Source organism: Diadema setosum, chromosome 16 (genome assembly GCF_964275005.1).
Source record: "Diadema setosum chromosome 16, eeDiaSeto1, whole genome shotgun sequence".
In the NCBI taxonomy this organism is placed as follows: domain Eukaryota; kingdom Metazoa; phylum Echinodermata; class Echinoidea; order Diadematoida; family Diadematidae; genus Diadema; species Diadema setosum.
Genome location: NC_092700.1, coordinates 16,657,450 through 16,729,538, shown reverse-complemented (window position 1 = coordinate 16,729,538; position 72,089 = coordinate 16,657,450). Strand labels below are relative to the sequence as shown.

General features: G+C 40.0%; 3 protein-coding genes, 1 long non-coding RNA gene and 1 pseudogene across 5 annotated transcripts in view; 2 read left to right on the top strand and 3 right to left on the bottom strand.

The window, feature by feature from the left end:
* The window catches only part of LOC140239632 (monocarboxylate transporter 3-like), a 15,842-nt gene extending 8,775 nt beyond the window's left edge, over window positions 1-7,067 (bottom strand). Inside the window, exon 1 of the mRNA XM_072319463.1 lies at window positions 6,875-7,067. Coding sequence (XP_072175564.1) covers window positions 6,875-7,067 — 193 coding nt within the window. The remainder of the gene's footprint in view (window positions 1-6,874) is intronic.
* A 1,430-nt stretch (window positions 7,068-8,497) lies between these two features.
* Window positions 8,498-11,186, top strand: LOC140239442 (uncharacterized). Its single transcript, XR_011901983.1, has 3 exons — window positions 8,498-8,568; window positions 9,446-9,657; window positions 10,797-11,186. It is a non-coding gene; the product is annotated as an uncharacterized lncRNA (long non-coding RNA).
* Window positions 11,187-33,804: 22,618 nt separating this feature from the next.
* On the bottom strand, window positions 33,805-47,606 carry LOC140239631 (monocarboxylate transporter 2-like; annotated as a pseudogene).
* Window positions 47,607-49,652: 2,046 nt separating this feature from the next.
* On the top strand, window positions 49,653-64,213 carry LOC140240022 (uncharacterized). Of its 2 annotated transcripts, XM_072319833.1 has the most exons (14): window positions 49,653-49,739; window positions 50,427-50,636; window positions 51,741-51,961; window positions 53,259-53,348; window positions 54,885-55,058; window positions 55,535-55,677; window positions 56,318-56,491; window positions 57,295-57,504; window positions 58,135-58,271; window positions 58,868-58,972; window positions 60,086-60,242; window positions 61,529-61,681; window positions 62,081-62,204; window positions 63,198-64,213. In XM_072319833.1, the coding sequence occupies exons 2-14, from the start codon at window positions 50,474-50,476 to the stop codon at window positions 63,378-63,380; spliced, it is 2,034 nt and encodes a 677-aa protein (XP_072175934.1). In that variant the 5' UTR covers window positions 49,653-49,739; window positions 50,427-50,473; the 3' UTR covers window positions 63,381-64,213. The 2 variants fall into 2 exon arrangements, with proteins under 2 accessions (XP_072175934.1, XP_072175935.1); XM_072319834.1 differs by lacking the exons at window positions 62,081-62,204; window positions 63,198-64,213 and having other exon boundaries at window positions 61,440-61,664.
* Window positions 64,214-65,313: 1,100 nt separating this feature from the next.
* LOC140239630 (alpha-2,8-sialyltransferase 8B-like) lies at window positions 65,314-69,933 on the bottom strand. The gene is made up of 4 exons (XM_072319462.1): window positions 69,888-69,933; window positions 67,501-67,585; window positions 66,332-66,757; window positions 65,314-65,566 (listed from the first exon to the last, which is right to left on the bottom strand). Exons 1-4 carry the CDS (start codon window positions 69,931-69,933, stop codon window positions 65,314-65,316), a joined length of 810 nt encoding a protein of 269 aa, XP_072175563.1.
* Between the last annotated feature and the right edge of the window lie 2,156 nt (window positions 69,934-72,089).

The following is a 72,089-nucleotide window of genomic DNA, read 5'->3' as shown; positions in this document are numbered from 1 at the left end:
GATAAGTTAGATATAAGTAATTATAGGCCTATTTCTTTATTATCTTGTTTGTCCAAGATTTTAGAGAAAATTATATATAAAAGAACGTTGAATTTTTTGAAAATGTATTTTTACAAATTCGCAGTTTGGGTTCCGAGAAAAGCATAGCACCTGTCACGCTTTGTTAAATTTTGTTGATAAAGTAGCACATGCTTTAGATAATCACTCTCATATGATTGGTATCTTCCTGGACTTCTCCAAGGCCTTCGACACTATAAATCATGATATTTTACTATACAAGTTGTCTCATTACGGTATACGTGGGAAGGCCTTGGAGTGGTTCAGGAGTTATTTAACTGATCGCAAACAATATGTATTTTTGAATAATCATAACTCTGATATGAGAGAATTCAAGTGTGGCGTCCCACAAGGTAGATTGTTGGGCCCGCTGTTGTTTATTGTTTACATTAATGATTTTTGTGTTTCTTCCGATGTTTTATCTTTCATACTTTTTGCCGACGATTCAAATGTATTTTATTCGCATGAAGACCCAAACACCCTTGTGCAGACAGTTAATTCTGAGTTAAAAAAAAAAAGTATGAGTGGATACGAGCAAATAAGTTGTCTTTAAATATCCAGAAAACTAAATATATGCTTTTCAGTAATACTTTAGATAATTTGAATATGGATATTTGTTTTGGTGATGCTGTTTTAGAAAGTGTTTCCCATATTAAGTTTCTCAGAATTACAGTCGATAATAAACTCTCCTGGAAATTTCATATTGATAATGTCTGTAAGAAAATTTCACGTAACATAGGTGTTATTAATAGACTAAAATTTTCTATTCCTCAACATTCGTTGTTTACATTGTATTCATCTTTGATATTACCCTATTTGAATTATGGAATTTTAGTACGGGGAAACACTCATCAAATATTATTGGATAGGGTTTTACTGCTACAAAAGAAGGCTCTTCGCATTATTTGTAACACCGTTCCATATTCTCATACAGATCCTTTGTTTTTTCATAATAAGATTCTGAAAATTAAAGATTTGTTTTTGTTTCAACTCGGGCAATTTATACTTGTAATGATAACTGTCTTCCGTCTATTTTTAACTCCATGTTCATGCGCAACCGGACATATCATGGATATCCAACCAGACAGTCAAATGAATTTCATTTACCCTTATTAAGAACCGTGCTTGCTCAACAAACTTTTATTTATGTAGGTCCGACTCCCTTCCCATGGACATACAAAATGCACCGTCATTGAATTCTTTTAAAAAAGAGATTGAAGAGTTTTCTTTTGAAGTCTTATAATGCAACCGAATGAATATAATTCTGTAATGTATTTTCTTTCACTATAGGCAGCATTCTCTTGAGGCATCGACCATTTTTTACCGCGTTTAGTATTTTTGTACTCCTCACGTGCCCTCACGGTTGCAGTCTGTTCCGCTGGAAAGCAGCTCAACACTGTTTCACTCTCGAAAATGCGTGGCTATTTGTCTCTGTGGGCTTCGCCCCTTGGTGTATGCATCAAAATAATTTACGTTTTTTCTCTCTCTTTCTCTCTCTTCTCCCCATTTTCTGTTCCCTATTTTCACACTTTTGCTTTCTTTTTCTTCTTTCTTTCTTTCTTTTTTTTTTCTATTCCCGACTTTCCCAGTTTCCCGCAATCTTTGTAGTTGTAAGTTTTTCACTTCCCCTCTTTCCCACTTTTCCCTCAGAGGTGCCTAATGTTACAAGCATAGTCTTTTGAGTGGGTACCTCCACTTTTTTTTTTCACAGAGTGTATAAATAGAGTGTATGTTTCTTTTTGTACCAAACATAAGGACATAAGCATGTTGTTATCCCTGTCTGACTATGTATATATGTATGTATATAATCAACGACTCGCATGCCAAATGTATCATATTGTTTTTTTGTACATTCTGTTGGAAAAAGAGTGAAAATAAAATTTGAAAGTTTGAAAGTTTGAAAGTTTGAAGTCCCACGCGTGTGATAAATTGAAGCGGAGACCTCCGCGCATAGATTATGGAATTCATTGAGCTGTTAAGTAAAAAAAAAAAAAAAAGTAAAAAAAAAAATCTCCATCTTTGCATTCTTTTAAGAGCAAGTGGAAATTCTTTCTTTTAAACCCTGATGTCATCGTCGTCCATCAATCAATCAATCAATCACTGAATTCATTATTATGCATTAAAATAACCATCATAATCCTTGTACAGATGTGTGCAGCCACAAGCTGTCTGAAGCACCTCATAGACTCCCTCTTCCGTTTCATTGTTCAGCGTGTAGGCATTCTCTTTTTTTTCCTTCTTTCCTTCCATTCTTTCCATCTATTCCGTCAAGTCGTGTCATGTTGTATTTTTCCTGGCTTGTTCCATCTTGTCTTAAATTACATTTGTGCTAAGTATTTGTGAATAAGTATTACAGAAGATTTTTCTTTGAGTGGTTCAAAATATACAAGCTTGCTTTTCAGTGGACAATAGTGGACCTCTCAATTCTTTTTTTTTTTCAACTGAATCATAACTTTGTATTCTTTGCCAGTATGCGTGCCTATATCTTTATCTGTATCATTGTTTATGCATTTACCACAGTGACATAACAGTTATTTTTTTTTTGTATCTCTGTTAATAATTTACCTGTATCTTTTTTTACAATGTTATTTGTGTTCATCGCATTGTGGTACTGATTTTCTGACATCTGTGTTTATGAATGTTTCACTGTACTTCCAATTATTTTATTTGTTGGAAATGAAATAAATCAACTTGAACTTGAACTTGAATCATTTATCCTATACATATTCATCTCTGTGTAATGATAAAAGATAGAATTTAATTATGCATACATGTATATTTATGATATGAATATTTAACCATAATAGGTATTCGTGAAAACTATATTCTGATTTGCAACTGTTTGACAAATTGCCCTACATATCGACATTTTGAATTTGAATATTATTCTGATTATCCCTATTTTATACACTAAATATATGGCCGGCAGAACCGGGGGGGGGGGCAGGGATGCTCGCCCCTCCTCCCCCCTCCACACACACATTTTTTGTGCACCATACAAAGGAATGCATAAGATGCCATCACTTTGGCCCCCCGCCGCTTATTTTTTTTAACCCGGAAGTACGTAAGTGGCACTAAAAAGAAATAGATAGAGATCTTGAAGTTTGAGCGCGGTAAGGTTATGTTTTACCGCTAAAGAACCTTCTTCTTTTTTTTTTTCCTTCTTTTGTCAGCTGAAGAAATCCAGAAGTGGAAGGGGAGAGATGAGCTGAGGACTTATTATTATTATTTTTTTGCTTGTTAGCTCATGAAACTCGGAAGTGCACCCCCCCCCCCAACACACACACACTTTAAAAAACGCTCCGCCGGCCCTGCAAATACTGAGGGAAGTTGCACTACAATCTATTATAAAATGGGTTCAAGAATGTAGCCAATAGGAAGCGCTGAAATGAGTCACGTGTGCTTTGGTTATTCTAGTCCCATCGCACTGCGTGTTAAATCCACCGTGGTTAAATCCTATTGCCGATCGTCTGTGCGCGCGGCGGGCAGTAGGCGCTGTCAATCCTGTAAACAACTTCTAGTTCGGGCCGTTGCGCCTGGCCGGCCGGCCTTTCTTCCCTTGTGCATAACATGTGTGGCGTACATGGAGTCACTTTGAAGGGCAAATCCAACGATTTAGCAGGTTAATTCTCACGCCGTTTTCAGAGTATGTTGTCTAGTACGGAGTCTGTATCAAGTCTTTAGGGTAAAGGGTGCATATTCTATGTAAAATAAGTAAGTTTTCATGCGGGAACTTAAGTGTCCGGAAACCCAACCCCCCCCCCCCCATCATACTTATACTGTATGTGCGGGATTTCCGAGTGCGACTTGCGTAAATGTTTGGGACGAACATCTTCAGACGTCTTGACCCACAAAGGTACTTGAAAAACGCTGGAAAATGCTGTTAGTTTTCGAATTTTCGACCCATTTTATAAAACAAATGATGCACAGGATTACTTCGTGGCGTTAGTGGAGGCGTAGCTCACTCTCGGGTATTTACAATGTAGTGCATGTTTCACAATTGTAAATACCCTCGAGTGCAATATACGCCTCCACTAACGCACTCTATCCTGTGCATCATTTGTATATTGACCGATTCTGTGACGCGCTATGTGTATTTTTGGCATCGGCAGCGCCATTACGCGGTGTCTCAGCCGACCCCCCCCCCCCCCTTCCCACTCCCCACCCCTCTCCCTACATTAGCACGCGCGCAGAATGAAAAACTGATGCATGGTTGCTTTAGCCAATGTGCGTCTCGTACTGAGTGCGCGAATGCTTGCTTAGTGCGCGAACCTTTGTTACAAGTGCGCGATAAACATGTTGCCCTGGGGGTGGGGGAGAGCAGGGGGGGGGGTCGGCTGAGACACCGCAATTTGAGCTCATGGCTGCGCCCAGTGCCATAAAACCAAAGAGATTTTCCCCAGTGACTGCTAGAGTGCGGAGTCTTCATACGCCCTGTACTATTGTTTTGTGAGCGCAAGGGGAGCATTGGATGACAACGAGGCGGTACAACGGTAGGCTCACCCCTCGTGCTAACACGCTAGCAAACGAGCAACCGAGGAGCAGCCAAAATCAAGTGCGTACTCGCGTAAAAGTTCAGGAGTTCGCGTAATACTGTGAGTACGCGCTGTAGAAATGTATACATAGTACGCAAAGTCCGCCAATGTTAAGTGGAACAATGGCGGCCCCCATGAAATCACTGACTCCATTGTAGAGTCCGCCCTCTAGTGGTGGGGAGGAGAAAAATCTCTTTGCATAAAACAGAGCGGGTTGATAGATAGAGTTGCGACACCGTAAGTTCTTGCTGAATGGTCAATCCCTCAAAATAGTTCCCCCTGGTCATAATATGACCAGGGGGAACCTGGTACCCCCTGGTACCCCTGGTACCAGGGGTACCAGGGGGTACGCGGTTTTCTAAGGTCTTATCGACCCATAAGACCTTAGAAAACCGCGTACCCTATTATGACGCAAACAATGCATTCATTGTTATTTTGCTCCGTGGCTCGCGCAAAGTAGAGTTACGCGCTCCGCGCATGGGTTTGGCGCGAGAGTGCAAAATAGCTTCCCCTCGTCGTCATAACAACAATAGGGAGCTTTAGATTTTGACGCGCGGACGTTTGAGCCGTCGCTTGCGTTCTCCTCTCCCTGCATCGTGTGGAAAAGTAGCTTTAGATTACGCTGGGACGCAACGTATAAAAAATAAAATCGCGCCCCCATATAATATGATCAGTGCATAAAGAAGCTCTCTACGTCGCAAACTGTGCGGACGTGAAAATAGCCCAATACGCGTAGTAAACAACTCAGGCGACGCAAGTTAAAAATAGATTGACTCAACGCGCGCTACTGCGCAAGCTCAGAAAATGTTTTTTTTTTCCTTTGAATGTCCGCGCGTCTAAAATCTAAAGCTCCCTAATAAAGACCCACAAACCGGGATTTTGAATTACAACAACAATTGTAAAGGAGTGGGACCACTTTGAAAATATTTCATCCTTACTAGTGGGGCAGATATGTGAAAAAGATGCTCACATCCGGCGGAAAGTATGAAATTTTGCATATAGGGGTATTTTGAGGCGCTGATTTCAAAAATTGCCGGATCCAAGAGATCTGACCACGGGGTCGGCCGCCATTTTGAATTCCAATATGGCCGCCGTCAAAGATCCCTATCTTCAGTTCTGAATGACATTAGCCATTGGAATTTGATATATAAAAGCATGGTGATATGATGACTTCAATAACAGACTTATTTGATATGTCTGACAAGCTGCACGGCAGCCAATTTGAATTTTTATACATATTTGCTATGTTGGATTGTTGAAAATCTCTATCTCGGGTTTGTAAATTGGGCTACCTGATTGAGCGCGCATTTGTAACTGATAGAGTGCGCGCTGATGTATTTACATTGTGACGTCAGTGAAAGGTGCATTATGCTTCCATTTTGCTGCACTTTTTGACATGCCCGTGAATGTTAGTCGTGATGTTTGTCTTCGTAGCCACATTGGAATTCAAAATAGCAGGCATTGCGTTTGTCAGACACATCATATCAGTTGATATTTTAACTCAGTATGTTAAAATACTTGTTTACACCTAATTTCAGGGTCACTCACCAATTAGAAATCGAGATAGGAATTTTGAATATTTCGTCGAGGCGGCCATATTGGAATTCAAAGTGGCGGCCATTCGATGTTTGTCAGACACTCCGAATCAATCTGTCATCAAATTCAATGTGTCAAAACGCTCATGTGTACCAAATTTTGGTGCCACAGGTCATTCAGAACTGAAGATAGGGGTCTTTGAATTTGTTTTGTGATGGCGGCCATATTGGAATTAAAAATGGCGGCCGACCCCGTGGTCAGATCTCTTGGATCCGGCAATATTTGAAATCAGCGCCCCAAAATACCCCTATATGCAAAATTTCATACTTTCCGCCGGATGTGAGCATTTTGACCAATTTTTGTTACATATCTGCCCTACTATACTAGTTGTTTGCAACCGTTTCCTTGACTTCGATAGGCAAGTACTTTGTACTCCTTTCTCTACTTCATTAAGTTTACATGATTGCCGTAAAAACACATTTTTCTCAGCAAGTCACACTCCCGTCGCAAGCAACAATGGTATCTCACACTTCCGCTGGGTCCGGGTACTGCGCGCCTATGTGAAAACCCTGTAGAAATAATTCGTCGACATCGACGACCAGGGGGAACTATTTGACGTGACCTTTGTACCCCAGTGTCGCAACTCTATCTATCAACCCGCTCTGCCATAAAATGTCTGCTGCCCTCAACGAACCCGAATCGGTCAATACATTCGCGCCCAATTTTTGCAGACCTTATGTACTTACAGCCCATGAAGGCGGCGGTTAACTCCATGGAGAATATGAATCCCAAAGTGCCATAGTCTGTGTCCAGTTTATGAACGAGGTAAGGAACCAGCACGCCAAAGGCCTTTAATAGACCATGAATGACGCAATGCATGGAAAATTTGGCCACCAGCACCACGTATCTCCATCTGTCCGTAGATTCTGTCTCCGCCATTCTTTACCCTTTATATAACGTCCATACCGCGTGATGATATACGTCGCTGTATAGGAAATACACCCAATGTACCCGTCCACTGCATAGATCCGCGAGCCACACGTAGGATTATTCGAAAGCTTCTACGACGTACTCCCACTCTCAAAGTATTCTTGGCAGGTCCGCTTGATTTCTGTGATCCCGTGTCTCTTTCAAGGTATCAGAATCTCTTCCGACCCTTTTGTGTGGATCAATTCTCCTCAGAATGGTTTACATCTGGAAGAGAACACAACAAATATGCCCTCGACTCTTATAACAAAGATAAAAGCATTCAGCCATGAATATTTGCTTATTTTCTGAGAACTGTTTTACTGGATTATACATTAGGTGTTATTGTATCAAAAATTACTTGTGATCATGATTAATACTTAAAATGGAAAGGAGGAGAATAATTACAAGGTAAATAATGGACAGATGTAAAGTGAGTGGACAGTTGATAGAATTATAGGGTTACAACTTTAAATCATTAACATGTCTCTGTGAGAATAAAAGGCACAATTAAGATGCATGATTGTGTTGGCACGGCATGGCAAAACGATTGTCTAGAAATTACATTATGAAGCCTTCATGCAAGTTGTCGCCTAAATCTAACGCTAACACAGCGGGAAATGTCTGGATCTCACCCATGATAAGCCAGTTCGACATGTTCGAAGTTAGCTCATGTGCACACTGGTACAAAATGATGACCTTTCTGTTTTCTCAGTTAGACACTTCACGAGTTTTCAGAGTGAGATAAGGCATAAGCTTTCCCGGCAACATTTTATGTGGAATTCATTAATCATGTTCAAAACAAAGAATGAAATTGGGTAAACCAGGTGACCAGAATGGTCCATCAATAAGTGGATGGGAAAGTATCACTTTCATTATTTTCCACTGAATGTATTGACAATGCCTTTCTATTGATATTGTCAAATACATTTACCTCTTTTGCTGTCAGGTGGATATGCTGGCAAGCACCATTTATAAGGGCTATATACTTGAATAATAATTACACCACAGAAGCTTATCTCGGAGAATTTACAAAACAACATGCCCTTTTTGTACAAACTACCTTTTTCAGCTCATGCGCAAAATGGAATCCCGAACAGGTTTACTATGATTGATTCTGTTTGTAGTGTAATCTGCCATGTATCTGTTTATAGATACACCATGCATTTTTTTTTTTTTTTGGGGGGGGGGGGGTTAGCCCTGATTGACAGTGTGCGCGCATTTGTACTGTGACGACATCGCTCTGAAAATGGCACTGTGACGACATTCGCGTTTCAAAGTTTTACGCGCTGCGTTGACAAGGGAGACGATTGAAGCACGCAGACTAGAATTCTGTATGCATGCAGTACAAATTGTAGTCATGATAGGCACTGAAAAGCAGGTGGTCTGTTTCCTCTTCTTTTGTTCTGTTTTATAGAAGAATTTCAAAACTCGGCATACACGATGTGCTAATCGACGCAAGCAAGAGAACTAGGTGATAATTTTGGATCCTAAATTTTACTTTGTTGTATCCGAAACTTGTTATAATCATGTTAGTTCTTTCCTTATCTCACCGCTGCTCGAACACACATGGAGTTGTAGTTTGTTCGTGTGTTTTAAATTATTTTGAAACAAAGACGCCTCGATAAATCTTCGACGGCTACTCGAAAGGCAAATGAATAAGAACATCATATTATACTTCTTTGAGGGCAAACTTTTAGCTTTTCATTCCATCCGTCTATAATGCATCGAGTCCTACTCATTTCACATTCACAAAAACACCTCAAATACGTTTTACAATGACCAATCATTGAACTTTGTGATCAAGCAAAAAGTAGTAATGTGCATTGTTATGGATGGCACTATGCTGCACCTTGATATTACTCAGTTGAGTGAATAAATGGCGCGATTTAACACGGCCGTCAGACCGTAAAGATCGTCTGAAACCTGGCCTCATAATGTGATAATATTTGGCAGTGTTGAATCTGAAGTTCACGCGTGGGTGTTAGTGCACGTAACACTACGTGCACTACACTACACTACAAACAAATTATTGTTCCAACAAAAAAAAAAAAAATGTGTAGAAATAGAAACCAGAGTCTACAATTCAGTATACTGAATTGTAGACTCTGGTTTCTATTTCTACCCATTTCTTTAAAACAATAATTTTATGGATAAGTCATTACAAAAAAAAAAAAAACATGCAATCAATAATAAACCTAGTCCACAAACTTTGGCATAATAGCTCACGAAATGGGGTACATAGATGTTAGAGTGAGTGTAGGGAATATCAAGTGAGATCGAAAGCGAATGAGACATCTAACCTCATCCTGTACCAGTCCTTGATATTTCTTGCTATTATCCTAACATAGATTGGGAAAGATAAAAGACTATAGCTAGAGGAAGAGAGAAGAAAAAAAAATGGCGCCTGTAACTGCCGCTGCCCACGGGACCGGGCCGCTCCCTGGTTCCCAGGCCAACGCTCACGGCGGCTACACTGTCATGATGTCGGAGGAAGATTATCACAACACGCAGAGCATGGAGATGACTAAGTTTGTTCGAGAACACTTCAAAACTCCGAAAGGTAACGTTCTTCTCTTTATTTTCTTTCCTCTCCTTTTATCGTTTTACATTGTATTTTCATTCATGTCCTACCTTAACTTTAGCAGCATAATCGGAACTTGCTTTCTTTGGAAGTGCAGAATGCTATCAATTTACAAACTTATATCACTATGGGAGATGTAAGAATCAAAGTAGCCATTGCTGTCAACAAATCAAAAACTTCGATATTAGCTTCCTCGGATTTTTGTAAAATCGTCAAACATCATGTGACCTCGTTTCGACATACACCTAACCTGTCATATCAAAGTTAAATAGAGCTTATCAAAATGACAATAGCTCTGTAAAGACGAGGGGATTATAGTTGATGGTTATTATTGACAAATGAAATGTTAGCAATAGCTCTATGTAATCTAGTGGGAGTGCTATAATTTGCGTATGTGCTATGTACCATGCAATAGAATCTTTATTTCATGAAGGCATTATCAAATCTCAATTTTAAAAAAAAAAATCATAAAGCTTGTCACTATTTGTCTGATTTTCATGAAACTTTTACCGTGCGTTTTGTTTGACTTGACTCTTAATCTGATTCCTGTAGACGCCTAGCTCTGAAAGCCGGAGAAACGGCATGTAGATCCGGGCTCCCCAGTGATATGGATGCTCTTCCCGTGCGTTTTAGAGCACGCCGATCGTTCGTGCTAGGGCCCCAGCATATTCTCACCTATATTTTTAAAAATCATAATTTAATTACAATTTTTTCCACTTCGTATTTTCACATCTGACGAGCATTGAGGCAACCTAGAAAAATGACATCGAAATTGACTAGGAACATACCAAAGAGATTATATAAAAATTTCTTTGGATTATATGAAGAAGAATCGATGATGGTAATGTTTCTATTGAGAAGACGTCGAGATTAACTGATAAAGAGGCGCCTAACTTGCACGAAAGGGTCACAGAAATAATAATGCACGCTTCGAACCAAACACGCATTGTATAGTGTAGAAACGTATGGGAAATGCATGCACTCCAAAAAAAAAAAAAAAAAAAAAAAAAAAATCGCAAAAAGTAACTCATATCGAAATGAACAAAAACATTTGGGTGTTCCCAAGGCATTACACCAACCTCTTTCGGTATCCCGTTTTTTTTTTTTTTCCTTCACAGTACCATCATCATACAGTGCCGAGCGAATTCGCTGCCGAACCGACACTATGCGTATCGAAGAACGCGGCCGAGGTGTGTGGCGGGAGAACAACCAGCGGCGTCACCACCACCTTCCTTACCTGCGGCTTTTACACGCCTAGCCACAAGCCTTACCATCCAATCGGCGACGTGGAGCTGAACAGTCAGCGGCTTCTCCTCGACTCCCTCTCCGACTTTTTGCCGAAGAAGGTTAGTTCAGGGAGCCAGGCTTCTGTGGATCTGACTTCGATTTTGAGGCGGCTTCTTGGCTCAGGTGGCATGTCGTCTGCGTAACACACATGAAGTCCCCGATTCGAAGCCCTGTATGGAGACCAGTTGAACGTTTCACTTGGCATATGTGTAAATGTACTTTACAGAGGACATAGGTAAACGTTCTAAATGTAAGAGAATCACAAGTCATTTACGATACAAGTTCCATCGTCAATCTTTTCAAGTACATGCTCAGTTGAGCACCCCTTCTTGTTTACTGTTTGGTTACTTTCAACCCTTTGTCGTTCGCCCATGAAACAGCAAACATAGTTAGGGAACGAATAAAACCCACGCACATCATATCATTTGATAAAGTAGCCTTTGTTCACAGTGAACGATACTAACTTAGTACACCTTTGACTGAAATCCTGGCATGCAGCTATTTTCACAGTGAGCAACAGCGTGAAATGTAATGTTTAAGGTTTCCTCAACTTCGAAATAAAAGAAAAAAAAGCTTCATACTCAAATTCACATCATGTCTGTAAAGAACGGTTCTTTTTTTTTCCGGTTGGCTTACTTTGGTGATATTCTCTTTTTTTTTCTGTGGGGAAACCACAGCATAAAATTCGAAAAGATCAAATATGAAAAGTCTGATAGGATTTGATTATAGATCTGCTGAACATTAAACTGACCAAGTAAATGCAGTAACTGTGTTATCCTTGCTTCAAACACCATTTTGAAAAACGAATAAAAAATGTTGACAACACTGATATCTCTGTATATCATTAAATGTTAAAAGTATTTTCTTGAACATCAAAATGTCACAACCTCAGAATTTTTGTTAGTTGTCTGCGGCATATTACCTTTGTGGAGGTGAGAAGTCAGGTCGAGGCAGCATCTCCACAACGTGTCAAACGGGTTACGCCATTTCCTGACCCACTTTATCCGACACACTCTTTCTGACACACTTTTTTTGCCATTCACTTTGTACACGGGGCAGTTTTCATGCGACGGCGTCTGTTATTGGCTACTGTGCTAATGAATATTCAAGACTATGGTATGGCTTGTCGAACGTCGCGCTCAAGGCCGGCCAATAAGAGGCGGCCAGGAGCTGGTGAGCTGGAGGCGCGCGGCAATTTCTAACCTCATCCACGTGTAGGCCTTGCTACTACGTGGGCTTCCAGTACCTTTTGTTTTTTCAGCTGCTTAACCCATCCACGTACGGGCCTCTGTGTACTAGTAATCTTCGTGCCTGCCTAGTAAGTCGGCAGTGAACTTGGGCGCGATCTTCCCTACGGCGCGATCTACACGCGAAGGGTATTCATGCTCCCAACCCCCCCCCCCCCCGATAGCTCTGGAACATTCCATTCAATGACGGGGGTTTTATTTTGCAATGTTATCAAATAACTCTCATGTAAGCAAATTCTTGCCATAGCTAATCTATTTTAGAATAAAATCGTAATCCATCTATGATTAGATAACCTAATTCAAATTGGCAGAGACATAGAAAAATATTTGTTTTACAATCGTGATACGTTCAACTACTCATCTGTGCTGAAATCCGCATGTCTGCTCCACACAGGGTCATGTTATCGCTATCGCTCAAACTTCGATCGCGGTGCCGGTGGCTTGTGTGTGTTTACAACATGTGTGCATATGGAGGAAGCATGGGGCTGAAAAAACAGTACCACGTGGTGAGGTAAAAAACAAATCGGACGTAAGAAGTCGTACATTCGAGAGCTAAACAGACAAATAGCGAAAACAAAGTCCACTGAAAAGGTCTTGACACTGTAATGTATGTTCCAAATTCATGTCTGGCTTAGTTTCGAGAGAATTTTCTACACTTGTAAAGGTTTTCTTTGCAAGAGATCAGGAGTGAGATCGGTGAAGTAGCTAAACATGTACTCTATGTGACTGTTGGTGACTGTTGCATGCATGCTTGCACGTGGCTGGGAGAGTGCGGCAAGAACGCTAGGAATGCACCACCAGCACGTACGGTGGGCTGCAAATTCTTGGGGCAAAATTAGACTTCATTGTTCAGCCCGTCTAGTATTTATATATTCATAATAATTCTAATTCTTCATGAAATCACGATAAAAATTCTTCATATCTATATTCATAATACATTTAAGAAGCGTAATATGAAATATTTTGACCTTTTTTTTGAAATCCAAAGAAAAAATTGATAATAAATAATAGTTCTTGACTCAAGTCTAAACTTCGTGCGTCTTCTTCCAGTTACCCCGCAGTTGCCCATGGATACGACGCATAAATAATCAGCTGTTTGCTGAGTCATTCCTACCCTACTGCCTCTATTCAAATTGAGAGCGATTGTGATTTTATCGGTGGCATTTATAGTTTCATGACCTAATCCAATAAAACTAGACAAATTTAAACATCAAATGTTGTGACAGTTTTTGTCAGAATTTCCTATCAATATCACTTGTTGCCACGATAGTTTTGAGATTTCACTAGCTTCATTATCGAAGCTGTTCTGAGGCTGTTGGACATTTGAAAGAACTGCTTTGTAAGAAATCACCTTTTATTTATTATCTATTTTCACACACAAGAATTTTGATGACTTACATAATCTTTTAAAACTATTCTAATGTCATAATATTTCATGATGGTATGTGTTCTGTCTTTACATGGCAAGATGGGATTTTTTTTTTCTTCCGTCCAGGGTCAAAGAAGGAAGTGACAGGAAGGAAACCAACACGATAGGAAGGAAAAGAAAAGGATAGAATGAAACACCTGCTCAGCGGGCTCTTTTTTTATTGATTTTTACAATGGTGAATGCAGTACATCAGAATTTAAGTAAATTTACAGTTCTAAATAATTTATTATTTGAAAAATGAGCAAAGAAAATGGGATATAATCGAGTTCTTAAAATGAAAACTAAATTAGCATCGCCATTTAGATCTAATATTTACTAAAGAATAGCCCTGAGGCAACCTTATTGTCAAGCTTTTGGTTGAGTTTCTTTAGAGAAACGAATTTTTGGAGCACTAACCCAAGTGAACAACCAAAAGGTAAAAAAAAAAAAAAAAAAAAAAAACTGATTAAATGCAGGTCTCTAGGTCTAGACCACTCCTGTGCATGAGCGAGCAACGGCCCCCGTGGACAGTGTCACTCTCGTCCTTGGCCTAGGCTAGGCTACTCGTGTCGTTCTCGCCATCATCAATGATCAACGTCATGGTCACACGAAATAAATTGCATCATCAAAAGGGTTCGTATATCATCACCAGAATCATTATGATCATCATCACTATCATCTCAACCACAGCAAAACCCTGAATATCATTCCCACCATAGTCACTCCCAGCTCACAAAAACACATCAGCATACAGACATCGCAGACTTTGTAGCTAACTACGTTAGACTTTAGATCAATGTTAGTTGTACACAAAATGAAACGGAGGTGGAAAACTAGTAATGAATACACGGAGATCATCAACGATGGCATTTTACCGTAGAAAAAATACACTGAACATCTTGCACCGAAAAAAAAAAAAAAAAAAAAAAAAAAATGAGGTAAAAAACTACGTTGAGGAAAACTAGGGTGAAAACTCGCCGCTTGGAAGACGAACGATGAAGACACTGTACGGTAAAAATGCACACGGAAACAAACGAGTGGGTACCATGAATGTTCTCGCACACACGCAGATAATCTACATCGTGTTCAATCAAAAAACTCAACAAACGCTCGAACAAAAACTCACCTCTAAATTGTTGCAAACGAGATAATCACTTCAAAAAATGGGGGAAAACACTTGTGGTAGTACGATTGTACTCTAAGAATAACAGAGATAAGATGATACGAAAGCAAAAGAGAGAAAAAGAGAGAGAAATGGACAGGAAACCTGCAGAAGTTATGCCACACTCACTGGCACTAAAACGCAATTCAACACACACACGCACACACTGGTAATCAGATATCGTCATGGACCCCCTTGAGGAGATCGATATCACGCGTAAGTCAATAGCTAAAAGCCAATCACAGACACAGAATCAGACCGAGTGACTCATTATGAAAAAATTATCGCAAGGCTGATGAATATTCATTAGCGCAGTTGCCAATAACAGAGGCCGTCTCATGAAAACTGCCCCGTGTACAAAATGAATGGCAAAAAAAGTGTGTCAGAAAGAGTGTGTCAGATGAAGTGGGTCAGGAAATGGCGTAACCCGTGTCAAACATCCATCGGGGGAATGTGCTGAAAATATAGTCATTATTATACTCTTGGCTGAGTTTTTCACATAAGTGCGATTATCTTGCTTTCGACAGATCTGCCATGCATAATTGGTATGATGGCAGCGGCAAAATTTTAGATTGGTGGAAAGGCCTTCATGATATCTCAAAATTCTTTTCTTCCTTCTGTTCTTATTCTTCCTCCTTATCTTCCAGATTCTTCCTTCCTCTATTTTGGTCTTTGCTATCATTGTGGTTAACAATTTTACTGCAATTATTGGTCCCGGATGTGACAACAGAAACGAGAGCATTGTCATGATTGTAATCATTATTTGTGACCCTGCATCACAAAACCAACAAAAAGTCGCCAGACATGGGTTTTTAGTTAGGGCCAGATTCTGAGAGACCAGACTCTAAGCTTTAAAATCATGTATAACTCGCAATGACTCAATTCAAAATGGACTCGCCTAACCTATCTAAACATGAGAAAGGAAACACATAATCTGCAAAAGTGTTTACTGAGAAAAAAGGCTCTAAAATATATATCTTCCCAAGCCGTGCTAGCTGTGCAATGAATGGGACCACACACACACACACACACACACACACACACACACACAAAATAGGCTGTAAATCTCCCCAGCAACAACAGGGAAGGAATTATCCAATTAAGCTGAAATTCCTCATTCTCTATTAGCACATTCTTTCCGTGACTGATACCAACTTTCAAAGCAGTAGCTTATTTTTTATCATTTCAAAAGTTATTAAAGGGAAAAATGTGTAAAGGGTTTTTAAGAAGCAAAAAATTGCCTCTAAGACATACCTGATGGCACTAATCTACCAAAAAAAAAAAAAAAGTTGTAGAAAAATTGCTGAAACATCCTTTCCCAATCTTTTTATGATCCCAAACTTAGGGATAATGTAGAATAAGAATAGCTCTTTTAGAAAATATGAAAAAGTCGGGATTGACTTTGCTTACCCGTTTCATCTTTTTTTTTTTTTTTTTTTAGGCCTCGCATAAAATCAAGAGGTGCGACTTTTGTTGGTTTTGTGTTGCACGGTGTCCGATCAAGTAGTTATTATTTTATGAAATAATGTACTTGACATGAACTAATCATGTGCAAAATATGGGGGTGATAGGGGCTGTTTTTCTTGAGTTATTGCAAAGAAAGTTGCAGAAAGAAAGAAATATCTCAATACATCGAAGATATAAGCTTTAATTTCTACCAAGTTTTTTGACGTGATCCCAACATAGCATAAAAAACAAAGGGCACATACACGATAGCGCAAAGTATCAGCTACAACATATTAAAATCTGGGAGAAATTCACCGAAGGGTAAGTGAGCTAGTGCTCGATAAAGATAGTCATGTCAATTTTCATTTCCAGAAAATCTGCACTCCCATATAGATAACACGTAAACTGGTCAATTTTTTTTTTTACGAGGTGATGCCGTCATTCAATCAAAATTTTGTGATAATTTCAGGAAAGAGCATTTAATAAGCTACAACATACTGAAATCTGGGTGAAAATCGGCAAAAGACCAGTGAGATACGCTCGAGTGAACTTGAAATTTGATGACGTCATTTTGAAAATTTACTTTTTTATTTTGTTAAGAAATTTGATATCTTTTAATCATTTTTCCAGCATCGCCAACCCATGAAATGACATGTACAACTCATCTGCTTTCAGAATATGTAAAGAAAATGGGGGGTCATCGTCCATCCTGATGAGTAAAATCGGATTTAAAATTGGCGGTTTTTTGGCATAGTTGCACTGTATATCACCATTGACGCGCGCGCGGAATTTCAACTTTGACGGGCCCGTGTGACGTCAATATGTGTCAGATTGACTTGAAACTTGGTAGAAATATTCCTTGACATTTCAGACATCCGATCCGTGTGAAAAAACGGGAAATTTCTAATGGATATGAGCTGTGCGTGCGTATATGTGCGCGCGCGTACGCGTCCGTCCAATTTTTTTCAATTTTTCAAAAAATGCTCTAAATGGTCTGAAACGTGTGCGGAAAAATGTTGAGCTCGATTGGAGCATGTAAATATTTCAACGCGCGCGTACGCGCACGTTTTGAGGGTAGATATGAATTTTGAGAACATTGAGTAGAATGCACTTGGCTTGAAATATAGGTGACGTAAATTTCATTGAAAAAATCCATTCCGTTAATGAGATATGAATGAAAATGTGTTTTCATATAATGACGTCATAGTGACGTCACGGTCGACTGATCACTATGATTTTACTAGAATTGTCGTCTTTGGGACATGATACATATATGGTATGAGTTTGAAATTGATAGGCAGAGGACTTTCTGAGCTAACCTCTGCACAACTGTTGAGGAGAAAGAAGAAAGAATCCGTACAGATACAGAAGGTGATCCGAGAGGATACTCTGATCACCTAATTAAATCTCTTTTACTGAACTATTTACCAGAATCATTGCAAATCCGCCACAGTTAAGATAATTATACTGACATTAACATGATTTCATTCTTATAAGATTTCATATGAGGAATTCACATCAAACCAGTATAGTTGTTTTTGTGTGTGCGTGTATGTGCATATTTTATGACTGCTTAAAGGACAAGTTCACCTTTATAATCATAAGGATTGAGAGAATGTCGCAATATTAGTAGAACACATCATTGAAAGTTTGAGGAAAATCAGACTTCGTTCAAAAATTATGAATTTTTGAAGTTTTTGTGCAGTCACCGCTGGATGAGAAGAGGTGGCCGCTATAGACATGCTCTCCAACTATGGAGTGTATTGCTTACATGTACATGTAAATGTATCATTGTTGTATACAGGTATTTACATGTACATGTACGTGTATGCACACGTGTGTTTCATGTATTGAACAATGCTGGTGTTTATCAAATATTGTAGCACAGTAGCATGTGTATACAGTCGGGAAGAAAACTTAACACTAGTGTATTACTACGACTGAATGAATGATAAATCCAGCGGTGGCGATCACTGAAAGTTGCCAATGAATGACTGGCACGGCTACAAAGCATAAAAACACACTGAATTATCGGCTCGGCTACGGCTCCATCCGGTCTGTGGCCGCTACAGACATATAAAAATATACCGAGGGAAACAAAATTTGTGGCCGCTGGCCGCGTTTAGACGGGTGGCCGCTTTACACATGGTCTTTAACAGGGCTTTTCCAGGTGGTTGCTAAAGACAGGTGGTCGCTACGGCAGGTGTGACTGTATAATATGACTCTTGCCTATCAAGTTCAGATTCGGATTCATTCAGACTCTTCTTCATTGATCTATGATAAGACACTGATAGAAATTTTGTTTCCATTGACATTATTGTACAGTAATGAAAACACATGGCACATCACGTCTTGTTTCAAAGACAGTTACAATGAACGTTATGAACATAACATATGAATACACAAAATCAACTAAGTGTCCCCATGGTTTACATGCCTCCTATGCGTTACGTCATTCTCCAAAGAAATTCACAGGGTTCCTACTAACAACGATAACAGCAGCAGCAACAACAACAAAAAACTAATAATAATATCACGTTGTAAACCGGAAACTCAAAATGTCCGCCATGTTTAACTAGAAATTGTGAATTCTGAATATACATTATATAGGCGTAAGACAGTGTGTATTCCACGGGAGACATATCTTCTTCTTCCTATTTTCTTTATTTTGTGTTCCAGCTTTCGGCCATGTCGGCCTTCAGTAGGATATATACAAACCAAATGACAAGTTTAATGTGCCACTGCCAGTGATATTGTAATAACATGCCTTACATGTATGTGAAGTAACATCGCTACAAAGCACTATATCATGGCGTGTGCAAATATACAGAATACCCCATACAAACATATACACATATTCGGATATGATAATAACTAATTGTCTTTATTATCCAAAAAAGGTATACATACACTTTGCGATGGTCGAGTAGCCGCTGTTATGTGATGGATTACATGACGTTCCGTGGTTTATGGTTGGTTTGGCTGAGTGTGTAGTTGAATGTTGGTGTTGTGTTTGGGTATAGAGGGCGTTATCACATCTTATTACAATATCACTGGCAGTGGCGTATTTGTCATTTTGTTTGTATAGATCCTACTGAAGGCCGATATACCCGAAAGCTCGAATACAAATTAAAGGAAATAGGAAGAAGCAGATACGTGTCCCTTGGGATACTATACTGTCTTACCCCTACATTAGTGTCTCCACGACCTGGAAGTTTCAACGTTAACACAACATTTCTTGCATTTATATATGTATATCTATCTATCTATCTATCTATCTATCTATCTATCTATCTATCTATTATATATATGTATATATATATATATATATATATATATATATATAGCGAAGAATCAAGAAATAAACTAGTAATGCATTATTTCGCCAATAAGAATGAGTTTATTGAACAACTCAAATTTTCGGTGGCCTCCACCTTCTTCAGGAGTCTTGACGGGGAATGTCAATACCAAAACATAAATTGAACATGAAGAGCGCGCACTCATATACACAGAATTGGTTTCTAATTGATAACTGTGTGCCAATTGCCTTACTTTTAATTCAAAGTCCGCATTTTCGGTGGCCTCCCCCTTCGTCAGGGATTAAAGTGCACTGTTACCAGCCCTTTGTCGTTCTCCAATGGTGATAATCATATCTAGGGTTTGAATAATACCCACACACATCATTATCATACCACAGTTTTATTCATACTGATTAGAGTTAAACTGACTTAGACATGTTAGAAGCAATACGTTTGACTGAAATCCAAGTATGCTATTGTTAAAGTGAACAATGGCTTGAAATACAATGGGATACAATTGGATTACATTTTCATTTTCCATCATTCATTTTCCAAAGGAAGTTGATGCACGTATATAACACCTGTCAAAAGACAATTACTATAATATTCTAGCCTTTACGTACGTTGGGGGAAAAGACAGAGTCTCTTTCCCCAAAAACCCCATCACATAGTCACACACTATCCAAGCCTCGGAATGTGTCACCCTTCCAAGAGATAGTCAAGGCCCCAGTCAGTATACACACAACCTTTTCACTTTCCCAAAACTACATCCGTTAACTATCTCCGCCCTTATCAATGTTGACATGCCAATAGAAAGGCACAGTCCCAGGGGCCCAGTGTTGCCAGTATTGTATCTAAGACATGTAAAATGACCATGATTTACACGCATCTTGAAAAAATAATTGCAGTGGTTATATTATTATTACGCGCGCTGCAGTGAGCGTTCCGAATACAAAATTCTCCTCATTGCTTGTACTTAGAAAGCAATTTTGCTCCATCGTTGCTAATTGGAGACCTTATTTTGTAATATGTGTCGAGTCGTAGCGTCCGTTCTGCCGGTAAGAACTTACGCCAGCAAAGATCAAACATCAAGCCGACAAAATATACATACATTCTGCTCGTGGATTTCAAAGTATCTGTAGCTTTCTAATGAGCAATGATGAGTGAGCAAAAATTGTGTTATTTCAAGTTTGTTGGGGCGGCTTTCCAATACTCACTGTTCGTAAGATGGTCTCCTGTATTTATCAATATCACCCCAACTTGCAGAAAGAACAAAGCCATTCATTTGGACTCCGCAACTTCTCAGATGTAGCATTATCCTTTTCGAATTAGCTAACAGTTAATATCCATTATTTTCAAACATTGAAATCTTTCCAAGCTAACCTGAAAAAAAAAAAAACCGGTTATTTTTACAAAAACATAAGATAGTATGTTACTGACGCTAGTTCGTAATTTTATAGCTCATTATAATTATCTTTTCTACTTTTTCTAAACACTGACAATAATCATGCTTAATTTCATTGGTATATTAACATTTTACCCTTTCCATCCTCATATAGACCAGCCAGCTTGAATATTAATAACATGAAAAACTTGAAATGACAATAATGCGCTCAATAAAATTTCCACGAATGGCACAATGTGTTGCGATATTTCAGGCACTTTCGATTTTTTTTTTCCACTTCTAAGCAAATAGAATTTGCACAAAATACAAATCGAACTAGACATTAAATGTACAAAAGAGAAACTAAGAAATATAAATCTGTTGTTACTTTGATTTCGCTATATAGAAGAATGGAATGAAGTACTGAATAAGATAGATGCTGACAAACCATATGATATCTTTATGCACAAACCTCAGTTTGATTGTGATAAGAATGTACCTCTTGTAAAAACAAAACATTCAACAAAGAACAAGGAATCATGGATCACAGAAGGTATTGATCACACTAAGAAAAACTGAAAGGCCCGCAAGAGACTGACACATTAGGCTCCGGAAGTTCTGTAAAACTCGTGGGGCTTTTTTTTTCCCCAGTGTCGAACTCGTGGACCTTGTTTGTTGTTCGCAAACTATAATTTTATGTGACTCTTGGGCCTGGTTTGCCCTGGTTTGCCCAGTGTCGAGCTCACTGGCTCAATGACTTGTGGGCTGTATGACTCATGGACATTCTTTTTCCAGTGTCGAACTCGTGGACCGTATGACTCGTGGGTGTCAGTCTCGGTATAGGATTACCCCGGCATAACATTCACACTTACTTACTAACAGGCATATTTGTGATAAAATATGGGTCATGTCCACTCCCGTCTCTGTTTCATCGCATGCTTTTATCTTTCATCCTGATTTAAATACAATACAGCTACTTTGCGTCTCCCCACCCAACCACCTAATTATCTCTTACATTTTCCTAAACATATCTTAGCTCAAAGTTTAATCTGGCACAGCCGGCAAGAAAGATCTTACCCTACAAATTAGACCACAGATGTTCCCGACTCTATTCTTTAACCTCTGAGCATCATTTAAAGTACATCTCAATTCCAAAGAGACCGCTTACAGCGCCACCTATAGGCCTATATAAAAGGATAGTGATCCAATTTTTCTCTTGTTTGGCTCAAATAAATTCCCTTTTAAATTACGTCCCGTCCCGTCCCCCTCTCCCCATTCACTGGCTTTTAACGATATAATTAATGTATCATTTCAAAACAAGCCTGCAATGGTCCTTTCAGACTTTCTATAATACCCTCACACACTCACACACAATCGCAACAAGTCCATTATGTTTACTCCTACAACTCAATCTCTACAATATTTAGTGACGGTACACACATTAGATTGCACCGAATTCACTGACTTCATAACTCAAAACACTCAGCAGCTAAAATGTAGTCATTATTCATCCTGAAATGTAGTGTATGCAAGCACATAAAAACGAGTGCTTATTTTTGTCATGTGCATGTATTTTACCCATTACCATGATCTCAGACTAACAGTACCCAGGGCAATCCATCATGAAATTATTAATATAGCATTCATGTGCCTTGGATGAAGAGTCGAAAAACCTAGTCAGCAGAGCTCTGAAAAGGTGCAAGTATTCGTGGTATTCATGCCTATTGTTCAGGGTCATTGTGAGGACACACTCACATACACATCATTGGTTCTTGTGTAAAGGTTCAATTTTGTACAGAGGGTTCAAATTTGACCAAAATCTGGAACTTACCTTTAAAATTAATCATGGATTTAACGAAATTAATTCATGCTCTTATCTTCAATTCAAATCATTTATTTTCATTCTTTTTTCCAACAAAACATAACACAAGATAAATCTTCAAATTACCTCCAACTAAATTGTACACTATTCATCTATAACTCATATCAATGACAGTGTTATCTGATGTATAGTGTCCGAACCATTAAGGATCAAAAGTGGAAAATGTTTTTTGTACCTCCTAGTATATTTCACATTACAATCAATTGTAGATTTTTGAACACCATTAATGTATTTTAATGTCATGTCTACTTTTCACGGAAAATGCAGAAATAGAATCAAACCGAATACAGCATTCCCTCCCCCTCTCCCTCCCCCCCCCCTCTCTCTCTCTCTCTCTCTCTCTCTCTCTCTCTCTCTATTTATATATATATATATATATATATATATATATATATATATATCCCTCTCTCTCTTGCTTGTTCTCTTTCGTTTCCAGATCAGATACCACTTAATACCGAAATTCACTTTAAAATTGTTAAAGACCAGATATAGTGTGGGGATTCATAGATGATCCAGTTCCTTCGCTGCCTACCGGGTTACATAAGAAAGCCACGATTAGAACAGCGAATACGTGCATGGACGAGTGCGCTCATAGGCAGGGGCCGCGGAACCGGGGGGGGGGGGGGGCTGGGGGGGCTGCTGCAGCCCCCCCCCCCCCCCACACACACACACACACTTTTGGATCGTGAAAAAAAAAGAAAGGGAAAAAATCGGGGGAAAATCACACTACCCGAATTTCTCACAAAAAGTGTGCTTCAGATCGCTTTATCTTGATTTTTTAAAAAAAAGCTCCGTCGAGTAGGAGGGGGCATCCCCCTCCCACACCCTCCCCCTCTACCTCATTAGACTTTGTACATACACACAATGATGCACACGCGGAATAAGAGCTAAATACCGTGATTTTGCTATTAACACTTTCCTGAAAAAAGTCTAAATCATTTCCATAAATATTTTTTTTTGGGGGGGGGGCTGGGGAGCTAGAAAAAATCCAAATATTGCACAAAAAGTTTGCACCAGATCGCTGAATTTCAGGTCTGAAAATGTAAAATCACCTTCGTGTGGGAGGAGAAATATCCCTTTTGTACATACACCCTCGTGAGCATGCCTTTTCTGTTTGATTGCTTAGCAGACAACGTTCGTGAAATTAATTGTAACAATAAATTAATACAAGAAGTTTATTTATATGCTACCACTTAATAGGCAAATTCTTCAATAATAATCCACATCAAAATATCCTGCTACCTTAAACAAGTGGGGCCGTTTCAAGTCGATAAAAGACGGAAAAACATGCAGGAACCAGGGGCGTGACTGCTTCCCCTCACGTGACCTGTATAACGTGCTGCCATATAAAGGGGTGCACGTCACAAACCCAACACCCACACGAGTCTTACAACCCACGAACTCGACATGAGGCAAGGCCCATGAGTCCGACACTAGACAAACAAGGCCCACGAGTCGCCGGGCTTAATGTGTCCAGTGTCGGTCTCGTAGGCCTTTTTTTTTTTTTTTTTTTTTTTTTTTGCCTAGTTTTGAGCTTATTGGCCGTATGACTCGTGAGCTGTCTTACTCGTGGATATTTCCGCTGTCGAGCACGTGGGCCATATAACTCGTGGGTGTCGGACCCTTTGGATTCATGAAGTGGGAAGACTGGCCTGGTTCGGATATATTCGAGAATTCCCGTAACGAACTGTGTACAGTTTTATTACTAATCTTTGTGCAAGGAGGTAATAGGCTCGCCCAGCTCCTAGCTCTATGTGTAGGTACATATACACGCAGTCTCAGTACATCTCGAGTGGAGTCGACCGTTACCTATCAGGGGCCGCGTTTGGGGGGGGGGGGGGGGGCTGCGCAGCCGGGGGGGGGGTATCAAGGTCAAAACCCCTTCCCCCCCCCCCCCCCTTTAAATGTAAGTCAATAAAAGTGATACTCTACGCATGAGTGAACACCTTTGTTACTATCTTCCAAGCAGTGGCGTATCTAGGGAAAACGGCGCCCGGGGCAAGCACGAAAATTGCGCCCCTAATTTCTGAAAAAGTGTTCAACCCCAACACCATCCCGGTAGGGACTTTAAACAAAGTCCACATGATGCTTTTTCAAGCACTTAAAAGGGATCTTTTGAGGGTGATTTAAATGTAATGAATTTTGACAGATTTTGGCGAGCGAGCGCAGCGAGCGAGCCGAAAATTTTTGTATTTCAGCTTACAAAACATGGAATTCTTGTCATTTTTTGCTTACCAAATCTTACAATTGTAATCAAGATATAGTGACGGCCTTATAGATAACGATTTATACAAAAAAACTGAGGACTTTAAAAAATACTCTAAATTAGTGCGCGCGAGTGAGCTGAATTTTGTGTATGTCCTCGTCATCATCACGTATTGTTCTTATCTTTTTTTATATAAATTTTGGCGAGAGAGCGCAGCGAGCGAGCCGAAAATGTTTGTATTTCAGCTTACAAAACATGGAATATCTTGTCATGTTTTGCTTATTAAATCTCACAATTATAGTGACGACCTTATAGATAACGATTTATACCAACAAACTGAGGACTTGAAAAAAATACTCTAAATTAGTACGAACGAGTGAGCCGAAATTTGTATATTTCTGCGTCATCATTACGTTTTTTTCTTATCTTTTTTATTTTTTTTTTGCGCCCCTCCTCCGTATGTTCGAAACCGTTGGCGTCCTCTTTTGATCCAATCGGCGATCGCTTCAGAACGAATGAAATTGCAGTCGCTGCTCCGTGTAACATTTTTCCTGCTAAATATAAAATGACATGAGTGAACACAATAGACATTATCATTTTGTCCGCGTCATCGTCACGTTTTGTTCTTATCTTCTTCTCTTTTTTTATACACATTTTGGCGAGCGAGCGCAGCGAGCGAGCCGAAAATTTTTGTATTTCAGCTTACAAATCATGAAACTCTTGTCATTTTTCGCTTATTAAATCTTAAATTCTAATCAAGATATACTGACGGCCTTATAGATAACGATTTATACCAACAAAATGAGGACTTGAAAAAAATACTCTAAATTAGTACGAGCAAGTGAGCCGAAATTTGTATATTTCCGCGTCATCATTACGTTTTGTTGTTATCTTGTTTGATTCGGGTTTTTTGCGACCCCCCCCCCCCCCCCGTATGTTCGAAACCGTTGGCGCCTTCTTTTGATCCAATTGGCGATCGCTTCAGAACGAAATTGCAGCCGCTGCTCCGTGAAACAGTTTGCCTGCTAAATATAAAATGACATGTGTGAACACAATAGACACTGTCATTTTGTCATCATCACGTTTTGTTCTTACCTTCTTTTTTATACAAATTTTGGCGAGCGAGCGCAGCGAGCGAGCAGAAAATTTTTGTATTTCAGCTCACAGAACATGGAATTTTTGTGTGAACACAATAAACATTGTCATTTTGTCCGCGTCATCATCATGTTTTGTTTTTATCTTGTTTGATTTGGTTTTCTGCCCCCCCCCCACCACCACTCTCCCTCCCCCCCTTCCGGGCGAGTTTTTTTTTCTTCTTCTTCTTCTTCTTCTCCTTTTCTTTTTTTTTTTCTTCTTCTTCTTCTTCGTTTTTTTTTCTTCTTCTTCGTTTTTTTTTGGTCGTTTTTTTTGCGCCCCAAAGGAGTGGCGCCCGGGGCACGTGCCCCCCTTGCCCCCCCCCCCCCCTAGATACGCCACTGCTTCCAAGGTACAAAAGTCAAAATCGCATTGATGAACAAGAAGTCATTCATGCGTAAATGCTCATCCATGTAACAATAAGAACAAAAGACAAATTTGAGACAATAAAAAACATGTATACAGTTGCAAAAATGTACCTATGATCTCTATAATATTATTCTTGAAGCCCAAAATATCAAATTAAGGCTAAAAAATAATGGAGGAAAGTGAAGAAATTTCTGTCAAATCCAAATTCAAATGAAATGACAGAAGAAATAAGATTAACAAAGATGGTAGGATTTTGAATTGATTTCTCAAATTAGAAAAATTCTTTTTTTTTTAGTGTAGATATACGGCATATATCTCATGATTAGTACGACAATGTTTCTTCTACAGTATTTGGATACACCCACAAAATAATAACACCTTCAAAACCAAAATTCCGTCAATGACGTCATTATCTGGCAATCTTTTCTAAAGGGTCTATATTATTAATATCATGATTAACAAATGAAAATGGAACGCACCTTTCCCGAGACTGAGCATATTCTGCACGTTTCAATGTAACTGTATTACAAAAGACATTGCATAGAAACATACAAGTTATATCCATTAGCAGCATGAAGACAAATAACAGAAATATCATATTGAAATATATAGCACAAATTTAGATTTTCTTTTGACCACATAAGTGATGACCAGGTTGTTATGATTCAATACAAGTCAACATAAATTTGCACCGCATATAATCCCTTTGATGAACTTTTTTTTCACCCGCCGTCACGCATTCTGCCCATCAAATATGTAGCAGCAAGCTCATTTACATTCATTGTGCTTCTCTTGAATCTCTTTTCAGATTGCTTGCTTTTGTGTGGCCAACAATAGCTGGATACGAGGTAAACGTTAGGTCGCTCCGTGCAGGCAAAAAGAAGCGGCCGTGGAAACCATATATTGTTAAAGTACCTGCAAACAAAAAAGAGGTCCTTTCCACCCAGTGATTCTCGCAAACAAAATTTTTAACTACAATATATATAACTCTTTGCCTGTCAAGTTCAGATTCAGATTCATTCAGACTCTTCTTTATTGATCTACGATAAGACTTATAGAAATTTTGTTTCCGTTGACACTATTGTACAGTAATGAAAACACGTCGCAAATCACATCAGTTATTATTGTTTCAGAGACAGTTACAATAAACGTTACGAACATAACATGTAAATACACAAAATCAACTGTGTCCTCCACTGTGTCACATTATTCTCCAAACAAATTTACAGGGTTCCTACTAACAACGACAACAGCAGCAGTAACAACAACAAAATAATAATAGTATCACGTTGTAAAGCGAAAACTCAAAATGTCCGCCATGTTTTGCTGGAAATTGTGAATTCTAAATATACATTAAACAGGCGGAAGACAGTATAGTATTCCACGGGAGACATAACTTCTTCTTCCTATTTACTTTATTTTGTATTCGAGCTTTCGGCCGTGTCACTGCATGTCGGCCTTCATCAGGAGCTATACAAACAAAATGACAAATGCGCCACTGCTAGTGATATTGTAATAACATGACTTACATGAGGGATGTATGGGAAATAACATCGCTACAAAGCACTATATCATGGCGTGTGCAAGTATACAAAACACCCCTATACACATATACACATATTCGCATATTCGGATAAAATAATAACATAATTATATTTTTTTTTAAAGGTATACATACATTTTGCGATGATCGAGTAGCCGCTGTTATGTGATGGATTAGCCTACATGGCGTTCCGTGGTTTGTGGTTGATTTGGCTGAGTGTGTCAATTAATGTTGGTGTCGTGTTTGGGTATAGAGAGCGTTATTAAATGTTGTTCCAATATCACTGGCAGTGGTGCATTTGTCATTTTGTTTGTATAGATCCTACTGAAGGCCGATATACCCGAAAGCTCGAATTCAAAATAAAGAAAATAGGAAGAAGAAGCTACGTCTCCCGTGGATACTGTCTTACGCCTATATAACGTCTTCACGACCTGGAAGTTTAAACGTTGGCACAACATTTCTTGCATATAGATAGATAGATAGATAGATAGATAGAGAGATAGATAGATAAGATAAGATAGATAGATATAGGCGTACCTGCGCTTCGGCGTCTTGTCTGCTACCGGCGGCCGCGGCGGTTTCACGCTGTGGCGATCTTCAGGCAGACTGACTTTCAAAGTGGTGATGATGTGCTTCTGTGTTTACTGGTTTATATGGCACCGTGGAACAGCTTGACGCATGGATGGTTTGCCTGTTGCGGTGTCTACATCTTGATATATAAAGATTCGGACCTTTTGTTCAGCGCGTTTTTGTTTCGGATGGTAATGACCTCATCGACGCAGAGATTTCACAGGCCACTCCTTCTTGTGTTAGTTTGACTTTTTTTGATGACCCATGTTAGCGTGCAATTTCCATGTTAAATTTGTCTATCAGGCTCCAGATGTACTTTGAGAGCTGGGTCTCATTTTTATATTTTTCATGCTTGATCGATTTAACATGGTTCCTGCATCTGTCTTGGACAGTAGGCTATCCCCCGCCAGTCCGTAGTAACATTTTTCCACGTTATCATGTCTGACGGTTGCCTTATACACAAAAGCCGTTTCCATGCATCTTCCTTCCAGCGGGCATTGGTCTTTTTGGCGGCTGTTGCATTTGGGTTTGGGTTCCGTGTCACGTGACTTGGAATGACTGATAACTTTTTGGTTGTGGGATTTATGACTGCATCCATTTTTTTCATAAAGCTGTAGCTCATTTTTACCATGTTCTTATTCAATGATGGGTTCAGTTTGTGCAATTTGGGGGAAGTGTTTGCTGATGAGCTGCATAAATCCCCCCCCCCCCACACACACACACACATTTTGTCTTGGTCCCTGCATTGTAAGGTGGGTTAAACCATGTGATATTTCTGCTCCTGTTTTTCCTTTTTCTTCCCTTTCCCTTTTCACTCTGTTTGGAGAACTTGATACTCTTCTCGTATAATATCATCTGCTTTACATCATCGAGCACTTTTCATCAATCCTCAACAAATCCTCAACAAATTAAATATATAAAGTGACAACCTGCTAAGCAGGATGTGCTGGATATAATCAGTCCTCCATACGCACATCAAGCGTATGGAGGAGAATGTTAGTGCAGGGAAGCCAGGGTTCTATGGGTTAAACTTCCATTTTGAGGTTCGGATGGCACCTTGTCTGCCTATACCACACGCACAGATGAACTTGATATGACATGTCCTGTTCCGACGATTTTGTTTTAGGTTGACATGGCCTCTGTTTGGAGGTAAATGTAATATATTTTTCAGAGAACACGAAGTGAACGCCCCGGATGTAAGGGAATCACAACCTTATTGAGTAGGCCTATAATACTATTACACGTCCATGCCATAGCAACTCACTCGCGATGCAGGTTCCATTGTCGTGTTTTTTTTTTCTTTTTTTTTCTTTTTTTTTTTTTGCAAGGCAAAGTGTAATCACGGTGAAGTGCTCTCTATTTAACCCTCTGCGCGCCACTCTAATTACCTGTCCATACAGGTGTACGTGAAATTGTGCACATTTTTGCCTCATTGGCAAAGAAAGAGTAAAGCACCCTTCTTGTTTTCCGTATCGCTGTTACCAACACTTTGTCGTTCTCCCATGGTAACAAGCACTTTTAAGATTCAGTTTCACTTTCAGTTTCAGTAAGTTTTATTTCTCCACTTGTACATAACAGAAAATAAGTATAACAATATCGAACATATTATTCACAAGTCATGAAAATATAAACAAAATGTCGCATTACAAATATATAGTCATGTGAAATAATACATAAATATCATTACAGAAGGATAGAATCACCAAGTGTAAATATCATTACAGATATTTAAGTGTACAGGTGGAGGAGACCGTTATCAATAAGCAAAACGCTTGACTTGGACAACGGCCTCTGAACATAATATGCCTTGTAACAATCTTTTTATTTAACTAAAGTAAAGAACGGAAAAATTTTACACACGTAGAACAAATAATGAAAATCTTTAAAGTATATTAAATGTCATTTGACCAAAAAGGACAACACAAAGTGGAATGTATAAAGACGAAAGAAGAACAAAACAAAACAAAACAAAGAATAAGGTGCCCGAATAGGAAGAGTAGAGGAAAGAGAGATGAGAAGAAAAGCGATGAGATACATTGTTCAGGGGTTGGGAACTATAAAACAAAAGTGTAATTTCTATTTCGAGTGGTACATTGCGAGAAGAACGTTTTTATAAGATGATTTAAAACATTGTAGAGAAGAACTGCGTTTAAGGTCATCATTCAATGAGTTCCATACATCTGGACCATGATGTCTTATGGAATTTTGAGCTGTAATGAGTTTAGGGTTTTCCAAATGATAATCTGTTGCATGACAGGTATATAGGATATGAATGAATACTATAATTTAAAATATACATATCTTTAAACAGTTCAGGGAGCTGATTGTTAGTATATTTATACATAAATATTGCTGTTTGCCATGTATTAATTCGAGTGCTATATTGCGAGAAGAACGTTTTTATAAGATGATTTAAAACATTGTAGAGAAGAACTGCGTTTAAGGTCATCATTCAATGAGTTCCATACATCTGGACCATGATGTCTTATGGAATTTTGAGCTATAATGAGTTTAGGGTTTTCCAAATGATAATCTGTTGCATGACAGGTATATAGGATATGAATGAATACTATAATTTAAAATATACATATCTTTAAACAATTCAGGGAGCTGATTGTTAGTATATTTATACATAAATATTGCTGTTTGCCATGTATTAATTCGAGTGCTATATTGCGAGAAGAACGTTTTTATAAGATGATTTAAAACATTGTAGAGAAGAACTGCGTTTAAGGTCATCATTCAATGAGTTCCATACATCTGGACCATGATGTCTTATGGAATTTTGAGCTATAATGAGTTTAGGGTTTTCCAAATGATAATCTGTTGCATGACAGGTATATAGGATATGAATGAATACTATAATTTAAAATATACATATCTTTAAACAATTCAGGGAGCTGATTGTTAGTATATTTATACATAAATATTGCTGTTTGCCATGTATTAATTCGAGTGCTATATTGCGAGAAGAACGTTTTTATAAGATGATTTAAAACATTGTAGAGAAGAACTGCGTTTAAGGTCATCATTCAATGAGTTCCATACATCTGGACCATGATGTCTTATGGAATTTTGAGCTATAATGAGTTTAGGGTTTTCCAAATGATAATCTGTTGCATGACAGGTATATAGGATATGAATGAATACTATAATCTAAAATATACATATCTTTAAACAATTCAGGGAGCTGGTTGTTAGTATATTTATACATAAATATTGCTGTTTGCCATGTATGTATATCAGAAATTCTAAGAGTCTTTAAATCATGAAATAAAGATTCAGTGTGTGCTAAGTAGTGTGAACAGGTAATAAGTCTTACAGCACGTTTTTGTAATAACAATATCGACTTTATTTTCTTAACACCGCAATTCCCCCACACATTATTACAGTAGGTGATATGGGGTATAATATGAGCGCATTATAAAGAATGTGAAGGATATGTTTGGTAAGATATTCTCTTACTTTCCAGAGGATAGCGATATTTTTTGATATTGATGAATAAACTCGGTGTACATGATCGGACCATGTTAGGTGTGAATCAATAATTACCCTCCAAAATTTTACACAAGACTTTTGATCCAATTGCTTACCATCAATATATAACATGATATCCATTGGTGTATTGCTATTTCTAAAAAAAAAAAATAATAATAATAATAATAATAAAAATAAATAATTCGGTAGGTTTTTTTCAATATTCGATAATTCATTGCATTTAAACCACATTGAAACCTTCAATAATTCTGAATTGACAACTGTAGTGAGTGTATGTATGTTTTTATGAGAAAAGAGGATGCTCGTGTAATTCGAGTAATACCCACACACATCATTATCATACAACAATCTTTACTCATACTGATTAGAGTTAAACTGACTTAGAAGCATATACTTGACTGAAATCCAAGTATGCTATTGTTAAAGTCAACGATGGCATGAAATACAATGTCTGAGTTTTCCTCCATTTCGATAAAAGAAAAGCTTCATATAAGTGGCCCGCAATGACTCTAATAAACGTTTTTGTTGTCGTACGGGCTGGTTTCATTAGATGATATTTATGAAGTTTTATTCTCAACGTGAAGTTAAAGGGGAAGGCTAGTAACTGATCAGTGGGAATCAGTGGAAATGCTGGGAGATGATTGTTCCAATCATTATGGGATTCATTCAAGAGTTCATTGTATATCTATTGTTGTGTGAAAATGATTTGCTTCAGAACGGTTTCATATTCAAGTAATGTGCAGTTTAATGCTTCCAGGTTAGCGTCCCTGGTCAGTGACGGAGCATTAATCTGCACATTACTTGAATATGAAACCGTTCTGAAGCAAATCATTTTCACACAACAATAGATATACAATGAACTCTTGAATGAATCCCATAATGATTGGAACAATCATCTCCCAGCATTTCCACTGATTCCCACTGATCAGTTACTAGCCTTCCCCTTTAAAGCGTGAAATAAAACAGGAGGAATGCCATAACCTCCAACAAAATTGTACACTATTCATCTATAGAAAGTTACTCATATCAATGGCAGTGTTATTTGATGTATAGTTTCCGAACTACTAAGGATCAATTGGAAAATGTGTGTTGTTGTTTTTTTTCTTCTTTTTTTTGTAACACCTAATATATTCCACATTTAATCAATTGTAGATTTTTGCACATCATTATTTCATTTTAATGTTATGTATACTTTTCACGGAAACTGCAGAAATAGAATCAAACCGAAGACAACATTCGCTCTCCCTCCTCCCCCCCCCCCTCTCTCTCTCTCTCTCTCTATATATATATATATATCCCTCTCTCTTCCTCGTTCTCTTTCGTTCCGGATCTGATACCATTTAAAACCGAAATTACCGATATTACCTCCTCGCACAGAGATTAGTGATAAAGCTGTACACAATTCGTTACGGGAATTCTCGAATATATCCCACTCCACGAATCCAAAGGGTCCGACACTCACGAGTTATGCGGCCCACGTGCTCGACAGCGGAAATGTCCACGAGTAAGACAACTCACGACTCATACAGCCCACAAGCTCAAAACTAGGCAAAAAGGGCCTACGAGACCGATACTGGGCACAGTACGCCCGGGGCCTTGTTTGTCTAGTGTCGGACTCATGGGCTTTGCCTCATGTCAAGTTCGTTGGTTTTAAGACTCGTGTGGGTGTTGGGTTTGTGACGTGCACCCCTTTAAATGGCAGCACGCTGGCCACGTGAGGGGAAACAGCCACGCCCCTGGTCCCTGTATCTCTGGATGCACATGAGGGCCACTGTCAGGGGAACAGTCATTACGCACATGCCGCCAACGAGTTGAAGGGCTCCATCGAACGAACCCGTGACATCATACAGCTTGCCTGCAATGAAAGTGAATAAATTGGTAAGTTCTAGATTGTGATTTTAGCTTAAAAAGGACAAAGTGCATTCGATAGTGAAAATAACGACGATGAAAGCATGCAGAAGGAGGTATTTCGTCTAGAGTCAACCTCTCCACCATTCACTTTTGAATCACACGCACTTTTGCAAAATTTATACATTTACATTGTACTTGAGTGTATAATTATTTATCCCCCTTTTTCTTCCTTCGAGGAAATTCTCACATTAAAAAAATGTCACGTTATGTTTTGCACTCGTCGTCCATGATATATGTGTTCTTTAATATTTTTTCCCATTTTAATTTCCCTGAGCTGTCATACCTGTGATGTACCCAGAAATCACATTTCCAAGTCCTGTCATGAATAATTTGGCTGAGGTGATTCCTTTGAAATTTCTCTCGGCGACGAAGGATTCAAGAACTGCCCAGGATGTCGGGAAACCGGCAAACATGCCGCCGCCGGCGAAGAAGGAGCAGATGAGAAGATGCGTTGGGGATGATCACCTTGCAGGGTAAAGGAGTAGCCCTCCACTAACAGAGATCATGTTGGTGATGAACAGGGGCGCTCCCCAATGGTGTCTGAAACGCAGGATTACGGTCATAGTCCCGTGAAAGACCAGTCCGCCAATTGACCCCACCAAGGGCAGGTAGGAAGCGAACGATTCGTCGAAGCCCTTGGACATTGCAAAGGAGATGACGAAAAGAGTCCAACTGACCATTGCAATCTGCAAGACTACTTTACATGGTAAGAAGAGGAGCGTGAACGCCCACTCCTGCACCAGCGCCCTCACCCCCAAATCCCACCAGACATATTCCAGGATCCGTTCTCGTGTCGATCGAGGCCTTGTGGTCTTTCGGCTCCCATAGGTATTGTGACATTGGTCTATTGAGTTTGTTGTTGAGTCTTTGTCTGCTCGCTCCAACAAATATGCAGAAGACTCTGACAAACTCGCCTGGTCATCTTCACCTGGAAGGACTTCTCCTCTATCCACACGAGGCAAGTTCTGTGTTTCCGCTAAGTCCACAGGGGGACGGAACGTCGCTCCTATTGGCACACAGTGTAGATACAAGCCGGCCAAACAAAGTATAGCTCCCTCGAGTCGGTATCCTTCCAGTAGGGATGGCGTCAAGACAGGGAAAAGTGCGCCCCCAACGAAGCTTCCCATGAGAGAGATGGAATTTGCACATGCAAATTTGTTACCGAAGTGTTGGTGCAAGACAACGTAGGATATTTGGCAGAAAGGGGAGCTGAACAAACCTGTGGAGAAAAAAAAAAGACCAATCAAATATCCAGGGGTGGCCGCACAGAAACGTTGTTAGCGCAAACAACGCACTAACAGCACTGATAGCGACGATTTGGCCGCACAGAAGCGTGCTGTTAGTCAAAATTCACTAACAGCGCTGTTAGCCTAAAGGCCGTGTCACACCTTTCCGGGCAAGCCTTGCGTGCGACTTGCAAAGAGCTTTTTTGACTACCCGGAGGTCCCCGTAGATGATCCGCACATGACAGCACCTAGCATGTATCTCAACCGTAGTCGTCCGGAGGTGCGCACGTATATATGTTTACCCCCAACCGTGTTTAGGCCCTGTCACACCTTTCCGGGCAAGCTACTCGGGCTTGTTACGTGTAGGGATTTTCTAGCATACTGGACATTCCTGAGGGCGGAAAAGGATTTGAGAGAGTCAACGCATGTGTCTTACTTGCTGGACGCGTTCTACTTAAATTATACTTGCGAGTATACTGTGTGACCTTTGTACCAGTCGCGTGGGGGCTGACAACTCAGTGAAGGAATTCCTCTAATGGAATGGCTGAAATCCCACAGAATTTCATTATCTTGGCTGCATACGGGACTGCGAAGTACCTGCGTGGGAGTTGCCTGGGAAGTGCTGCCGCTAAGGGCCTCCTACTGGCGTTCTGCGCGGACCTCTACGGGCATTCCCGCGACTCACCCGGAAAAAGTTTTGGTCATGCTCAAAACTTGGCTGCGGTTAAATCGGACTTGCGTGAGCACCTCCGGACAACTACGCGCTAGATACTGTCAGGTGCGGACCAACTGCGGAGAGCTCCGGGGAGTAAATTTGTTTCCCCGCAAGTCAAGCCGCAAAACTTCCCCCGTACGGTATGACAAGGCATGAATGAAAATTGCAATCATTCTTGTTCGCCCGCTGAAAATCTTCTACGTGCTGGAAACTACCTCCTCGCCACAAGCCCGCGTAGCTTGCCCGGAATGGTGTGACACGGCCTTTACATCGCGAGGCCGCACAGAAGCTAACAACAGTGGTGCTGTTTTAACAATTCACTGACAGTGCCAGGTGTACCGATAGTGACAATGTAAAGGCCGTGTCACATCTTTCCGGGCAAGCTACTCCAGCTTGTTGCGAGGAGGGATTTTCCAGCACGCAGGAGAATTTCCCCTGGCGGACAAGAATGTTTGCGAGTTTCGCACCTGTTTCTTACCTACTAGACGCGTGCTACTTATCTTCTACTTGCGTGTACGCCGTGTGACCTGCCTGAGAGCTTTGAAACCGATCCGTTTTCTATTTCGAGGGACTTACAGGTACTGAGAAGTAGCTGCGTTGGAGTTGCCTGAGAGGTGCTGCCGGTAAAGGTCTCCTGCTGGTGTTCTGCGTGTACCTCTGCGAACGAACGCCCACGACTCACTCGGAACAAGTTTTGAGCATGCTCAAGGCCTTGTCATATTGCATCTGGGTAAGTTTTGCGGTTTGACTTGCGGGGAAAAAAATTTGCTACCCGGAGCTCTCCGCAGTTGGTCCGCACCTGACAGTACCTAGCGCGTATCTCGCCTGTAGTTGCCCGGAGGTCCTCACGCTAGTCCCATTTAACCGCAGCCAAGTTTTTAGCAAGACCAAAACTTTTCCGGGTGAGTCACGGGGATTCCCGGAGAGGTCCACGCAGAACGCCAGTAGGAGGCCCTTAGCGACAGCACCTCGCAGGCAACTCCCATGCAGGTACCTCGCAGTCCCCGTATGCAGCCAAGATAAAGGCCGTGTCATACCATTCCGGGCAAGCTACGCGGGCTTGTGGCGAGGAGGTAGTTTCCAGCACGTAGAAGATTTTCAGCGGGCGAACAAGAATGTTTGCAATGTTCATTCATGCCTTGTCATACCGTATGGGGGAACTTCTGCGGCTTGACTTGCGGGGAAACAAATTTACTCCCCGGAGCTCTCCGCAGTTGGTCCGCACCTGACAGTATCTAGCGCGTAGTTGCCCGGAGGTGCTCACGCAAGTCCGATTTAACCGCAGCCAAGTTTTGAGCATGACCAAAACTTTTCCGGGTGAGTCGCGGGAATGCCCGTAGAGGTCCGCGCAGAACGCCAGTAGGAGACCCTTAGCGGCAGCACTTCCCAGGCAATTCCCACGCAGGTACTTCGCAGTCCCGTATGCAGCCAAGATAATGAAATTCTGTGAGATTTCAGCCATTCCATTAGAGGAATTCCTTCACTGAGTTGTCAGCCCCCACGCGACTGGTACAAAGGTCACACAGTATCTCGCAAGTATAACGCGTCCAGCAAGTAAGACACATGCGCTGACTCGCACAAATCCTTTTCCGCCTCAGGAATGTCCGGTATGCTAGAAAATCCCTACACGTAACAAGCCCGAATAGCTTGCCCGGAAAGGTGTGACAGGGCCTAAACACGGTTGCGGGTAAAAAAAAAAAAAAAAAAAAAAAAAAAAAAAAAAAAAATACGCGTGCGCACCTCCAGGCGACTACTTTTGAGATACATGCTAGGTACTGTCATGTGCGGATCATCTACGGGGACCTCCGGGTAGTCAAAATTGTTCTTTGCAAGTCGCACGCAAGGCTGGTGTGACACGGCCTTGATGACATTATGTGGGACTTCTGCCATTCCTTCAGAGGAATTCCTTCACTGAGTTGTCAGCACCCACGCGCGCGACTGGTACACAGGTCACACAGTATCTCGCAAGTATAACGCGTCCAGCAAGTAAGACACATGCGCTGACTCGCACAAATCCTTTTCCGCCTCAGGAATGTCCGGTATGCTAGAAAATCCCTACACGTAACAAGCCCGAATAGCTTGCCCGGAAAGGTGTGACAGGGCCTAAACACGGTTGCGGGTAAAAAAAAAAAAAAAAAAAAAAAAAAAAAAATACGCGTGCGCACCTCCAGGCGACTACTTTTGAGATACATGCTAGGTACTGTCATGTGCGGATCATCTACGGGGACCTCCGGGTAGTCAAAATTGTTCTTTGCAAGTCGCACGCAAGGCTGGTGTGACACGGCCTTGATGACATTATGTGGGACTTCTGCCATTCCTTCAGAGGAATTCCTTCACTGAGTTGTCAGCACCCACGCGCGCGACTGGTACACAGGTCACACAGTATTCCCGCAAGTAGAATTTAAGTAAAACGCGTCCAACAAATAAGAAACATTCTCTAACTCTAACAAATCCTTGTCCGTCCTCAGAAATTGTCTGGTATGCTGGAAAATCCCCACACACAACAAGCCCGCGTAGCATGCCCGGAAAGGTCATATCGTGGCAAGCCTTGCGTGCGACTTGTGAAGAACAATTTTTACTACCCGGAGGTCCCCGCTGATGACCCACGCGTGACAGTACCTAGCACGTATCTCACTCGTAGTCGCCCATAGGTGCGCACGCAAATCGTTTTACCCGCAACCATGTTTAGGCCCTGTCACACTAGGACTACATAGGAGTAGGGCCGACATTGGGTGTCACGACTTAGGGTCCCGGCCACCCCGGAGGTGGCGCTAGGAAAAAAAAAAGAATGAAACCTTTGAGCGCGATAAAGTCTTTGATTTTGCCCTGAAGACCTTTTTCCCCTTTTTCTTTTCTTTTTGTTTTGTTTTGTTTTGTTTTGTTTTTTCTTTGCTTGTCAGCCGAAGAAACCCAGGAATTGGAATGAGAAGGATGTGCTGAAGACCTATTTATTATTATTGTTATTATTATCATTATTATGTTAATCATTATTATTATTATTATTGCTTGTCAGCTGAAGAAACTCGGAAGTGGCACCGATGTTGCGCTGAAGTCCTTTTTGTTTTGTTTTGTTTTGTTTTGTTTTGTTTTTGTTAGCTCATGAAAACCCAGAATTGGGCCCCTCCCCCACCCACTTTTGAAAACGTGGCGCCAGCCATGCGCTGAAGAAGGCGACAATGAACGGATAATACAGAACTGTTTAAAAATATTCACGTCACTCACGAAGACAACTAATGTATTGCGTTGTGCTGCTGCTGCATCAAGAAGATACATCAATCTATAAATAGATCATTACACAAAAATCGCATAGACTTTGCCTAACTCTATGGCTCAAATCCACTGACAGCACCCTAACAACGCTTTCTGTGCGGTCATTTTACCCGTTCTGTTAGTGACTTGTTAGCGCTAACAAACCTCCCACTATCAGCGTTTTTGTGCGGCCGGTACAGAAAGAAACTCATTTCTAACATGTGACGTGAACAAAAACAAATACGAACACGTTTCTAGGTCACGCAATCACTTAGAGAAACATGCGCTGTACGATATGAATAATATATTATGCAGAAGGAGAAATCAATTCCTCACGTCACTACCATTATTAGCGTGTACATCTACAGAAATGGTTAAAATACATGATGCACTCTCAATGACCAAATTTGATATAACGATGCCCAAAAGCCAATTTTTTAGTCGTCATTATCAAGATAAACCATCACATATTTACGCAAATTGGAGATCAACATGGCGAACTTCCGTGTCTTACCTGTAAGAAACATCATAACAGCAAACCAAAATGTCGACGTTACATAACCTGATACGGCAAATGATCCACTCGCACCCAAGCCGCCCACCATGCAAAGAGTTCGGGGTTCTACCAGAGTGGACAGATAGCTCACGAGGGGACCTGGATTGTGAAGGGAAACAAATGTAGGCCACTTCTAGCATGCATTCAAATCTCATGTTTATTTCCGTCATTAAAGCAGACGTCACACTCTCCGGAAATTAGCAAAGATGTACACACGACAAATTAAGGAAAAATGTTCAAATTCGGCTCTGATCATGTAAACATCGTGTCATGCAGTCATAAGGGTATCTTATTGGGTCATTACTTTTCTTTATCTATTCATTATTTTATTCATTTTTAATCTTTTGTCAGGGTAGCCCATTAACCAACTGGAGAAGCACTCTGAGAACGCAGACCTCCTTCAAGCAGCTTATTTCCACAACATTATTACTGATTTTGCTCCCTTAATAAGATCAGTAATTTCCATCGTTACGTATGCATGCCAAAAATCGCTCGATTTCTCAATAACGAAGCCTTTTGTTACGTCAGCTTTCAGCTGCACAGCGCGCCTCGCCCCAGCCGAAACTAGAGCACGCACTCCAGTAATAATGGAAGTCGGGTTCGACAAGGACGTCAGCGACGCAGACGCTGCCACATGTTGGGCACGCTACAGCTGCAGAAGTAAGGTCAGGGATCCTCTCTTTATGGACTTGTCACTTCTTGTCGAGGCTCTTAAGGCGCTTTTCCTCGAACAGCCTATCATCCTTTTGGACAGCTAGACGACGGGCGCTGCGGGCGGAGGCAAGTGATTCCCAGCCACGGGCTGAAATGCCCCAGGCCTCAAGGGAAGTTTCAGCCTGTCCTTGTATCGTTTTAGTGGTCTTCCAAGGTTTCTTGCTCCAGAAGCGGCTCAGAGAAGAAAATCATCTTTGTTTGATGGACGAGCGCCGTCCATTCGGACTACATGTCCGACCCACCAAAGCTGGGTTTTCACGATGAAGGCTTCGATTCCGGACATTTAGGCATTTGCAAGCCTCTTGGAAACTTCTTTGTCCATGCTCCAATTTGAAGACAGGCAGCTTCCCAGGTATGTAAAGCTCCACACGTTGTTCAGTGTTGTGCCCTCAATTTCAATCTGAGGCTCTGGCGATGTCAGCTGAGGTGCAGTCTGAAGCATCACTTCTGTTTTTCGCAGGCTAATGATCAGCCCGATGTATTTTGGTGCTTCTGGAAACGAGTGGCAAGTTCTCACAGGTCTCGTTCACTCAATGCTGCAAGCGCACATCCGTCTGCAAACAGGAAGTCTCCCAATAGAGACTCCACGACTTTGGTTTTAGACTCCAGGACTTTGGTTTTTGCCTTCAGTCTGATGTCAAACAATCGGCCATCACCACTGTAGCGAATAGTGACAACAGCATCAGACTTGGACAGGGCGCAGAAGAGCCTGGTAGCAAACCCGAGGCTGAAGAGTGTGGAAGCCATGACCCAGCCTTGCTTCACACCAATGAGACCGAGAATAGGGCAGAGATATTTCCGTTTTCCACAATTCGAGTCATCACGCCATTATGAAACGACTGGGTAATCATGACGAGCTTTGGTGAGCAGCCTAGCTTGGACAAGGTAGCCCACACGTCCTCTCGGCTGACAGTGTCAAAAAGCCTTCATCGGGTCCACAAAGAGGATGTAGAGGTTCTGGTTTAGGTCTAGGCACTTTTCTTGTAGCGCCATACTGCGAAGACCATTTCCATCAATTGCCTCGCTCTTGTTCCTAAATCCACACTGGCTCTCAGAGACCACGTTGTGAAGCAGGTGGTGTGTAATGCGGTTCAGAACAATACAAGGCCATGATCTTTTCTGCGATGGTCAACAATGAGATGCCTCTGTAGTTGTCACACGAAGCTCTGCCTCCCTTGTTGTTGTACAGATGCACGATGTTGGCATCATTTAAGTCATGCGGCACTACCCTTCGTCCCAGAACCGCTGTATCAGCTTAGTCAGCTTGATGGCAATAGCTTCCCCTCCCCCCTCTGAAGATCTTTGGAGGGTATTCCGTGAGGACCAAGTGCTTTCGTCACTTATAGTTGCCTGATGGCTTTCTAGGTTTCTGCCAGTGTTGGGGGTAATCAAGCGAAGCCAGATCTCGGCGCTGTCGCATGTCTTGGATGACCTGCTGGTCGACCTGAGAATATTTTTTCAGCACCTGACTGAAGTGTTCACCACAGCGGTGTATGATGTCGATCGCTCTTTTCAGTAGAGCAGGGTTCCGGCGGCGGAGCGCACAGGTGGCACTGCATTCGGCGTGGGGCCATAAACGTCTTATAGGCCGGTAAAGAATTTCTTGTAAAGGAGTTGTGCTCGTCTGCATATTGTAGTTCTGCGGCAATGTTTTCCCACCACTTGTCTTCTCAAATGTCTCATCTCAATCTGCACCTTTCTTATGTTTTTATGGCGGTCTTGCTGGCTTGAAAGTCTTTGCCGTTCAGCCAAGCTGAAAAGGCTTCTTTCTTCTCTTGGAGGAGAGAGGTGATCTAGCTGTTTTCATACCAGTCTTGGTGTTTCTGTTTTGTGTGGCCAAGGGCAAGACTGGCAGAATCGTGCACTGCATCCTGGAAGTTGGTCCAGGTCTTCTCATAGTTTCCCTCTGCTGGAAGATGTTCATGATGGTTTGCAAGGTTGGAGATGAGGGCTTCTTTTGTGTTTGGTTCATTGAGTTTCTGGACATCCAGTTTCTTCTTGGCACCAGCTCTCTGACGTCTTTTTCTGCTGACGATGGAAAAGGAGAGTCTGCACCTCAACAGTAGGAGGTCTGTCCCACATTCACCTCCCCTCATTGCCCTCTTGATACGAACATCCAGGATATCACGACGCCTGGTGATTGCATAGTCAATCAGGTGCCAATGCTTGGATCTTGGGCGCGTCTAGGTATTGCCTTGTGGGTGTCAGGCAGTTGGTACATGCTGTTGGTAATGGGGAGTCCCTGTTCAGCGCAGAAAGTGAGTTGCAGTTGGCCGTTGGTGTTCTCATGGCACATGTCATGTGGCCCAATGACATCTGTGTCCAAGACTGCATGGGCATATCTGTCTACACGGGCATTGAAGTTCCCGAGTATCAACAGTTTGTCGTCTTTAGGAACTGCAATTTGTGAGGTTCTGATAAAACAGTTATTTTCTGCTCTAGAGCGTAGGTCATGGTGGGGGCGTAAGCACTAATGAGTATTGGGGGCATCTTTCCCTGGAGAGGGATTCTCCTCACCATTTATTTATTTATTTATTTCCGTTTTATTTCAACAGGGTAGCCCTTTCAGTTAACAAACTGCTCTACCAAGGGGCCCTGCACAATAAAAAGATACAAAAACATATATTCAAATGCACAACGTAATAATCAAAACAAACGTAAACATATCAACCAGATAGCAAAGAGAAAAAAAAAATATGGGTAACAAAAAGTATATTATGATAAGAATACAGCATGAATAAGAAAGAAAGAAACCGAGAGAATATAAAACGCGAGTTAAAAAAAACAACTATAACAACAACAACAACAACAGAACAAATGATATGTCAGTTCCCGGTGTCACATAAATAATCATATTATGTAATGCACTCTGTTTTTCGTGTAAAAAAAAAAATCGCAATAGGGTTAAAAATTGAGAGATAAAATTCTACTCTGTTTTTTAAATACAGGAAAAGATGACAAAACTTGCATAAAACGAGGTAATTCGTTCCAAAGATTTGACCCTTGATAATGCAGAGATCTCTTATTCCGTGCGGGGTGTATTGATTTTTAATGGGCAAGAGAGTGCATGTCGAGTTCGCAAATTGACATTACGAAAAACAACTATTTCTTTTAAATACACTGGCACCATATCGTTGATCAATTTATACATAAAAAGATACGTTTGTATAATCGTTTGCCAGTTTAATTGTCTTAAAAGAGTAGTACTGGATATTGAAAAATCAGCATATAAAACCAAACGAGCATATCTATTTTGCAATTTTTGTATTTTCTTGATATTGCACTTTGTACTTCTGCCCCAGATTACAAGACCATAATCAATAATAACCAATAACCATTGGGGCTGTCGCTGATTCCTCTTATTGTCCATCCCCCCCCCCCCGACACACATTTCCACCCCCGCAAAAAAAAAAAAAAAAAAACAGGGAAAAATTACTAAAAACGCTTATGCAATTCCCCGAAAGATCTATTCTTCCCGTCGAAAAGGGGAGAGATACCCTTGACACTTTGATTTGGATATTACCCCCTGCACGTGTCTCAAGGCACTCGTGTTAATCCACGTGTTTCAGGGCCTCGTTTTTTTGTTTTTTTTTTTCATTCATATTTCTTTTCCCACGTTATGAGCGGAAAAATAAAATATTTTCCTCTTCGGTTGCTCCCTGATTTTTGCTTGTTTTTATCACCCAACTTTGTTTGTTGGATCTTAGAAGCACCCGTTTATCTGTTCAGACTGTTCATTATTGTTATCATTCTAGTCATTACTAATATTATTGCTATCATTAATGATATAGTTTGGGGGATCGGGATATCGTAGTCATTAGGTTTTATAAGTACATATTTTATATAATTTATTAACATTGGGATGAATAAAGGGAAGGAAACAAGTTAATTCGTCAAGGGTTGTGAATATCTTTTTTTTTTCCATCATGTAAAGGTTACTCTACGCTTGATAAACGGTTTCAATAGCTTCATTATCATTTATATTTCTTTTTAAACATTAAAAGAATCCACCTGTTTGTTTCTCTTCCACCCACTCTTAGTTATGGATCATAGTACCCACACCCCATTCATTTGCATCGGACTGTTTAATCATTATCATTATTATTGTTGTTATAAGTATCATTACTATTATTATTATCATTATTTTTATTATTATTACAGTTTAGTTTTATTTGGAGGTGGGAGAGTAGAGCCATTCGGGTTTTGGACACAGTAATGTAGGGATGAATAGAAGGTAGAAAAGTTAATTTGTTAAAGGACAAGTTCACCTTCATTAACATAAGGATTGAGAGAATGTAGCAATATTGGTAGAACGCATCATTGAAAGTTTGAGGAAAATCGGACAATCCGTTCAAAACTTATGAATTTTAGAAGTTTTTGTGCGGTCACCGCTGAATGAGAAGACTACTGCAGTGCATGATGTCACATGCGTACAACAATATAAAGAAAATATAAAGAGAATTTCACAAAATTTCATCTTTTTCTTGACTCGTTACTGACATATGTTATGGGTAATATTATTCCCACTGCCTTTAGAAAGAGACAAGTCAAGTGCTCTTTTATTATGCGAAAAAAGTGAAAATATGTTGAATTTTCTTTACATTTTCTTTATACTGTTGTACTCATATGACATCATAAGTCTTAGTAGTCTCCTCATCCAGCGGTTCCAACACAAATATTTTAAAAATTCATAGCTTTTGCATAGATTGTCCAATTTTCCTCAAACTTTTACTGATGTGTTCTACTAATATTGCTGCATTCTCTCAATCCTTCCTTATGTTAATGAAGGTGAACTTGTCCTTTAAGGATTGCGAAGATTTTTTTTCCCCATTATGCTCTTGATAAAAGAATTTTCTGAAGACAATCCCGTGCAAACTGTCCAAAACTGCTTCACTACACTCACATATCTTGTGCCGAGTAGGCCAACTTCACAGAATTCTAGTATTTTTGTTGCTGTTGTTGTGCTTTTTCCCATTAAAAGTAGGCCCTCTATTCCACTTACTATTCCATTCAGTATTCCACTGCTCAGTTCTACCAATGAGAAAGAGAGAGATATATAGGAAAATTTCCAGAGCGCTATTTTCTTTAAATTTATTGAACAGTTTCGAGACTCTACTATTTTTATCAGGGAGGCGAGACGAGTCTCACCTCCCTGTTTTAATTCATCGTATTACCATACACAGCCGACGTGTAAAGCTATAATCCCCATCCCGAGATGCTGTAAGTCGTAAGCTAGGGGCCTATTACAGTCCGTGCAAACGAGTCCGAGTCAACTCTTGCGAGTCTCACGATGTACACATATAGACAGTAACAATAAAGTGTAATGGCCAACACAACGATTCCAGGACATGTTTGTCACTTTGAGTTAACATTAAAACATCCTACGGCTACCATCACAACTCAGGTTACGGCCACAACCCCCAAAATAAGCCTGCTCGGCGACCGGTCAGGGAGTTTTTAGCCAATTTCAGTCGGACAACGACCGGTGACCGACCAGGAACTACTGATTTACAGGGCATGTAGGGCATCGGTCGCTCACCGCTGAAGTTTTAACGTGGATGTAAAATTTCAGCGGCGACCGACCAGTTTTCACTCGCTGCCCAAAATACACTCGGTGTCCGAGCGGCAACCGCCCAGGCACTGGTTTAATCGAGCGGTCGCCGCCGAGCAATTTAGGGAACAAAAATGATAGAGACAGAAATGACAAAAGCACAGAAGAAATCCAACGGAATAAATCGAGCGGTCGCCGCCGAGCGATTTAAGGACTAAAAATCACAAAGATAAAAATGACAGAAGCACTGAAGGAAATCAGGGACTACATGAGGAAGAGAAGCCAGGGCATTGTGGAAGAAGCAGGGAGTGGGAAAGAGGTAAAAAAAAAAAAAAAAAATCTCAGCATCTCAACATCTCGGCAACCAACACTAGGGACATGGAAGACAGGGACAACCACTCTGGGGCAAAAGAGATGAAAGCTGAAAGTTAGTGTCGATATAGACTAAGAATATATATGGTTTGGTTATCTTATCATTTATTAAAGGCATATTGAATGAAAAAGTAATGAATGGCAAGAGATTGCGAGATGAAAATATGAAATTGAATAAGAATAGAGAAATACTGTATAATGTAGAAGCAAACAAAGATATTTTGAATACTCTTATCTATTCTAATCTTTGTTCCATCTTAGGTTTCCTGCCTTGTTTGATTTCCTAATTTCTAGTTATTTGTAGTTTCACTCCTGAAAGCTGAGGTTTGGTAGTTGGTAATTTAACTCTTAAGCTTTTTGCCTCGAGCTTTATCTTAATTGATGTATATTAATAAACCCAGGTAGAAATTTCCGACAGAGACCGGTGGGTGGCGGCCGGTACTTCTACGGGACACCGGTAGATTACCTATCTATCACCCGTCGGTCGCTGGGCGATTTCGTAAAAATCGGCCGACGGCCGGTGGGAGATCGTCCAGTTGCCAATGGGGCATTGTTCAGCGGAGAAATCCCCATATTTTGCGAATTTTTAACCTAAAATCGACCGGTGACCGACGGAAATTCGACAGGGCATCGCTCGGGCATCCCTGGGGTTTTACAGCCTACTCGACATCTTCAAATACTGCTGGGCGGTGCCAAAATTTCAGCGGCGACCGAGCAGGCTACAAATCGGTCGGTCACCGCTCTGAGTTGTGACCGTAGCCTTAGAGCGGCGACCGACCAATTTATAGTAAACTCAATGACTTACCTGAGCTGCAGTGTATCGTGTGTAGGCCTCACGTATATACATTACATATCAAAATATATACATACATGTTTATTTATAATATGAATGTTATGTTGGTAAAAACTATATTCTGATTATCCCTACTACGAGCACAATACTGATGGAAGTTGTCCCATAATCTATTACATTCTCGCCCAATTTTTGCAGAACTAATGTACTTACAGCCCATGAACAAGACGGTTAACTCCATGGAGAATATGAATCCCAAAGTGCCATAGTCTGTGTCCAGTTTATGAACCAGGTGAGGAACCAGCACGCCAAAGGCCTTGAATAGACCATGAGTGACGCAATGCATGGAAAATTTGGCCATTAGCACCACGTATTTCCATCTGTCCGTAGATTCTGTCTCCGCCATTATTCTTTGTCCTTCATAGCGTCCATACCACGTGATGATGATATACGTCGCTGTATAGAACATACACCCATGTACCCGTCCACTGCACAGATCCGCGAGCCACACGTGTCGATTTTATTCGTAAGCTTCTAGCTTCCAAAGGAGCTTGAAGCCCTTTGTTTCTATGGACGTATTCCCACTCTCAAAGAATTCTAGGTAGGTCCGCTCGATTTTCGTGATCCGGTGGTTTTTTTTTAACATATCAGAATCTCTTCCCACCATTTTGTATGGATCAATTTTCCTCAGAATGGTTTACATCTGGAAGAGAACACACACAAAAACAATGCCCGCAACTCTTATGTGAAGATAAACATTCAGTCATTAATATTTGCGTATGTTCTGATAAACGACATGTTTTATTGGATTACATTATATCATGATAACAAGTAACTATTTTATACAAAAATACTGAAATGAAAAGGAGAATAATTACAATGTAAATAATGGACAGATGTAAAGTGGGTAGACAGTTGATAGAATTACACGGTTACAACTTTAAACCAGTAACATGTCTCTGTAAAAATATGAGGCACAATTAAAGATGCATAATTGTAGTGGTGCGCGGCATGGCAAAACAATTGTCTAGAAATTACATCATGAAGCTTTCATGCAAGTTGTCGCCTAAATCTAATGTTAACACATCGGGCAGTGTCTGGAATCATTGATTCCCACCCATGATAAGCCAGTTCGAGGTTAGCTCATGTGCACTCTGGTACATATGACCTTTCTGTTTTCTCAGTTGGTACAAGACACTTTTTTTCAAAGCGATATAATGCATACGTATTAAGCTTCCCCGTAGCATTTTATATGGAATTCATCAATCATGTTCAAACAAAGAATTAACTTGGGTAGACCAGGTAACCAGAATGGATATTCAATCTTAGCAGTTGGGAAAGCATCAATTTCATAAGTTTGCATTAAATTGTATTAACTTTCATTTTCTATTGATATCGCCAAGTACCACTTTTGCTGTCATGTGGATGTGCTGGTAAACAGCATTTAGAAGGGCTACTGGAAAATCATTACATCACAGACGCTTCTATCAGAGAATATACAAAACGGCATGCTCTTTTGGTACAAATTATCTTTTTCTGCTCATGCATAAAATGGAACCCCAACCTTGTTTACTATGGTCAATTCTGTTTGTAGTCTGATTTGATTTAACTTGATTCGATTTGATTTGATTTGATTCGATTCGATTTGATTTGATTTGATTTATTCCTGCATTTTTCACAAAGTATATATAACATGAACAATTTTCCAAAACTATTCACATTGTATTCAACACAAAATGAATATAAGCGTAGTCATATATAATGAATGAAATATTGTATAGGTGAACTATAATCATACAAAAACAATTGGAAAATCATCGATTATTCAATCGAATGAATACATACAAAATGCAGGAGACCACCAGAAGGTTGAGTTTGGTGGCGGCCGCTGGAAAACCATATGGCTCATACTTTTTTACAAATAATTTAATACATATTAAATTGTGTAACCGAATAGGCTATCTACAAAATGCATCAGTGCAAGTGCATATGTGCAGTTTTATTGTTTAATTATTGTTAATGTTATTAAAAAAAAAACAGTGTAGATTACTTTTCATATAAAAAAATGATATACACAATGTTTATGTATGCATATTAGGTATGGACACGAGTCATGTAAAATAACAATGTGATTGAAAGAATAAAGTATATCTCGACAATAATAACTGTGTCCGCACACTGTGTTTTATTAGACATGGGATCCTTCAGAAGGTTCCAGATGCCATACATCTATTGTAAATACACCGTGTATTCTTTTTTTTTTTTAGCCCTGATTGACAGTGCGCGCGCACTTGTACTGTGATGACATTGCTTTGTGACAATGGCACTGTGACGTCATTGCGCGTTTCAAAGCTTTACGCGCTGCGTTGACAAGGGAGACCATGAGTGAAGCACGCAGAGTAGAATTCTGTATATATGCGCTATGCAGTATAAATTGTAGTCATGATGGGCACTGAGATGCAGGTGGTCTTTTTCCTCTTCTTTTGTTCTGTTTAATAGAAGAATTTCAGAACTCGGCATAAACGATGTGCTAATCGACGTAAGTAGTTCATTTGGAGCATTCAGGTATCTTGTATGTAATTTCGTCACCTTCCATATACATATATTTTTTTCGGGGTAAGGAGGTTGTCCTGATGTGGGTATTAATTTTGTTTTCTGGTGTCTAAAAAGAAAAAAGAAAAAAAAAACTTCGTACATATAATATTTACAGAAATGGTACCTAAAGAGCTATTCGACTGGTTTCAAGTACGTTCTCTTATATTGTGTGCTGGAATAGGGAAAATGTTTGTCATTCAATAGCATAAAACAAACCAAAACAATTGCCAGCGTTTCAAGAAAACGCAATTTGTGTTGTCCTTGCTTTAATGTTTGAATTCGAGTTTGCCATTGCGTTATTCTATATGCAACTTAATACCTGTGTCATGGAGTATTTTGCAGTGTTGAATCTTAGTGCACGTAACACTACGTCGTTACTGAATTGTATAGACTCTGGTTTTTATTTCTACCCATTTTTTATACAATAATTTTATAAATAAATCGTTACATAAAACCATGCAAACAAGCAAGAATAAACCTAGTCCACAAACTTTGGCATAATAACTCACGAAATCGAATATATGGATGTTAAGGTGAGGGTATGCAATATCAAGTGAGATCGAAAGCCAATGAGACATCTAACCTCATCCTGTACCAGTCCTTGATATTTCTTGCTATTATCCTAACATAGATTGGGAAAGATAAAAGACTATAGCTAGAGGAAGAGAGAAGAAAAAAATGGCGCCTGTAACTGCCGCTGCCCACGGGACCGGGTCGCTCCCTGCTTCCCAGGCCAACGCTCACGGCGGCTACACTGTCATGATGTCGGAGGAAGATTACCACAACACGCAAAGCATGGAGATGACTAAGTTTGTTCGAGAACACTTCAAAACTCCGAAAGGTAACGTTCTTCTCTTTATTTGCTTTTCTCTCATTTCATTGTTTTATTTTTATAATTCATGTCCTACCTTAACTTTAGCAGCATAATCGGAATTTGCTATCTTTGGAAGTGCAGAATGCTATCAATATACAAACTTCTTGATGTTACAATTGTTCATATCACTATGGAAGATGTAAGAATCAAAGCAGCGATTGCTGTCAACAAATCAAAAACTTCGATATCAGCTTCCTCGGATTTCTATAAAATCGTCAAACATCATGTGGCATCGGTTCGACATTACCCTGCCATATCGAGTTAAGTAGAGCTTATCAAAACAGCAATAGCTTTTTAAAGAGGATGAGATTATAGTTGATGATTATCACTGACAAATGAAACGAGTTAGTTTAGCTCTTTATATGATCTCGTTGGGTTGCTATAATTTGCTTATGTGCATTTTACCAATCCAATCTTTATTTCCAGAAGGCATTATAAAACCCCAAAATTCCATAAAGTTTGTCACTATTGTCTGGTTTTGAGGAAGCTTTTACCGTGCCTTTCATTTGACTTGACTCTTAAAACGAGAAAATTCAATTCCTGTAGACGCCTTGCTGTGAAAGCCGGAGAAATGACCTGTAGATCCGGGAATACATGATTCAAACTGGCTCCCCAGTGATATCGATGGTCTTCCAGTGCGTTTTAGAGAACGCCGATCGTTCGTGCTAGGGCCCCAGCATATTGTCACCTATATTCTTAAAAATTATAATTACCGGCTGCGTTTCCGCTTCGTGTTTTCACATCTAACGAGCATCGAGACAACCTATAAAAGTGTCATCGAAGTTGACTAGGATTATACGAAGAAGGCTCGATAATGGTAATGTTTCTATTGAGAAGGCGTCGAGATTAACTGACAATTAGACGCTTAACTTGCACGAAAGGGTCACTGAAATAAAAAAAAAAAAGCACGCTTCAAACCAAACATGCATTGCAGTGTAAAAACGTATGGAAAATGCATGCACTCAAAAAAAAATCTCACAAATGAAATCACATTGAAATGAATAAAAACGTTTGGGTGTTCCCTGGGCATTATACCCACCTCTTTCGGTATCCTGTTATTTTCCTTCGCAGTACCGTCTTACCGTGCCGAGCGAATTCGCTGCCGAACCGACACTATGCGTATCGAGGAGCGCGATCGTGGGGTATGGCGGGAGAACAACCTGCGGCGTCACCACCACCTCACCTGCGGTTTTTACACGCCTTGTCACAAGCCTTACCATCCAATCGGCGACGTGGAGCTGAACAGTCAGCGGCTGCTCCTCGACTCCCTCTCCGACTTTTTGCCGAAGAAGGTTAGTTCATGGAGCCAGGCTTCTACGGATTTGACTTCGATTTTGAGGCGGCTTGTTGGCTCAGGTGGCACGTCGTTTGCCGAACACACAATAATGAGGTCCCCGGTTCGAAGCCCTATCATAATTTATGGAGACTAGCTGAACTTAATACGTCACGACCTCTTCGAATCTTTCATTTTAGGTTTTACTTGGCCTCTGTGTAAAGGTGCTCTACAGAGGACATGGGTAAACGTTCTCAATGTAAGAAAATAACAAGTCATTTGCGATACAAGTTCCATCGTCACTCTTTTGAAGTACATGCTCTATTAAGCACCCCTCCTTCTTTACTGGTTGGTTACTTTTAACCCTTTGTCGTTCGTCGAAGGCCACAAACATTGTTGGGAAATGAATAAAACCCACGCACATCATATCATGATAAAGTAGTCTTTGTTCATACTGAATGATACTAACTTTGGACACCTTTGATTGAAATCCTAGCATGATATTGTCAAATTGAACAACAGCGTGAAATGTAATGTTTAAGGTTTGCTCCACTTCGAAATAGAAAGAAAAAAGCTTCAAACTAAGTTTTTACATCATCTCTGTAAACGGTTCTTTGTTTTTCAGGCTTACTTTGATGATATTCTCGTATTTTTTTTTTCCTCCGGGTGAAGTAAAGTGTACAGTACTGTTCTGGGAGGAGTTCGGGGTTTGTTTGATGAAGACCTGTTTTGAAATGGCTGAGATAGCAAAAAGTAGAGTAAAACAAAGTGGTCCTAATAAAAGGTAGGACCCACTATTATTAAGGCACCTGGTTTCTGATTATATCAGCCATTTCAAGGCTGATTTTTGTCCGGTAAACTTTGAGTAACGTTCCTCTTGGAATTGTATGCTCTTTGACATTTCATATTAGAGGATTCTTAATTATCTTGTTCAAGGTTACATCCAGAATCCCCATCTTAACTAGATTTATACCACCCCTTTAAAAAATTTCTTATCCTGGTTAACATTTACATTCTGCAGGTTGGGGTAACAAAAGTGAAAACAGGAGACCATCATCACAATATAGCGTGCATTGGAAGCGGCCCTAACAAGAATTGTTTGAGGTTTTACGTTACAAGCGACTTTTATTCAAAGGGTCTACTGAATCAGTAGAACACTGTACATTTTCTGATATGCACAAGTAGATGAAGATATAGATCTTTCCGTTCGATGTTCTGTCTTTGCTGGTATGGGTCGAATTCTCAACGCAATTCTTCAGTGTTCATCTGGTCATGTTCATGATTGACTGTGGACAATATTCATTGCTTGACCACAGCTTCCCATGCAATCTCTGACGTCACGATTTGGCCGTCGAGACCCCAAGCTCTCCCCGTTGAAAGTTGAGCCTGCCAAAACCATCGCCGAGGTAAGTCGATTCCGAATGCAAAACCCCTGGCATATACTTTCTGTGGGGTCTTTCTGTGGGGGAAACCACAGCATAACATTCGAAAAGATCAAATATAAAAAGTCTGATAGGATTCGATTAAAGATCTGCTTAACTTTAAACTGATCAAGTAAATGCAGTTGAAATGTGCCATCCTTCCTTGAAAATACCATTTTGAAAAACGAATGAAAAATGTTGACAACACTCTGATATCTCTGTATATCATTAAATGTTAAAGCTGCTTTCATGTACATCAAAATGTCACAACCTCAGATTTTTTGTTAGTTGTCTGTAGCATTACCTTTGTGGAGGTGAGAAGTCAGGTCGAGGCAGCATCTCCACAACGTGTCAAACATCCATCGGGGGAATGTGCTAAAAATATCGTCATTATCATACTCTTGTCTGAGTTTCACATTTGTACGATTATTTTGCTTTCGACAGATCTGCCATGCATAAATGGTATGATGGCAGCGACAACGTTTTAGATCGGTGGAGTGGCCTTCATGATATCTCAAATTTCTTTTCTTCCTTCTGTTCTTATTCTTCCTCCTTATCTTCCGGGTTCTTCCTTCCTCAATTTTGGTCTTTGCTATCATTGTGGTTAACAATTTTACTGCAATTATTGGTCCTGGATGTGACAACAGAAACGAGAGCATTGTCATGACTGTTATTGTTATTTGTGACCCTGCATCACAAAACCAACAAAAAGTCGCCAGACATGGGTTTTTAGTTAGGGCCAGATTCTGAGAGACCAGACTCTAAGCTTTAAAATCATGTATAACTCGCAATGACTCAATTCAAAATGGACTCGCCTAACCTATCTAAACATAAGAAGGGAAACATAATCTGGAAAAGTGTTAACTGAGAAAAGAGGCTCTAAAATATAGGGTCTATTCAAGCGTTTAATCTTACCAAGCCGTGCTAGCTGTGCAATGAATGGGACAAAAAAAAAAAAATAGGCTGTAAATCTCCGCAGAAGCTGAGATTCCTCATGCTCTATTAGCACATTCTTTCCGTGACTAATACCAACTTTCAAAGCAGTAGCTTTATCCTTTCAAAAGTTTCTAAGAGTTAAAAGGGAAGAATGTGTAAAGGGTTTTTAAGAAGCGAAAAATTGCCTCTAAGACATACCTGATCACACTAATCTACCCCAAAAAACAAAAAAAAAAAGTTGTAGAAAAACTGCTGAAAACATCCTTTCCCATTCTTTTAATGATCCCAAACTTAGGTATAACGTAGAATAAGAATAGCTCTTTCAGAAAATGTAAAAAAGTCGAGATTGACTTTGCTTACCCGTTTCACTTTTTTTTAGGCCGCACGTAAAATCAAGAGGTGTGACCAATGGTGACTTTTGTTGTTTTGTGATGCATGGTCACGTTTTTACCTTCGCCTATTGTTATCTGAGCACTACTACCACTGAACTTTGAATCCCTAATTCGGTACTCATTGTCCCAGCTGTCGGAGTTAAATTAAGAGGAAAATTATGATAAAGACTAATGCAATTTTTTACCGTGACAGGCGCCGCTGACGAAAGAGCGGGTTAAAGACGCCGACGTAGACGAGAAACTTCGGGAACGCGCCTACGCTACGGCTGGTTATGCCTACATACAGCAGCGACTCTCGGAGTCCGAGACGATTCTCCGGGCCGAGCGGGGAGGGCAGACCTTCGAGAAGTGCATGAAGAAGATCAAGGTAAGTGGTTAGTCGTAGACTGACAACTGTGGTATTATTTGCTCGATCTTCATTTTTTTTTTTTTCATTTGATTGGTTTCGTTTGGTGTGTCAAGACGAAGCGTCAGACCACTGATCTAAGGAGGTATTTGGATATTGCACTGGTCCATATTCGTGCTTATTTCATACTTTCTTCCTCATTCATTTCGTGTTCCATGACAGCGCTTTAACGAAAAAAAAAAAAGGGTTATATGATTATAACACAACGAATACGATGTTTACTTTATTCGGGAGGGGGGGGGGGCAAAAACATATATTTTCAATGATTCTCAGGATTCAATAGCTTTACTCATTTGGAATATCATCCACAAAGCAAAGCTATCTGTCACAAATCAAGACATTTACACTGAACCGAACTCGTTGTTATTCTCTGCTCATACAATAAGTCGTTTCCATGGCAAAGACGCTGATTCATCTGTTCTGGTGGTGGTATACAGGACATGAAGAAGCGACAGAGCGAGATGGGCCGGAGGCACCCTTCCCTGACCCTGAACCCGCCGGCTTTCGGGGCGTGGTCTCCGATGAACAGCCCTTCGTCCACTCCAGCGCCAAAGATAGAAGACATCGAGGATGCCGAAAGGTACCGAAATATACCGAAAGGCTGTCAGGGAAAACACACTTGCTGCTTAATATGGATATAGAGCACATACATAGAACATAGAAACACCAGACATGATATGAAAACAAAGAGGACATTACATTAAATGCACAATATGTGGAGAGAACTTGAGTACAAAATATGAAATTAGATATCTTTTACTGAACTGTTTACCAGAATCATTGCAAATCTGCTTTAGTTAGGATATTATATTGACGTTAAAATGATTTCATTCTAATACGATTTCATATGAGGGATTTACATCAAACCAGTATAGTTGCTTGTTTTTTTTTTTGTGTGTGTGTGGTTTTTTTTTTTTTTTTGGGGGGGGGTTGTGTGTGAATGTGTGTGTGTGTGTGTGTGTGTGTGTGCATATTTCATGACTGCTTAACAGAGTGACATAAAATTGTTCATATATTGATCGCTATTATCAGATTTTGCTGCAAAATATCGGCAGCATAAAACATTACCGAAATTGAGACATTGACAGTTTTTCTGGAGCCTTTTTTTTTTTAGCTTAGATGTTAAAACGAAGTAGAAAAAGGGGGAAATTCATATTGGCCTACCTTTGTGGGTTATGAGTCACAATGAAACACTGATCTTCGTTCTTGCACATCCACAGGAGAGCTCACAATAGAAAGCGCCACCTATGGCTGGGAAAGGCTCAGTGCGTGATGAAACTCTTGAATGCCCTTCACAACATCAAGAGTCGTGACCTGAGGTCACGTGTTCCAATGTCACACGAACAGGTGAAACATCTCTACCGTGACGTCATCTGGGAGAAGCCAGCAATCAGGTTGGGGTCATTTTTTTAAATTTTTCCCATGATGAATGATCATTTTGGGTTAATGTTATTGATTTGTCTGTTGGTATCCAATTCTGTATTATGCACTGATCGTTTTCATAAATAGAAACAGGAAGAATCTCTGCAGCATCAACAACATGAACAACAAATCTGAACTTCCAAGCCTTGACTGCTCATTTTTCTCGATAAGTTAATTTTTCCACTCAAAGAAAGAAAAACGGAACTCTCTAAATTCCGTGGATTGAAAGTCAATCTAATAGATTGTATAGCCAGGGACCAATCCAAAATTGGATTGAAAGTTTCAATCGAATAAGACTGAATTCTAACTCCATAAGATTGAAAACTTCAATCCAACGTTTGGATTGGTCCCTGACTACAATTTATTTCAATCTAAGGAATTTAGAGTGAACAGAAAGGAGGCGAAGGAGAAAAATATAGCAATAATTATGACAAAAAAAGCAGGAATGGTTTATGAAAAATTAAAAGATATTATGGTGGAAAAACATGCAAAACGTTCAAAACGCTGGAATACAAAGCCCACATTGATAAATTGCATAATGTTCAATAATTGTATTATTGTAATAATACCCCTTTTGCTATTCAGTTATGATAATGATGTGGAAGTATCGCTCCAGGCAAAAATACCACAAACATGACAAACAGGTTTTCCTACAAATTGAATATTCCAAGCAAATAAGGAACAAATATTAATCGGTTTTTTTACGTAAGAAAGGTTAATGCTCAAATCTTACAATTCAGTAAATCGCGTGCACTCTTGACAATGGAATTCACAGCCAGAGCAAGCCGACCAAGACACCGCTTACCACCTTGGACACCACTGCCCGGGTTGGATCGTCGGCAGACACAGTGAGTTCTGGAGACCAACCCATGGTGGGCACGCTAAAACCATCCAAGCCGGTCCTGCCTGCCAACAAATCGAGCATGAGCATGCAGGGGAAACCTCCGGGAGATGTGCAATCACCGTCACCGGCGCCGTGGAAAAAGTGAGCTGGTCCTTATAATGCCCATATGCCATTCTTATTTTTCTCCCGTCAGTCCCTGCGGCCGATTCATGATTTTCTCACACCCGATATCTTCGGAGCCAAAATAATGCCGAAAGTAAAAGCATTTTTTTTTTTTTTTGCTAGCAGATTACATTAAAATTGGTTAGCTTGAAGTAAACTCAAATCTGTGTTTATCTTTACTGTATAACACTCTTTAATGATCAAATAAACAGTTGGAGAAGTGCCATTGAAATCGGGCGCGAAAGAATACAGAACAAGAAAGTTTACGAATTTAACGTTTTACATGTTTTCAAAACAAAAACCCTCAATGATATTGGTAGCAATCGCATAGGCAGTTATTGATGTTGTGATTATGTCGTCGCCTCACAAATATCCATCTATTTGTCTATAACTTAGATTTTCACGAAATATCCCTTCTTAGATATGAAGCGAAAAAAAGCGCCACCATTGTAAGAAGTGCGCGCAATGATATTGCAGAGCACAAAGAGATTTTTATCGCTTTGGTAGAACGACAGAGGTTTGTACCGTGCGTTTTTTCAATATGCAGCAAATTTTGTAGAAGTGTTGTACCAACCAATGGCAGAGCTGTGTCTGCATTGCTTCCCACAGATTCGGTTACCATGGTAACGCGAGGAAAGGCTTCAGGCTGGAGCGGGAACACCGCGTGGAAACCTGGGAGGATCTGCTAACCGCATCCTCGCCTAGTCCGCAGAAGAGAAACAGTGTCCTCCCTAACCTGCTATCGGGTAAGAGACTGGTGGAGACGAGTAGCTGTTGATGAACACTGGACAGATAAATCTGCAGTTAATAGTAATAGTTATCTACAGTAAAACTAAAACTACACTAAATAGTAGATACATACAATGTTTCTGTGCCTAGCATTTCACTTTATCACCATCACTTTCTTCTTAATGATCACATTTTACTTCTCATCATCACCCTTTCATTATAATCATAACTTACCATATCTTTATATGCACTAGACCAAAACAGTTCTAACGTTAAGCCTGTCTAGGAGGAGGACTAAAAGTTCTGGATCTACATCTGGCTCTAGGTCTTGCTGGCAGCGCAAACGGATCCGCGTATGCATCAATGCTTTACTTGCCACAAGTTCAGTGTGTCCTAGGATCTATTGCACGGCTGGCTCGCTTGATTTACCGTTCAATAGACGTCTATTGCACTGCCATTAAGAGTGAGCGTGGGATAGCTGATTCTTCTGAATGTCATGTGACCCGCATTCATCCAATCAAATGGCATGAATCTATACATGTGTTGTATAAAAACTTGAACTACGCGAATCTATCTTCTGCTCTCTTTTCGCCTCTTCTAACTGCAATTCTAGCATCTCACCCTGTATATGCCGTGATGAAATGGCACCAAGTCCACAGCGACAACAAGCAGAAGCAGCCGTACTGGATGACTGTCGGCGTGGCCAATGAGGAGAAGGGTAAGAAAATATAGAGAAGAGACAAAATGGCGGTCTTTGTGCCATGATCGAGACTCATGTAATCTATTGGGAAAATAATTCCATTATAAGGTCTAGATGTTCGCGGTGTCATCCCACGGGTCTCTTTGTGATTCTATTTTACAGCGCTTCATTTAATGTCTTTTTTTTTCTTTGCTTAAGTCAAAAGGATTTTAGAACGTATCTTTCGTATCAGATTATGTTAGAATTATGATAGCTGAGTTGTGGGGGAGTGGATTGTCCAGTTGCTGAATATTGTTTGTCTCAATATATATGATTTCTACAAGGTAGCGATGAAACGACAATCATATACATAATAATATACAACATCGACCGACAGCACAGCATGGGACATTTTGAAATCTAATAACTTTTTCCCTTTACGTCCGATTATAATAAAGCATCTATACCGTTAAGTTCATATGATGTTGATGTCACGCGTACTATCTTTAATTCAAACGGGAATGGAGTACTGTCCCTTTAAAGGACAAGTTCACCTTCATTAACATAAGGATTGAGAGAATGGAGCAATATTAGTAGAAAACATCAGTGAAAGTTTGAGAAAAATCGGACAATCCTTTCAAAAGTTATGAATTTTTAAATTGTTTGTGTTGGAACTGCTGGATGAGGAGACTACTGAGGCTCGTGATGTCATTTGAGTACAACAGTATAAAGAAAATGTAAAGAAAATAAGACATATTTTCAATTTTTTCGCATAATAAAAGAGCACTTGACTTGCCTCTTTCTAAAGGCAATGGGAATAATATTACCCATAACATGTGTCAGTAACGAGTCAAGGGAATGTGTACTTTTTCCAAAAGATGACATTTTGTGAAATTCTCTTTATATTTTCCTTATATTGTTGTACTCATATGACATCATACGCTGCAGTAGTCTTCTCATCCAGCGATAGCTGCACAAAAACTTCAAAAATTCATAACTTTTGAACGGATTGCCCGATTTTCCTCAAACTTTCCATGATGTGTTCTACTAATATTGCTACATTCTCTCAATCCTTATGTTAATGAAGGTGAACTTGTCCTTTAAGGATTAAAGGATACATGATTATTATCATAATTATCATGTACCCCTCAGTCAAGCGTGTGCCTCCGCCGAACGTGTCGGGGAGCAAACGGAGTGTGACCGATGACCAGGACGCCGAGGCAACCCTCCAAGACATTCAGCAGAACTTCAAGAAAGTCCAGAAGAACCTCGCTCGCGAAGTCCAGCAGGATCTCGAGCGGTTGGACAGGTTAGTGACGCTTGGTGGCGCTATACAATCAGCAATGATCAGAACTATCGTTGATTGCCATTCACTTCCAAGTGTATCAGTAATAGTCAAATTGTGATATCGACCTACTAGTATTTCGAAAAGCATTGCTCGGTTCAGAGTAAAAGTCACATTTTAATAACACATTTTCTACATAACATTTTGTCTATAAAATGATATGAATACCTAATATCTACATTGTAACTCGTCTTTTTTTTAGATACAAATGGTATACTGACACAATTTATCTTGAAAAAAAAATATTACACCAAAAACTTAAAAATTGTAGTTGTTTATAGTTTTCAAGTAAAAATTGCATGATGAAGGCAGTGGATCACTTCGTATGTGTTCGAGAGAAGATGAGTATCGTTTGTCACATGATGAGTGAAAAATAGATAAACAATCGAAGATATACATTTAATCAGACCGTTAGCCTCATGTGTATTTCGGTTCAGTCTAGCACGTAGTCTGAAACTTAGGAACATTTAATGTAATACACTGTTTTAAAACCCAGAAAATGCACTTGTGCAATTGTTGCAACTTTATGAGTAATTCTGATGAAAAAAAAAAAAGAAGAATCCTGCTCGAGTACCTATATGCCTATGATTTCTTTTATCATGGCATCTACTGAAACACTGATCAATTCAGTGCTTGTTTACGTCGATATAGGGCAATTTGCCAATAAGTTACAATGATAACATAGTGCTGACTGTTTCTTTTTTGTTATTTTTCCTTCTGTCTATCATTTCCTCCCTTCTCTATTTCCCCTCTTTCTTTCGATCTATATATCTTTCTATCCCTTTATCTATCTATCTATTCCTCCGTTCTTTTTCTCATCTTCTCTCATTATTTTCTATTAATAACTTGTGCAGTCTTGATCTATAGACACGATGATCTTTTCCCTTAACATCCCATTTAGCCGTCTATTTTCTCTCCTTCTATAATAACGACCTGTACGATACGTTTTCTTTCCGCCTTTCTTGTTCCGTTTCTAGATATGTCTGTCTGCCTCCTTCTCTGTCTGTCTGTCTGTCTGTCTATTCTATCTCCATCCTAGCTCTCTGTTTATGATCCAGTCTTTAGGTCCTACTTGGATAGTATTTATCCTGCTTTATCGCTCTTTTTACGTCTTCAATTTTACTACACCTGTTTTCTTTCGTTTCTCTCATCCCTTTCAAGTTCATATTCTTTCCCAACTTTTCTTCCCTCTTCCCTCTCTCTTCTATCTCTCGACTCCCTTTCCCTTTGTGATGATCACGTGACCCCAGGGACCGCCAGCGGGTCATCAAGCAGAAGTTCCAGGTGATCACCCAGAGTCGGCTCTTTGAGAGGACGGTTCTCAACCTCAAGGCGGCGAGGGCGCACCAGGCCGGACCGGTCATGGCCATCGACGAAGACAGCGAGATTAAGCTGTCGCCATGGTAACGGTGTCTTCTCTAACTACGTCAACCGAACAAATCAAAACAGTGAAGACATATTTTGAGAAATCGTTAATTAAACTCCACAGGACATCGTGGTACTTATTGATTATCATTTCACTTGATTAACACGCCGATAGCGCCAATGCTAAGAAACAACGACCTTATACCTGGCTGTCGCTTGTGAGCACGTGTATCGAAATAGAACGAATGAGTGACTCTTGAAGTACATCGAACGAATGAAACGTTTACTATGAATCTTGCACGTCTTGCACCTTATAACTCGTCCGTGTATTTTTGGTTAATTTCGTAGCCCTCCCATATCTCTTGCATCTCTGTATAAAGTACTAGTAAATGCCTAATTTCACGTATCACCCGTCCAATGAATATTTGCTTCGCCAGGTTCATGGACCTGAAATCGGACATCGAGACGGCGCTGGGTAAATACGACCCCGATGTCGTGGCGATCCTTAATAGGCTCTCGCAGTTTTCTCTCGAAGACGGCAAATCCATAGCCAACGCAAAGGTATACATGTTGAGAATCAGTGTGTTGTATTCTTCTGTAGTTCTGCTAATCCTAATTGGTTTACTGCTGTAGTTGATATTGCTGGGACCGTCTTTCGTTGTCAACTGTAATCCATTTGATGGACTGCAGGTCCTTTGGCAACCCTGAAAATTAGATTCCTTTCACTAACTGGTATATTGTAGGGGTAGTTAATTCAGACATTTCCCTAGAATAGTAAATCTATAGAAACTTCTTTATGATGAGGGTACAAAGGGGAGCGTAAACTCGAGTGACATGGGGTTAGTTTTATTCATTTTTTTTTTTAGGTATGTGACCTCAAAATTTCATACACAATTTTGGAGACATTATTCTTTAACCATGCATAATGTTATGATGTTTGCAACAGGGATATACAACCTCTATGTCAAAAGGCGTTGTCCATGTCACTTCCTATAATCTAATCTCTCCCAATTACGCCACTCTTGTGTACGACTGATATACAATCCGACCTCTTTTATCCAGCCAGCTTTATAATATCCTGACCTCTCTATCATCAGAACGTCTTCACGCATTGAAGACGGGAAAAAAAGTGATACCAAACTCAATCTAAACTCCTGCTAACGAAACTGACTTGAGTTATCTATGATTTTCCCAACAGAAACATGTTGTGAATTTTACATTAAATATAGAATGCTTCATTTCCCGTAAAAAAAGGGGGGGGCTGTAATTTTAGATAGGCTATATTATAGGATAGAGATTATACCACTGTCGCCGTGTCGTACGCTGCCTACCTACGGTTACCACTGGGTTAGCAGCTTCATACTGATGTACATAAACATTGTTTCTCCCATGATGAATTATCCGTGCAAATCGCTCATCCGGACGGGCGTCGTTCCCGCCATGGCCGGACATTAAATATACCAAGAGGTCGGGCTGTAGAAAAATTCATATGATGCAGTATCTTTATGTATGTATGCATATTGTTATTCGATTTCTTGTGTATGGTATACCCAGGAGAAGCTGTGTCTGCTGGTGATGTCGATGCCAGCGAGCGACCTCCTAACGATCCCGATGCAGCTGGCCATCGTCTTCGTGCTCGAAGAGATTCTCTGGGCGCCGCCCAAGGCTCTCGTCCAGTGGTTGCACCACAAGAAGGTGCCCGTGGTCATCGATATCGACCAACAGTCGACGTCGTGATCGAAATAACAGTTGACACTTCACATAAAAACTGTAGATGAAGTATAGCGCCCTCTACAAACAGGAAGTTTAAAAGATTTTCATGAAAGCTACGATATTTTACATCGCTACACTATGGGCACTGCGCTGATTGCTTTTAGAAGTGAAAATGATAATGCTATGTCAAACCCAGATACAGAAAAGACAGATGTGTAGATTTTGATGCATTAGCCATGATAACCACTAATTTATCAAACAATTCTGATAAAGCTCGTCAATCTTTTAAAGCAGCAAACAGTTTGCTTCCTCACCCAGTGTTTATTGATTGCCACATGTCGTAATCTCTGCCGCCTAAAGGACACTGATCACATCCCAAGTGAAAGAAGGAAACTGTGATTAGAGGGACCTGACTTTAAATTATTTGTTCCAACATATGGTTTGGTTGCATTTCCTCGACGCAAAACACCAATGGAAGTGTATTCTGGCAAGAAAATTGTCAAAGTAACGTCGAAGTATGACAATCGACAACAATAACAACAAAGAAAATGGATGATAATTTCAGCAGAAGTCCGATGGCTCCTTATGCTGTTGCCATGACATTAGAAATGGCCGGAAGCCGTCCTTGGCGCTCTTTTCGTGAAACGTTCGACGAATGAAAGGCTGCCAGAATTGTTTCGAGTAATACATTTCCCCTCTCTCTCTCTCTCTCTCTCTCTCTTAGATAGCAGAACACATAATGATAAAAACAGAACTGAACGGTATCATAAAAGTATTTCAAAAATAATGATAACACTTCAATTTTTCACATCTTTTCTGATTTTTATTGTTTTTTCAATGTCAAATAAACGGGAAAATAAAAGACATACGAAAGTGGCATTACAGTCTTGTTGATAGACATTGGGATAAGATATTAATGGTAGTAATACACAAGGCAGTGTTTTGAGTAGTTTATGTTTGACGTCTGGTAGAGTATAACTTAGATGTGAGTACTCAATTTTGTTGTGTATGTTGTGAGAAAAATTGTGTGTCGGCTCATGCCAAGGGTGAATGAAGAAACGTAGAATTATAATAACAACGCGTTGTCATAACGACCCTGTAAAAGCAGTACATCGAAGAAAGACTTTCACAAAATGGTGAAAAAAAGTACTCGTCTTTTCTGGCAAAAGAAATAACTTTGCTGACAATTTACTATCGAATCACAGCTAGCTAATGGTTGTTTATTCTTTAAAAAAAAAAGGAAATATCGAAATATTGCACATATTTCTGATTTTAGGGAAAAGGATACAATTCTACACGAACTCTACTAAACTCGAATGAGAATGAGAGAGAATATATTTGGTGTAAGAGGCTGTGGTAGATTAACGTTGAAAATTAACTGATATACAACCTTTTTGACAAAGTGTTAAAAGGATGTTTCCACAATTATGCTTTATGATCTTGAAGTATGCTCCTCACATAAAGGGAGAAAAAACGAGGTAGGTTTCCTATTACCTATCTGTATTTTGTCCACATGAAGGGCCTTAATCAGAGAATTTTAATTTATTTAACATGAGTTAGATTGAGCTGACTGGAATTGAATTAGATGGAACTGGATAAAGACATTCTTGGAAGTAGTCTTCGTTATTTCTATTGCACATTAGACACAAACGAACTAATGGTCGCCGTCTGATTGTGTTCTGAGATGCTTTTTTTTTTCAGCATTGTGGCTGTATGATTTATATGAGTGACGAACCGATTTAGTTCGATTTGGACAGTTCTCAGTATTTTATAAGTCCATCTTGTTAGAGATGAATGCATGAACGAGAAATGCAGAACTAGTTCGCTTCTATCCGTCTTTTATCCGGCAATCTCCGTACGTCTCTGCATGATATGAACCTCATTCGTCGGAGAGAAATGCCGCAGAGGTTTTGTTCGGTTATAATTCCGTATTCTGCAGGCCATTTTTTGCTAAACATCAGCTACAATCATTGACCAAACGCACTGCTCCAGTTAGGTTAAGGCTGGACAGTATCCGATACTCCCCGGGCATATTGTGAGCATTCGCGTTGTAATTGATATCCCTTTTCTCGTAGTAATGGTACCTGACGGTTCGGTTTCTTGCGTCTTTTGTGAACGGATAGTAGCCGAAGAGGAAGATCTGACGACAGAACTGGGTCGCTGCAGTATACAGCGCCAATCCGGTGGAAGGGAAGTCAACCTGCCATAGCCTGTGAAAGATAAAACAATGTTCTACATATTATTATAATATATCTTTGAACTGTTGACCTTATATGATTTTCCAACATGCGCAAATGAATATCAGCGCCACTATCAGATACTTTGCAAATGTCATTATCAATGTTTTATTAGGTCTTTATCTTTTGCAATTTTTTTTTCTTTTTTTTTTCTTTTTTTTTTTTTTTGCTTTGCCTTTGCCTTTGCCTTTGCCTTTTCCTTTGGTTAAAATCATCATTATCAGCATTATTGTAATAAGCGATTTCTTTAGTACCTAACTTGTCTGATACGTGTGTCATCACCGTCGTAAAAATTATGATGATGCACTGTATTTGCTCTTTTTCGAGCGCCACGTCATTACGGGAAAGGTTTTTATCTCCACCTCCCCCCCCCCCCCCCCCATCCTCGCCAACATGATAGAACTACGGAAGTGCCAGAACAACAGCAAGTATCACAATGATTAAGAAATTTGTATACCTTTTTGCTGATGTCATTGGCGAAGCTGGGCTGTAAGCGAAGCTAAAATTCAAGTAATGCTGCGTTCGGAGTTTCGCTAACATGCCTTTCATGGAGACTAAATCGCGAGGTCTTTTGAAGAACCAGAGTATTCTACCGTCCACTCCTCTCAGCCGCTGGAGAAGGCTAGAACAGTTTTCGTCATTGGCGATTTCGCCGTCTGTAGCGGGAGGCTTGTTCGTGCAGGCGATCAGCGCGTCGAGCTGCTGCACGTTTATCAATCGCGAGGTCTTTTGAAGAACCAGAGTATTCTACCGTCCACTCCTCTCAGCCGCTGGAGAAGGCTAGAACAGTTTTCGTCATTGGCGATTTCGCCGTCTGTAGCGGGAGGCTTGTTCGTGCAGGCGATCAGCGCGTCGAGCTGCTGCACGTTTATCGTCATAAGATGCAGCGTGGATCCGACATCGCGAGAAAACTCACCGCCGTACGGCGCCAGATTCATCCGGATGACGAAGTCGAAGCTGTCGATGAACTCGCCGCAGCCGCTTCCCAGGAGGACGCCCCCGTTGCCGACCACTGCGCAGCTGTGCTTCATCGGTATGCTCCTGGTTCGATGTCGGGATCGGAGCATCCAGGGACTTCGCTCAAAACTGTAGTCTCGCTCCAAGACGTCTCTGCTGAATATCTGGATGGCTTGCCAGCGCTTCAGATGATTGAAAATACGCCATCTATGATGAATAAAAAATGAAGAGGAAGGAAAGAGATTGTTTGCTTTTCAACATTTTCACATTCCTAAAACAGAATAGAAGACCTGACAGGGTAAATTTTTTTTATTCTGTTTCCTTTTTTTTTTCAAACAAAAAGATTGAAGATGCGTTCTTTGTGCCTGTTCTGCCCCCCCCCCCCCCCCGATGAATCACAGCGCTCAATCAAGTGAGATGTCTGAAATCGCTGTACAAACAGGTGGTATGCTTCCTGTTACCATAGCAAAACCCAAAGTGCTGAAGCTAAGAAGTATTTGTCAGGCTGTTGCTAAGAAAAGATAGATATATAGATGTAGATAGAAATATAGACAGATAGACAAAGACATAAAGACATTATACTGATGACGTGTGAAGATGAAGACGCATTGTGAGTAGATCAATGACAGATTTATGAGGTCCTTACACTATCATGTCATCTAGTGTCTACAGTTGCATTGTGGCTGCTTCTGTCATTACTGTTTCGCGGAAAAATCTCAAACTTTATATTCTATGAATTTCTATCATCATTTTTATAGGTAATGTTTACGAACCTTCCCTCATTCTGTTTGTATTAGTCTGCTCTGTTTGTATCAAAGCCAACATGAACACGACATGGACTCTAACTTTGATGGGAAATAAACTATCAGTTCCTGACTCATCATGACACCAACCCCTATTTACCCCCCCCCCCTTAATTCAAGGTATTGTCGATTTGTTCTCAAACTCACCGAACATCTTGAACAGCGGTGCTATTCAGGGTTATGCTTTGTCCATCCTCATCTTCGTACACCTCCGGAGAAAAAGACAGCAAAACTGCAAACAAAACAAATACAAGAATATGTTGATTAGAAAGTATGGACACTAGGGGTGTTGCATAAATCATGTTACTTGAGAAAACTCATGTTACTTTTTCAAAGAGTATTTTCCACATGCGGTGCAGAGGCATGCTTTGTAGTTACACGAGTCGTTTTGTAGTACGAGGTATAATATTCTGCTAGTTTGGTCAAGGAAGTAGGCCTACTAGGCCAGCCTTAGTCTGGCCCACATACACACACACACACAAACGCATGGTCCCTTCCAGTTGATACGGTTCGCAAAGGGTCTTCGTAATGCTATATATATAGGCGAGTTGAATCATCGAATTAACAAAATAAAACGACCATCTACATATTGTTGCCTTATGTATGCCTACTACTGTATATCAAGCATGTTAAACGCAAGTAATTTGCATCTGTTCGTTCCTTTCTAGGATACGCGTGCCTTAAAGTAACCTTGATACTAAGTCTAGAATGCATGCTTTACAAACTACGTATTTACGAAATGTAAAAGTTAATTGTCTAAAAACACGAAACAGTAACTTCTTATTGGGATATGTTTAGGGAATGTTGCAAACCAAGGACAACACGTATCCATAGGGGATTCGAGGAACCGTGTTCCTGTATTTAAAAAAAAAAAATGGTAGTAATTGGTGAGTAAATGTTGATGGGCTTTAACACACACAAGATACAAGCCAACTGCGCATCAGAGTCAGTAACAATATTAATTTGTAATTCGCCTCCCTCTCCAATATCTGGTATAGATCCATATCCCGACGCGCCGCTGCGAAATGTCAAACATAAGTTGAGGTTATCGCATTGTTCTGGGGTAAGAGAAGTTGACAACATGCTAGCGTTGGGTGGGGCGATTCCCTCTGTAACTATAGCAACACGATTTCAAAAAACAAAAACAAAACAAAAACAAAAAACATACAAGATGGCAAACTTACCCGCGGCTTTTCCCCAAAGTTTATTCATTGTCAAAGCGTACTTTGTAAATAAAAGACAGGTTCCATTGAGCCTGATTTTTCGACCTTAGCTTTCTCTCGCTCACCCCCCCCCCCCATTTCTCTGTGCCTCGTGTGTGTGTCTGTGTGTGCGTGAGTGTGCGTGCGCGCGTGTAATGTGTCTTTCGTATATGAAAATGCCGTAATGAAATACAATGGAGTACAATGTCACGAATATGAACATATCACTAGACGCGAAAGAAAATAATAGTAATCAAATACAATTATATATTTCATATCACCTGGAAATTTTCTTCAACTATAGCAATGCTCAAAACACAGACGTATGAATATCTGCAAATCTCAGCATCGAGATTTTTGTCCAGTGTTTCAGCGGATCAACTGACACCCCATGACCTCAATATCTGATAGGAAAGGGTGGCACTTTTCACACGAGAGATCGAAGAGGGGAGCGAGGGGGTGCACTATTAATAGCAACTTCGTGTCACTGTACAGGATGCGTGTTTACGAAGTGAGAGTACTTAGTTCTGTGAGCCCTTGTTATCGCCCCATGATGCTCATGAACGCAAAAGATCCCCTTGTGAATTAAAGTGATCGGAAACGGGGCACGCGACTTGGATTTTCATTCTCTGTAGGGATGGGGGTGTATATGGGGTAGGATTAAATTCAACCCTATGTTTGTGTTCTTCGAAACGGCACCGTAGGAAAGCAGCGCTTGGCCATCGGTGAGGCCAACCTAGATAACCGAGACTTACATTAAGTATACAAAATACAAGAAAACCCGTAAATCTAACGGGAGTAAAATTGCAAGTACCGTATGAGGGATAACCACAGAAAAATTTCGTAGACCCAGCCACCAAAAGGACCAGTTAAGCTTTCGCTTTTATGGCAACTTTAACCGTAAGACCTATTCGTGAGTTGGTCGGCAATGATTGTACTTATAACTATCATTATAATTATATTCTTCAGATGAGGGAATAGAAGTTCCGAAGATTTTATATTTCAGAGGAATAAAGAAGCAAATGAAAAATAATGGAACATAACTACACTGACACACATCAGAGATTTACGCTAGTAATGCTTTATTGTACAAATATATTCATATCTCCCATTATTACTTTGCTCATCCGATCGTTGTCATTGAAGAAAAAAGACTTTGATTAAAATCATGATCAGTAGGCCTAAAAACTAGATCGGATACAGACGAATATGATAATTATTATGGAAAAGGAGAACTTTCTGCTGAACGAGTCTCCCAATAATGAAATAAAATAATGTTGGATACAAAGGAAAGAATGAATTGGGTTCTTTACTTGGCAGAGTTCGGCTTACCTTTTGGTTTGACGTCTAGGAAAGGATTACTGAAGAAGGTGATCATTCCAATTGCAATTACCGACAGTCCCGAGCTGCAAATGAGGAAAACAAATATCCTCTGTGCGTATTGCGAGCAAGTTGAGGGTCGCGCACACATAGTCAATATTGGGTGATCCATGTCAGCTTGGTGGTGACTAGGATGAAACTGATCGTTAGACGAAGATACCGTCGAACATACCGTGACAAAATCGAGCTACTTCGGCTGACTGTTTACTCGCGTACCTTGCCTATCCCGATGGTATCCCGATTACCAGGAGGTACCGGAATCATAATTTTTACGTCGACGTGCAGATAAGAAATGGGGTAAAACAATGCGAGTAGGCCTATTTGGATGGGTTTTTTTTAAGGGATGATGTTCGTTATAATCATTATTCCGAAGGTTCATTAATCCGAAAATGAAATAAGGTCCTTAACTCCGAAACACACAAATTTCCCGTATACCCTATATGTTCGGTAATCGGAACGTTTGTGGCATTATTACAAAAGGTTCATCATTCCGAAGGTTAATTCCCGTCAATCCGAAAATGAAATAATGTTCGTTATTCCGAATGTACAGTTATCCGAAAGTGAAAAAAAAAAAGTTCCTAATAAAGCTAACTTTGGAACTACGGACCTTATTTCGTTTTCGGGTTAACGAATTTTCGGATTAACGAACCTTTAACGCTTTTTTTTTTTTTGTTTGTTTCATTTTCGGATAAACGAACCTTTGGAATGACGAACCTTATTTCATTTTCGGATCTACAAACCTTCGGAATATTATACTGTAACCTTTTCAAAGGATGTGCGTACTTTAAGGTGCTGAAACTCTATGTAAACATTAATGTCCGGGCTGATATCGATAATGATAGAGTAATTACGAATAGCCAAACAGCAAACATTTCATTACTTGACAAAAAAAAAAATAAAGAAGGTATGTTGAATTTTGAGGCTGCACACGTATCCAGAAAGGATTGATATCGATGACAAATTCATACACAATTAGATGAGATGGTAATGATATACACCTGCAGGTCTGTAACTTGCATGCATATAGATATTCATTTTTAAGGACTTTAAAAAGGATTTGATAATCTTATTACACATTGTACTATAATAACTGCAACGTTTTAACGGTGACAAATTTCGTTGAGAGGGACATGAATTGTATATTGACAATAACTTCGGCCGAAACTTGAAGTGGAGGTTTGCTGAAAGCTATCATATTGATCGAATAAAGAAAATGCAGCAACAATACAATGATACTCTGTTCATTATTATTATTATAATTATCATATTATAGTAATTATGATAATAATAATGATAATAATGATTGTGACCATAGAAATAGAACATAGAATGGATGTATTGCAAGATGCTTATTACAGTTAGATTGCCAATTGCGTATAAACCCACAATGGTCCGCGGTCCTGAATTAGGTGAACTCTTACCTTAAATTCACACTTTTATGATTTTGATATCGAGAGGCCTGGAAGAGAAGAGCGCCCTCTACTGTGCTCACTGCCTCGAATTTACATAATGAAGATGAAAAGCTTCTTCTGTTCCAGATGACTTGATTTGATGACTACAGTAAACTCAAAGACACACAATGACTAAAATTTAATCAGATTCAGACGTCGACAGAAATAGTTAAATTAGATGTCGATGTTTACCTGTTTTTGTTTGCTAGTTTTTATGATGTCATTACGTCACAACTCTCTGACGAACTTTTCACACTAATTCTCACTAATCTTCCTCATTTTGTTTATTCAGTAAATCCATATTATCATTTTGCATAATTGATTTAACACAAATTTATCAAAACTGGCTTTTGAAAAAAAAAACCAGCAACCTTGTACACATAGAAATGATTCCTTCGTGCCATAAGTTATCTGGCGAAATAACAATCCATATTACATCAAGTGCCCTCTCAGAATGACCATAACATCTAGGAGTAGCGCTCTACTATCATCCAACAGACACAACATCGAATTTAAGCTGGTACGTCACAGCATCAGCGGGGTTTTCAGTTTTTTGGACATCATGTTGGCTATAGCAGCACACGCGCGCGCGATGTTAATTAGCTCTCATCCACGATGAATCGAATTGGCTTTGCCAGAGCGGACAGGAGGCAGCTGTTAGGCCCAAGGGTTTTGGCGCCTTTATGAAATCTATTATTATTTG

Bases quoted from the DNA above. Each gene is read 5' to 3' on its own strand.
- LOC140240022 (XM_072319833.1), top strand. From the start codon at position 50,474: ATGGCGCCTGTAACTGCCGCTGCCCACGGGACCGGGTCGCTCCCTGCT. The intron at 50,637-51,740 runs GTAACGTTCTTC...TTTCCTTCGCAG, and splicing joins ACACTTCAAAACTCCGAAAG to TACCGTCTTACCGTGCCGAG. The intron at 60,243-61,528 runs GTTAGTGACGCT...ACGTGACCCCAG, and splicing joins GATCTCGAGCGGTTGGACAG to GGACCGCCAGCGGGTCATCA.
- LOC140239630 (XM_072319462.1), bottom strand. From the start codon at position 69,933: ATGATCACCTTCTTCAGTAATCCTTTCCTAGACGTCAAACCAAAAG. The intron at 66,758-67,500 runs GTGAGTTTGAGA...TATTCATCATAG, and splicing joins ACCGCTGTTCAAGATGTTCG to ATGGCGTATTTTCAATCATC. The intron at 65,567-66,331 runs GTTCTTCAAAAG...TATCTTTCACAG, and splicing joins GTGGACGGTAGAATACTCTG to GCTATGGCAGGTTGACTTCC.